This window comes from Borostomias antarcticus (assembly GCF_949987555.1).
Source record: "Borostomias antarcticus genome assembly, chromosome: 15".
In the NCBI taxonomy this organism is placed as follows: domain Eukaryota; kingdom Metazoa; phylum Chordata; class Actinopteri; order Stomiiformes; family Stomiidae; genus Borostomias; species Borostomias antarcticus.
In genome coordinates this window covers 10508312-10580049 of record NC_140248.1, presented here as the reverse complement: position 1 = coordinate 10580049, position 71738 = coordinate 10508312, and the positions used below count along the sequence as shown (strand labels likewise).

Genomic DNA, 71738 nt, shown 5'->3' with positions numbered 1-71738 from the left:
GCGATGTGATCAGCACATTCAAAAGGTATGTCTGAACAGAAGTTTTTTTTCTCTCCTGCAAAACATCCCGAATATATTGAAATGAACTAGCTAACTTGATAAATTGGTCGGGCATGTCATGGATACATGGTGTGGACAGTGTCCTCATAGAAATGTGCAGTAAGGCGTTTCTTAGTATCGTGCATTTCTCTACACTGGGCTGAAATGAAACAAGTGCACATAACGTAGGTAGATAAATATTAACTACATTTATAAAACATGTAACTATAAAAAAAAATACATTTCCTGCAGAAAATGTGAATGTTGTGTGAATGTTGAGCTGCAGAAAAGAAATTGCAAATGCATTGCTTGAAATGCCTAACCTAAATGGGAAAAATGTGAATTAACTTGAATGCAATTGTGCCATTTAGTCCACAACATATTGGCTAGCTAATGTACATAGTTACTATCATCAGTAACAGACACTGGGCCTCATTCACCAATATCTTCTTAAGTTCTGTTCTTAAATTTCTTTCTAAGAACGTTTCTGAGGAAAGCTCCCGTCTGATTCACAACGTGTTCGTAAACCGCATGAAGAGTTCGCATCTGCCTTCTCTTAATGGTGAATCTCATGGTTTCTCAAGTTCAAAGCTTGTGGCCGCTCACATGAATTAGCATAGGTAAATTCCCCGCCAGCCCCATATAAGGATATGCAACTCCAGGGTCGTGCGCAGATGTCACTTCTCTGAATGAATACCAGTCATTGTGCACACGACTCGCGAGCTTTTCGATAGCATAATGGTTTAGGTGGGGTTGTGTCAGGTGCGTTAGCAAGTCAGGACTGCATTTCGAATCCAGCGTGGGCAATCAAAATCTGATTTTAGTAAAGTGAAGTAGGCCTCCTACTACGAGGAATTTGCCTTGGTGCATAAACAAGCATAGCATAGGCAGAACAGTGCAAAATGTAAACGTGATAGAATAATGAAAAAGAATTACAAGCCTACAGTCTACAAAAATGTAGGCTATATAGCCTACACAGCTGTCAACGCTAGCAGTTGACAAAAGAGGTACCCTACTTATCTGATCTTATCTACATACTGTATAGAAATGGTCCTTATTGTGTCATTTGTAAATTGAGTATTATAGTTTCATCTGTAGCCTAATGACCATAACCTTGGAGCCGGCAGCAACATTTCACTATGACTGGACATTAGGCTGCATGTGACAAATAAAGGAATCGTGAATGTTTAATCTTGAGGAGAGATATGCAGGCTACTGGAGGGGGGCCGGTGTTATGCGGAATTCTTTTGTGACCGGTCACAAGATCCGGTGGTCACTGATTTCCGCATATTAATACACCGAAATCTGTGACCACCGAAATGTGTAACCACCGGTCACAAAATCCGATGGTCACACATTTCGGTGCGTTAAATACACCGAAATGTGTGACCACCGAAAAGTGTGACCACCGGATTTTGTGACCAGCGAGAATAATGCCATCGCTCACGGAGTGAGGACTGTGGCTGTGTTATGCCATGGATGTATTAATAGAACAAAAAAGACCAAAAATCACAATACATACAAATGAACAGTAATGACCATATCAGGGGGATTGAAATGCTTGTGAGTAAGATAGGGTCTTAAAATAATCAATAGTAGGGGCAGTGAAAAGTGTCGTATGATGGAGAATAAATTAACCTAAATGTGTACAGTTGTGGTCACACATGTGTGGTCACAGATCCTGCTATCAGAATTCATGACCTGCCAGTTGCTGGCCCTGTGATCCTAAATGTGAATAGTTTGGTCTACACAAAGGTAAGAGTATAGCAAACCACCATTAAACTGTAGGCTACACACAGGTTTGGTTCATCTATTGAGCAGTAATGGTGTGGTCCCAGATTCTGATGGTAGGCGGTCCCCCACCCCCCCGCACACACAGTTGTTTTAAGGGCTTCATAAAAACATTGGATTTGATTTGCACTTGACAAGAACATAGACTGTCAGTTTTCCAACTTGCTCTGCTTTGACTCCTGCCTTTGTTTTTAGCCTGTAATTGGCTATATAATAATATAATATAGCCTAATGTAATATCATATAATAAAGCCATGACAAAAGAACATGGAAAGACTTTCCCCAGTTAGCAGGCCTACCATGGTAGTATGGCCTATGTCTCCGGCAATATACGCCCCCTGGTGGTCATATACCCGGCTTCAACCCACTGTCTCGTTTACCATATTATTCATTCAGAAACAATACCATTACATTACATTACAGTAATTTAGCAGATGCTTTTATCCAAAGTGACCAACAATAATTGCATTTAACGTAGGAAAAGCCAATGTACTTGCCAGAACTCACAAGTGCATCTTTCTAAAACAAGTGACTAAGAGCATAATCTAGTGCTGATGGCAAAGTGCAAGAATAGCAATATAAAGTACAGTGCAATACAATACAATACAATAAAATACAATAAGTGCTTAGGAGGGAGGATTGTTGTAGTACTTCTTGAAGAGTTGAGTTTTGAGCCTGCGATGAAAGATGGGCAGCGACTCTGCTGTCCTGACATCAGTGGGCAGTTCATTCCACCACTGCGGGGCCAGGACAGAGAAGAGCCGTGACCGTGTCGATCGACCGCAGGGGCCTCGGAGTGACGGGGCAACAAGTCGCCCTGAGGTAGCAGAGCGTAGCGGTCGGGAGGGGGTGTAGGGTTTGACCATGGCCTGGAGGTAGGAGGGGGCTGTTCCTTTCATTGCCCTGTAGGTTAGCGCCAGAGTTTTAAACTGGATGCGAGCTGCTACAGAGAGCCAGTGTAGGGAACGGAGGAGGGAAGTTGTGTGGGAGAACTTGGGGTGGTTGAACACCAGGCGAGCTTAGAAATGGCGTAAGTACAGTTTAAGAAGAAATGCTTCTTAAGAACTTCTTTACTTCGTTGGTGAATGAGGCCCAATATTTTCATTTCATCATCTCTCACTCCCAGTTAGAAAATAGTCGCTAGCCGCGATGCTAATTTTCACTATATATATTTTTTTAATTATTATTATTATTTTTTTATTATTTAACTTGCCCTTCACTAAAAATGTTAAAAATGCGATCTAAAAGTCTCCTATTTTGGGGTCTTTCAGGAGGGGCGGGAGGTCCCGTTTGCGATGTGGCGCCCCCTACAAGTTCACTATTGCACAACTGTCGTAAAATGGTAAATACTATGCATGTTCAGTATAGCTGCACGTCTGCATTTGTTTACAAGGTTAAACCAACTTTGTTGGCCCATCTTGCAACAGAACACACACACGCATACATCTATCTTGCGGTAGGTACAAATCATACAGTGCTGGACTTCATGGCTCCTGACAATTCGTGTGGCTAGCCAACTAGTTATACAGTGCTGCACAATGCTCCTAACAATCCTATCGTGTGGCTAGCCAACTAGTGCTGCAATGATAAGTTACCTAACAACACTCAATTATCTCTGTCAACACTTTGTCAGATCGCTAAATCAACTAAGTTACACTAGCAAGCAAATGTCAGCCTAACACACGCAATGTAGTCACTAGCATACATCCTCAGACATCCATAGCTAGCTACTGTAACACAGCCAAACGTCAAGCAATTCTAACAACATAAGAGATAGCTTGCCAGCTTTGGCTAACTGATGTTATAAAAGAGGTCAGCTAGATAGATAGCATCCTCATACATTTACAACTAACACAGCCAAACATCAAGCAATTTTAACATAACAGATAGCTTTAGTACATTACAAAAGAGGCCAGGTCGGTGTCAGACTCATAGCCTTTCATTACACTTCGTCAGCTCGCTAACTCGCGAGCAATCAGTCTAAAAAGTTAGTACACTACCAGTTAGCAGGTGCCCCAAGCTAGCTAGATTACATGCATCCTCATACAGTCACTGCTAGCACAGCCAAACTTCAAGCAATTTCAAAATAAGACATAGCAAGCCAGCTAATATTAGGATAGCTAACACTAGTATAGTGCTTACAGTACAAGTTCAACAGCAGAAGCCAGCTCTGCGTCAGTCTTGCAGCCTTTCACTGTGAAGCTCCCGCCAGCAAGTAAAAGCCAATCCTCTAGTTTGGTTTCTGGCTTGGTCTCTTTCTCTTTTTCTGGTCTTGTCTTTTTCTGTGATGTTCCTCCTTGGTCTTTTCGCCTCCACCACGATGTGTATAGTACTGTGATTTGAGAATTTGCACTATTATTATTGCAATAGCCAGGGGAAGTTGGTGTGTGAACTAATGCTGTAAAGCGTTAAAGATTTTTCTGCGAAAATTGCAGCCCATTATTTATCTATGTAATGCACGCTGGTTATGTTAGAATATCATAAAATAATAGGCAATGCAGCGCAGTATAGCCTACTACAGTGAAGAGGCCAAACGTGGAAAACACATTGGAGAGCGGACCTTTGTTGTGCCGGGCAAGGGTTTGACAATGTGTCATGAGAACCGTGTAGATTCAGCATCATGAGAACCATGTAGATTCAGCTCTACAGTTCTTGTTGCTCTTGGTTACCAAAATAAATGTTCCTCTTGTGTTTGTTTCTGATGTCAGTAACTATGTAGGCACACTGTCTTCATAGACGAAAATCATAGCATCCCTACAAATGATGTCCACCTCTTGACATTTGGTCGATTTTACTGACCACTAGATCGACGAGGAGACGACCAACTTCATTCAGCAACTGTACATAATGATGACATGCATCATGTGTGGGGGACGACAGGTTCACTTTTTTTGTAATTAAACCTTTATTTAAGGTGAAGCTTGTTGAGATTAGATATCTCTTCCAAGAGAGACCTGGCCAAGAGGGCAGCATTAAACATACTGTACACATGAACAACATACAGACACACAAATATCAAACATTTAAAAGATTATGAGATACAATGACAATATGAAATACTTTCCTGTTCTAAGTCCTTTAGGGTTGTAACTAGGGCTGTCAAATGATTACAAATAAAAATAAAAATCCAATGAATTACATGATCTGTAATTAATTAATTGTGATTAATCAATTTGCTGGCAAAAGCCCCAAATTAAGATATGTCAATAGACCTTTCCGACCTGTCAATCACACAGAGAATGCCTCTGATGTCCCATAAACAAAGCTTGTCCCGCCTTGTGTTCATAGATTAGACATTAGTTTGAAGAAAATGGTTCTTAAAACATACAGAAAACCGCCCTGCAGGCTGCTGTACCATAATGTTATAAGAAAACAAGCTGCACGATACTCCACACCCCCCTCCACACATCAGTTTACAGTAGCGCTGACACAAAAAGCTACGAAGCAAGTAACGTTAGGTGGTTGATGTACAGTAGCTAATTAGCCCGTAGCTATTAGTTAACAGATCATTCTCACAGGCTTATTTTCTCAGAATGGATGCCACTAATTTACTCACCCCGCATTACATGAGCAGTTAGAGTCCACAATTTGGTTCTGATGAATTTCAGTGTGGAGTTTGTGAGGTGTTTGTGCCTTCCGCATTCAACACCTAGCATCAACTCATATGTCATCACCTGCTCCGTCCGAAATCCAAATCTCATGGATATATCCTTGTGTAAAATAGTTCAGGCCTTTGCTACTGGGGCTGACAGCTGTTTACATGTTTAGCTTTGAGATGGTAAGTTAGGCTAATACTGCTTCGATGGGATGGCAAAGATGCTTTTATGTGACATGAGGTAGCCTACCACGGGGACATTGAGGTCTAAATTAAGTTTGTTGCTTCAATAATGTAAAATCAGGCAATGACACGGCAACCATGCCACCTACAGCTAGACAAAATCGATGAATGTGATTAATTTGCTTTAATTTTTATTAACGTGTTAATGTTAATTAATTTATATAATTAACGCTTTAAATTGACAGCCCTAGTTGTAACAAAGGCATCGCATGAGATCAGTTCTGACCACTTTAAGTCTTTCTGGTGCGTGTTCCAGGCAGAGGGGGCAGCATATTTAAAAGCTTAACTGTTCACTTTTTTGTATGTTGATGCATGCACCGTCTGTATGCACCGTCTCTGTATGCACCGTCTTTCAATGGACTAAACTTTGCAGAGTTGACTTGATTTTATTTTTGTCCTTTATAGGTCATTGCCACTGAGCACTGAAGAGATGGACACCTACCACAGGTACAGCATGTGAGCGGTGCTTTATTCTCTTTCTCTCCTTCAGTCTCTCTCTCCAGGTGTTCACTGTATGAGTATGTTTAAGTATGAGTGTATGGTGTACAAATTGATATCTCTCAATTTGTTGAAAAGTAAGAATTGACATTTTTGTAATTCATAGATTTTTTTTTTTTTTCAAGCATGTGTTATTGCAAATGTAAACCCATTTTAAAGCTGGTATTACAGTAGTAGTTTTTGCGTTATATAAAATGCTTTAATGGTAAGGAAATGTACATGGTTATAAATGGGTTAACTAGGACTTGAAAGTTTGATTTTCTATATTTTAAAGGTATGTCAAGGATGGAAAAGATGCTGCCAGACAAGGAAACATGTCTAAATCATTGGAACTGTTTAATCTGGCTCATAATATCCACCCGAATGAAACACTTCAAAACCTGATCAAGAAAATTCAAGAAGCAATTCAAGTGACTGTAGAGCAGGACTCAGAGAGTGAAGATGAAGAGTTTATTGATGTAAATAACAGTGGTCTACTGCTTTTCAAAGAACTTTATGACAAACTGTATGATCATCAGAAAGAGGGAGTTGCTTTTTTGTATAGTCTTTACAGAAATGGCAGGAAAGGGGTAATCCTCGCTGATGACATGGGCCTAGGAAAGACAATTCAGGTGATAGCATTCCTCTCCGGCATGTATGATGCTGAGCTGGTGAAGCATTCTCTTCTTGTCATGCCATCCTCACTCATCAAAAACTGGACCAAAGAGTTTGCCAAATGGGCTCCTGGAATGAGAGTCAAGGAGTTTCATGGTGCGCAATCAGAACGAAACAGGAACCTGGAGAAGGTTCAAAGGGAAGGTGGTGTTATCATCACTACATATCAAATGCTGATCAACAACTGGAAGCCTTTTGCATCCCATAATGGCCAAAAATTCAAGTGGGATTATGTTATCCTGGATGAGGCACACAAGATCAAAAACCCATCAGCTAAGACAGCCAAAATTGTCTATGCCGTACCAGCTAGAAATCGTGTACTCCTGACAGGCACCCCAGTCCAGAATAATCTGAGAGAGATGTGGTCTCTTTTCACTTTTGCTTGTCACGGGTCCCTCCTTGGCACATACAGGACCTTTAAAAAAGAGTATGAAAATCCCATCACCAGAGCAAGGGAGAAGGATGCCACCCCAGGTGAGAAGGCCCTTGGACTCAAGATGTCAGAGAACCTTATGGCCATCATAAAGCCATACTTCTTGAGGAGAACGAAAGCAGAGGTGCAGAGCAAAAAACAAAACACTGCAGCAGCCAGTCAAGATGACTTGGAGTCTGATGACAAGGAAAACAAAGGTGCTATAATGCCAAACCTAACCAGGAAGAATGACCTAATCATCTGGACATACTTGAGCAAGATTCAGGAGGACATCTACAATCGGTTCATTTCTCTGGATCATATCAAGGAGCTGCTTATGACCACCAAGTCACCGCTAGCTGAACTGACTATCCTGAAGAAACTGTGTGACCACCCAAGACTCCTCTCTGCCAGGGCTGTTGCTCAGTTAGGCCTAGAAGAAGGAACGTCTTCAAACCTTCAAGATGAGGAAAACGAGTGCGCTGCAAACAGGATTGACAACATAGCAGATGAAACGCTGATATCTGAATCTGGGAAGCTGGTGTTTCTTGTTGCCCTTTTGGAGAGGCTCAAGGAAGAAGGCCATCGCACACTTGTTTTCTCACTGTCAAGGAAGATGTTGGACATCATTGAGCAGGTTCTCGTCAACAAGCGTTTCAAGGTAATTAGAGTTGATGGCACCATAACAAACCTTACAGAAAGAGAGCGCCGCATCTCCCTTTTCCAGAACGACAATCAGTACTCCGTCTTTCTCATGACCACCCAAGTAGGAGGGGTCGGCCTCACACTGACAGCAGCAGACAGAGTGGTTATTTTTGACCCCAGCTGGAATCCAGCCACTGATGCGCAGGCTGTTGACAGGGCCTATCGCATTGGACAAATGGAAAATGTTGTCATATACAGGCTAATCACCTGTGGCACAGTAGAGGAGAAGATATACAGACGGCAGGTTTTCAAAGACTCTCTAATCAGACAGACCACAGGAGACAAGAAAAATCCATTCAGATACTTCAGTAGACAAGATCTGAGAGAACTCTTCACATTGCAGGACACTCGATCTTCATCAACACAGCTGCAGCTTCAGTCACTGCACTCCAGACAAAGGTGCACAGACCCTCAACTGGATGAACACGTTGCCCATCTTCACACCATGGAGATGTTCGGGATCTCTGATCATGACCTCATGTTCTCTCGTGAAGTGGGTCACCACGAAGATGCACCTGAGGATCAGGAATCACACCACTACATAGAGAACCGGGTTCAGAAAGCTCAGGAGCTAATGAAAGCTGAGTCAGAGTTGAACAAGCAGCTCGTGGACAATATTGAATCAAACAGAGCTGTTTGATTTCGAAACATGGTTGCGGAAAACAGCACAACAGAAGACAATGGGATCAGCTAAGAGGAAACCAAAGAATGCCAGGCCCAGTCCCTCCGTTCCTAACAATGCCTTTGAGCAAGTTGATCTTACTCAATCTTGGTCTGATGATGAGAACAACATACAGAATCTGAGTGACGAGGTCATTGATCTAAAATTTATAAATTTTATAGATTTAAAAACTGAAGACGAAGAACCTGCTTCACAAACTCAGCGTGAGGAAAGGCTGCTGAAGATTGACCTTGTTTCTCCCATAGACCAGTCTCTGGAGGAGGTGGTGACAGATGGTGAGCCACTTAGCAATTCTGTTCTCGAGGTGATGGATATGTCATCAGCATCTAAGAAAAACTATGTTATTGCTATGGAACATAATTATGCCACCTTACCTGTGTGTCCTACTGATATGTTTCCAGAGGAGGAACCTGATCTCCAGGAGGGGAGTTCAGACTTCCAGCTGCATATAGATGGCCGTTTCAGTGGAGATGAAAAGACTGCAGCTATCATACAATGGAGGATGTATGATGATAGTGAGGAGGATGAGGAGATGCCCCAGTTCCTGACTTGGAACGGGATCGAGCCCTTCAAGAGTTTGCGTTCTTCCACACCCAAATCAATAAAATCTGCATCCACTTCCTTCAAGACCCGGAAAAGCTTCGGAGGGAACACATCTGTGGACTCTAGACACTCCCTTGTGAAATCTGTAATTGAGGATGTAGAGAACCTAGACTCTCCAACACCTCAGTATCAGATGGAGGAGGAGGAACCCAGTGAAGAAATGCTCAGCCCAGAGAAAGATGACAAGAGTGAGGAAGGTGGAAGTGAGTCAGTGTATGTTGAAGCATCTGAAATTGAAGAGGACTAGTGCCCTGGAGGAATCGAACAGTGAAAGAATGGACCAATGCACCATTGGAAAATAAGTCACAGTGGAGAATAAAAAAACATGATTTGTGAGATCTGTGACTGAGGGGAAGACGTAGGAATCTCCTGTGGATATTTGAAAACACATAGTAAACTCGATGATGCCCCAAGGTTCTGTTTGAGTGCAATAGATATTAAAAGTGTTCTAAAATTTTAAGAAAAATATTCAGTTTGTGTTGAGCGCAATTAACTGTTTTGTGTTGAGCGCTAATAAGGACACCCATTGAACTTTGAAATTAAGGTTTGAATGAATGATCTGTTGTAAAACTTGAAGACATTCCAGATTTGCCTCCCTGTGGGAATGAACACAGAAGCTTTCTTGAACATGTTATGTACATAATACATCTTTAAGTAAAGTTTACTTTGTCTCGGCCTATGGCCTTTTTGTCTATCTGGGTTTTCAGAGCAATGTTTATATGCAGTATTTAATGTCTCTACTTCCTGTTTGATGACATGACTGTTTTTTTTCTGTTGGCATTGGTTCCTGGTGTTTCCACATGATGCTGCAATATGAGATGCCGGTGGGCTGACTTATGGTATCTAAAAATAAATCTGGCAGGATAAACACTCACCTAAAATGGGTACATGTGTCTTTTTAGGACATTAAGCATTTTTACCTTTCTTGCTGAATGTCAATTTACACACACACACACACACATATGCAGCATAGGGAAATTTCTGCAACATAAATGGGCCTTGAGCCCCTCTGGCGAGTTAGATGAGAGGCTTATGAGTGTAAAACCTTTTTAAAAAACGTATTCTGTTGTACTGACTGGTTTAGCCTCACTATTAGTACATGTATTGGTGGAGAGAAATTAACAAGCTATGGCAGACTAGGTACACTGGATAATATATCAGGATATTATATTCAATTCTTGAAGGTTTGTAGATTTAATATGATTAAGTCACCTCGTCGGGCACCACCCTGGTATATACAGGCAAATATTGATAGCAGCTTTTAATACATTTGATCAGTCTTAATCAGAAAGGTGTATTTGGCTCAGAACAGGGTCCACTTGGTTCATATAGACAACACAGAAAATGGTTTGTTGATCAATGCAAAAGGTTTATAAATTTAACAAATGAATGGGATAAAATAAATGGTTGAATGCAAAGGGGTACAAATGAATGAAGAATGAGTGGCAAACAGTGAATTGATACTATTGGTAGATTGTATCCATCCCTGTATCCATGAGCAGCGTTTCTTAGATGGATAACAATATTACAGCCTGCCTTGATTTCTCCTTAACACTATCAAACCGTTAAATGCAATTATTTTAAGTCGCTTTGGATAAAAGCGTCAGCTAAATGACTGTAATGTAAACCTGCATCAACGCTCTTCGTGTGGGAAAATATATGTTGATAAACCTCACGTTAGGCCAAGAGTAGTCTCATATTGCCAGACCTATCAACACACCTCGTTTACACTGTGCCAGCCCTGGAGACATGTCTGGCTGGACTCATTACCATTCGGGGATAGGGGGAAAAACGCTGTATTTCTTTAAACCAATTGCAATTGTCTTCAGTGGAGTGTTTGCTAGGTTGTTGTTTCACATAGTCTGGATTGGCCAACCACATGAATCAGTGCCACTGATTGGTCAGTAATAAACAAATGGCGAGGCTTATTCCCAAAACCTAAATCTATTGAGTTAGACTAGGCCAGGAAAAGCTCAGGCGGAGCCGAAGATTGAGGAGATGATCTGACCGAAGAGCTCCGGAGACACCACAGGTGTGGCTGAGTTGTCAGCACGGGTGCAGTTACTGGAGGAGATCCTTTCGTCAAGCAGAAATTGGACATGGCAATCTGGCTTGGATGGAGATTGGTAGTTGAATGCCCATCTACAGTAGCATTTGATGAGGTTCAGAGTTTGTAGAAATCCTAGTTGGGCTGCTTGCCAAGCCAATGCCAATCTTACAATAACTACTAGACTATTATGTACTGTAGCCCGCAGAGCACAGCAATTCAACGTAATGTAGAGAATTTGAAGAAGGCAGGAGGCAGCAGCTCCTCCTGTATTGGAGTTTTATTACGCACAAGACATACAATACAATCTGCTCTCAGGATGACACAGGGGAGAGATACAATAGGCAGAGAGGACGAAACAGAAACAGTCCCCTCTTAAGCAGGGCCACTGGCAGTTCCACCAATTAGGACCTCCGGCCAGGTCGCTACACTACCCCCTCACCACAAAGTTCCTTACCCTCGAGGGAACACACAAAAGTTCACACCAGGCCCCTCGCGCATTGCTGGTTCCTTTCACGACCCCTGCAGCATACCCCCCACACAGATGCAGACATTCACATTTTTGGAGGCCACAACGATAGCATCTGTCTGTGTGTCCTGCTCCTGTCTCCACTTGAACACCGACCTGTCGCGCATAAGAGTCAAAACAAACCCATGTCTTTCCGAGGTGCCAATAAGCATGTGGCAAATGCGATACCTTGGCTCAAGTTATTTCTTAGCTGTAGTAGTACAACACTCAATCTGCTGCTGGTTTGAGATCCTGCATCAGTAGGACCAGTAGCCTATTTATTCCCAGATCATGTGGCCAAATCAGGAAAAACCCTTGTTCGGGTCACATTGAAAATGTCCTGGCCCAAGGTTTCTCTGTAAGGAGGATGAGAAAATAGTGTTTTCCCTTACCCCCCCCCCCCCTCCCTTCTAACTGCTACTCCACCTGGGATGGATGATAGGGAGTTGTAGTTTTTATATTATTCAATTTCTAGCTTGTGTCCCTAAATGATGTGTGCTACCACTGCTATAATCTACATAATTGGAAATGTTAATGGATTATTGTCACAATGTTATCATTGAGTACCTGTTATGTTATTGTAAAGGTACATCGTAGTGAATAGACTGCACTTATATAGCGCATTTATCCAAAGTGCTTCACAATGGCCTCTCATTAACCCATTCACACACCAATGGTGGCAGCTGCCATGCAAGGTGCTCGCCTGCTCTGCCTCCTGCCCAGCCACCCCATCATTTAAATCCAAGTTCAAATCCAAGTTCATTATGGGGATTTTGTGTATCAGTATCCTTCAGCAAGTCAACTGTTTATGTACTCACTTCATCAACGTAATGGGGTTACTGACCTACTTTGGCTCTAAAACAATACAATACTGAACTTCACTAATCCTCAACTGGCCACTAGAGGGGGCAGATTGCCATTCATATCCAGGTTTTTTGCATCGCAAAAGTATATGTTGAGATATTGAGAATCAAACCTTTATAACAACAGGTTAGTGTTGGAGATACACAAGCATCCAAGTACTTTGATACACCTTGTGGTGCAACCTGGACACATGGTCAGTGATGTAGCCGGGGTCATGGGGTGTTTCGGGTCTTATCATCAGACACCCGGGCGACCCAGCCGGGGGTGTTCAGGCCCCGACTTGTGTCCAGGTAGCGCACTACGCCACGCACCCCCCTCTTCAACCAGAGCCAACGAGAAGCCTTTTCAGCAGCTTCCAAGATGTTCTTGATGGTTCTCTGCCTGTGCAGTCCATACAGTAAATCCCTAGGAGTCCCAGGACCTGGTGTAGAGACTGGCCTTCCACCCATTCCTCTGACATTTGGCTACCAGATCTGCATATTTGTCCCTTTTCCTCCATTCTATTGTTGGCTTTTGGCGTTCTTCTGTTGCTCTGCGTTGTGTATTTTTTGTAAGCCTTGATAAGAGTTGCAGCAAATCTAATATGGACCACGATGTTAATAGCCTTCTTGTTGTGATAGTCATTGATGAAATCACCCAACACGGGATTGGAAGCGGCGACAGATGACAGATTTATTGGACAAAGATACAATCACATGGAACACTGGGATGTTTCCCTAGTCTCTCTCTCTCCCTGCTTCTCTGCTGGCTGCGGCTGTGGCGCGAAGTCGTGGCCTTCGACTTCCCTCCCCGCATGGTGTTATCAGCGTGCCTGCCTGCTGGGAGCAGCGAATCTGTCCGAGTTGCCTACCGTTTCCAAATCGAAGTCTCAAGGTTTGGTTGTGACGTTAAATAGTGCTCTCTCGGCCCACCCCTAGGCCTGCCCGTTTAGGGCCTAGTGAAGCTAGATTGGTGGAGGAGTGACCTTACAGATGTGTCGCCTGTCACCCTAACATGATATCTTAATCACCATTGGTTGTCAGTCTGGGTTGTGTCTGTTTATAGTGTTCCATAGAGATGTGCCATTGATACCCCAGAGGAGAGCCCCCCCCCCTGTGGCCTAAGTGTGACCTCTTGACACCTACTACCCCGAACGGCCACAGCAGCAGCATCAGCTCTTTCTCCCTCACTCTATCGACTACACAGTGTCCATGTGAAAACAAACAAACACATTAAATCAAATACATAGCAGTAAGACTCTGTAGATGTTATAGACATTTCTCCCTAGATTCTTCACTATCTTCCCAGGGGACAGTTAGCTCAAGCAACACCACCTGCTTGCTTGCCATGGACATCATGGACACCAATAATCAAGCATATGTTACTAACTCCATTTTTAAATAGATAGAAACCTATAATTCTTAGGTTCATTGTGTCATGATGTAATGTTGAACACAATACAGTGTGTATATGACAACATGGCGTTGATGTTGGTGCTGTCGATGAGCAGTTGTCATTAAGGATGCCTTATTTTTTCCTTTGTAGTGTACTCCAAGTTGCCTTGATGTTCATGATAAATAACCAGTGAAAAACATGTCTGTTTTGTATTATTACCTGTGGTTGAGGGATCATTTCTGTTTTCCATTCCTTGTAGGCATGAACTGCAACCACATAATTACTGTAAACAATTAATCTCCTGGTGCTCAGAAGATTACAATCTGTTACGATTTGTTGAGGTTCAAACATAATCAGCATTACAAGGTTCAAATGTAAACCCACTTAAAAAAATCTCTGTACAACAAATATTTACATGTTGATACAGCCTGGCCACACATTACAGAGTGGGCCAATCACAGCCCACCAGGCATTCTGTGTGCACTGTGGTGAGTCAAACAAGGGTGCAAGGTAGGCTACTGTACACTGCAACAATTTATACAGTACATACAAGTAATATGGCTGCTATAACAATATCTATCTAATGCAACAGGCTATCCAGATGTTCCAAGTTCCAATGCACTGAGATCTGATGATGTCCCATGTACAGTACCATCTGAACTGAGATGTACAGTATGCCTAGATATTGGATACAAATATATACATACTGTGTATAGACATGTGTGTGTATATATATATATATATATATATATATGAATTATTTGAGTATAATAATACTCAAACATATATATACATAAATATACATACATACTCAAATATATATATTCATACAACCATACATACATTCACGGGTACAGAAATTCTGATGGCCACTGGCACATAGGAGTGCCTGAACCGCTCAGTATTGCACCTAGGTGGGATGACCCTGGCTGAAGGTGCTCCCCATCTGCCACAGCTCGTCATGGAGGGGATGAGAGATTGTCCTGCATGGACTTCAGCTTGTCCCTCATCCTCTCCACCACAGCCTCCAGTTGTTGCCCCATGATAGAGCCGGCCCTCCTCACCAGCTTGTTCAGCTACAGCTGTACCATCTGAACTGATCTGATGATGTCCCATATACTATCTGGGTAGGGGCTTGGGTCCCACACAGGCCCACAACAGAGTGGGCACCCACACAGGGTAAATTATACTGTAACTCCAACCCACAGTAACACACCCACTCTGTACACTCAGCACAACACCTCACGGCAGTATTGGTGGATACAGTGACAGCAGTCATTCATGAGTCACTCGTTTAATACCACGTCTTATTTGGCTCGTCATACTGGACCATCACTGTCCCTTTGTAGAGTCGTACGTGTAGTCAGGCAAGTTTGAGGTGTGTCTAGAAGATTGTGATAAGAAGATTGTGATAAGTTGCGTCACCAGGTGGCTTCCGTCAAAACAGAGCCTCATATGGCATGTTTCCGATACATGCCTCATTCACTCTGAAAGAGAGAGGGGGTGGCTTGTTGACGTCCAGTGTAGTACTAACTGGAAGTGAACGATATTCTGACTACATGGCCTCAATTCCATAACTGGAGTGGAGGTACTGTATTGGATTGGTGGAGTATATGGAGGTTCAGTGGATTATGTTGGAGTTGAGTTGTATGTCTGAGAGGTATTGGAGGTGTGTATTTCTGCATTGTCAAAACATTTATCAAAAGCGTGCGCACACACACATACACACACACACACTACCTCACTATCATGTGACACGAGTGGGAGTAGAGGCTGTGTAGACCTTGTACCTCCATAAAACCACAGAACACTTTCCCAACTTTGTATTGGTTACAGAGGATATGCATTATAGGAGAATAATCTACTCGTCATGTATCTTCCAAAACAATTATATTACCCTTTCCCTGGATGTTTTGCATTAAGTGGAATGAAGTTGAATACTGAACCACAAATATTTTGCACCAGACGTTTAGGACTGAGTATGGAAATGTTGACAGATCAGAGGCAAGTCAGAACTAAAAGTTGTTTCACAGAAGAATGGAACACAGCTGACAGGGGACCTTTTCAAGACACAATCGCAACATACTGTACACATTGGCCTACTTCCTACTGTACACTTCCTAATTCCCCCTAGGGTTAACTGGGATTGTTATATACATTAAGATGGTCCCCTAAATGCTTGGGGAATTGTTCCAGAAATGTTTATATCCCACCAGAAGAATCCCTTTATTTGTATATTAAATGTTACTGTTCTCAATGAGATGAGTATATTAATTTCACTGCACTCAAAGCACTCTTGACATTCAGAAGTATTATTCCAAAGAGGTTATGCAAATTTTTGCATTAATTAGTATATTTAGTTAAGTAAAAGGCAAGTAAGTAAGTAAGTAAAAGTTTATTTGTATAGCACCCCTCTCAGCACGAATGCACAGAGTGCTTCACATAAGGTGCAGGTAACAAAAAGTGCATAGTAAAATAGATAACATACAACACAGTAAAACGAGAAAGTATACAAAAAGTGCATAGTAAAATAGATAACATACAACACAGTAAAACGAGAAAGTATACAAAAAGTGCATAGTAAAATAAATAACACATCACAGTAAATCAAAAAAGTATAGAAAGAGTGGGCAATTTCAAAGGCCCCTATACTAGTACAATAAAACAGAAAGACACAGCAGGACCTGCAGGTGTGACATCAGCAGCAGTGCTCAAACGCCTGCCTGAACAGGTACGTTTTCAGGTGCCCCTTGAAGATATTTATTGTTCCTGCAGATCTCAGGTCCAGGGGGAGCGAGTTCCAAAGTCTTGGAGCAAACGCCCGGTCCCCTTTGGTTTTTAATCGGGTCCAGGGGACTGCCAGGAGACCTTGGTCAGAAGACCTCGGGGACCGGGTGGCTTGATGTGGTGGGATAAGTTCACGGATGTATGCGGGGGCTAAGCCATTGATTGCTTTGAATGTAGTCAACAGGATGTTGAGTGATGTGAGGTGTATTAGGAGGTGAAACACCCACAGTATTTTCTTCTGTGGTGACCAATCCACAAAATTCCCCATAGCTGTTTCTATATGCTACACTCCCTCCTCCAATGATAATACAGTAGTATAGTTTATATGTGGAGAGGGGAATTGGTGTGTCATAGTGCCTGGGTTAATTTGCAATCCAGAAATAAATAGCTCTCCCTCATTTGGCCTATCATGATGTAACTGTACCAAAACTCCTATTTGAGTGGATAAGAATGAAGGATCCCTGAACACAATATACACCATCCACAATGAATATCAATGAATACCATAACTGGGAAAGAATCTGTAACAATCATCACCAATCCTGACATATGCTGTAGTAGGCTACAGCAGTGTGTGGAAACTGACTCCGAACACCACCAGATACAGTCACATCTTGAGGGGATTTTGGATGATACATGGCATGACGGCAAAGCCCAGATGTGACAGCATGTAATGAATTCATAATGAGGACCATTAGCAAAGACTTGGACCTGGGTTCCCTCCTCTTGGTACAGTATCAGTATGAGTAGCACCAGACATGAGTGACAACCTGATTGATTAAAAAGGCCTGGTCTTCGGTTACACACTCTGGAGTTTCACAGTTGTTAAAGCAGTTTATTGTTGAAGGCTTGCCAGTCAGGAACTGAGTCACGCCAGCTGTCGGAAATTCGCTGGTATTGGAAATGATTTATGCAGCTACTAGCTTTTACTAAGCCTTTTCACACTGGTATTTTTTTTTTCAGTGCCTCCAGTTTGAGATCACTGAATGTCTCAAAACTTTATTAGATATTTCTTGTAGGAGTGTTTAAGTAAGATCAAACTTGTCTTCTTATAGCCTTCCACCTTATTTTCCTTCGATCAACAAAAGAAAAGAAATTAATTTTAATATTTTAGACAAACGTAAGCAGTAGCTCCCTAAAACGTTGACTGAGGTATTTGAAGCACTTGCTGAATAAAACGGGAATCAGTGCGTCTTCCTGGGGCTTCTTGTGGTCTAATCAAGGATTACTCAAAAGAGATCTTTGATTGATGCCTTTCAGTCTGCCGCTCATGAACTGACTTGTTGTTAAATGCAGATACGGCAATTAAAATCCTTGTTTTTCATTTTTTAAAAGTCCTTCAAATCAAACTGTCATGTAAATCCATCTAGGTTGATCCAACTTAACTCAGTGTCACGTTGTGCAGTTGCAGTATGAGTTTCCCCCCTTGGGGATAAATAAAGTACAGTACCTCTCTCTTTATCTTTCTCTCTCTCTCTCTCTCTATCTGAGTACACCGAAACTTGGAAAACCAATCCTCTGTTTTTGTATGAACCGTGTCTTTGGGAACTTGGCAAAATACTGTATTTACAATGTATTTCCTTTCAGTAGCAATGGATGTGATTCCTTAATCATTGTACACATTGACATCCTTGTCAGAATGTGGTCCTAGTAAAAATATATTTGTCTTGTATCCAAGACAGTGGCCATTGTTAAATGCTGTGACTGCATGATTTTCATCACATGTACTGTACCACCTCTTCTTTTACAGGCCAGCATCAACTGATGTGCCTTATTCATGAGGGCCAAACAACTATTTGGTTTGGTTGGTTAAGGTTAAAGTCCTCACTCCGAAAGCGTGGTCCTTTGATTTTAGGGTACTCCTATAGTAACCATCAGCACCATCACAACCTTATTACATTACCCATCCTCCTACCCCCTTTTTTATTAGGGGCGGGGCAGTTTAGGAAATCTGATTTCCTCCAACTTTTCCTAGAAAATCTGACTTCCCCTATATGAAAAATCACCAAACTTAGCACATGTCCAGTCCTATGCCAAAATACTTCAACTGGCATTGTTGGCCAATAGTCATGATGGTGGTGCTACAGCAACCGTCTAAAGTTTGAAATTCATGTCATCATCTCTGCAACCACCACCAAAATGTAGGCCTAGGTGAATAGAAACATGTATGCTTCGAGCAGCAGCAGCCTATACAGGCTTATAGCCTATATCTTTGCCTCATCTTCAGTGTTTATCTCTTTATCTCTATTTCTGTTGTGTAGACCCGTACATACAATTTTGCAATCTATCGAACATCCAAAGGGGAGCAGCTAAATAGATCCTGTTATTTTTTATGAATACTGTATAGCTCTTTATCCGCGGGCTACAACCCAATTTTAGCTCTAAACTAGGTTTTAACCCTACAATTACCCACCAAAACTACATACTTTCTGAATGCCCCATACCTCTCTGTATGCAAATATTCACCATGTTGACATGCTTGTGGCTAACCCAAACATTTGTGGTCCCTGCTACGTGTCTGTCGTTCTTTGATGACTCCTAAAAGTGGACCCCTGCGTTTCTGGAGCCACTGTGCTGATCCTGTCAGGACAGGAGCACATAATTAACACTGTGTACCAGGTGGTCCCTTGCTCCACACACGGTACCTGTACACGAGAACACTCAAAGCTGTGCCTCCAGTTAGCGTCTGTCAAGCGCAGGACAAGCTGCCAGGCATGGGGACACTCTGGCTGGGCCTGCTGGCTGTGATGCAGCCTGGCCTGGCGTTTCCCCTCCACCCCGCAGCAGGACTACCACCTGTGAGTGGACCTTCGCCCACCGAGCTGGAGTTTGCACAGGTATTTATGAGCGGATGTACTGTATGGGATGTAACCATTGGTAAGAAAAGATGTGAGAGCCTCGCTGAGCTGATATTTACCTTTAGGGGGGCTCTTTGCTCGTAAGAGATTAGGTTTTAGTTGCTGTTAGTGTCATTTTTTGACATGCTTTTGAGGGTTTGAACAGTGCAGCCTTACACCAGGACTTAGATATGTTGTGTCTACTTCTCTAGTAATACATTGACTCATTTCCTGTGATGACCTCAGAGATGTTACATAGATAAGAACTCTGTAGCCACTGTGCTATATACTCCATGCGTGACTAGATGATATACAGTAGCTGCTGTTTGTTTCTTGCCATGTTTGACTTTCAATATGTGCTTTACTATGGTAATAAAATGAAGGTCCCAGTATGCTGTAATGCATGCTGTGCATCTGTGGCTTTGTTTGAAATGATAAAATGAAAACAATTTGCTGAGATTCACAATGACCACGTGCTACTACTGTCTGACTGAAAAAACTTATCCTGGTTCCACATTTGACCTCCTTTTGGATTATATGGAAAAGCACAAATATTTGATGAATAAATGCAATGTGCGTAATTGGTGTAATTCATAATGTTTTCCCTATTGATTCAGAGTCTTTTCAACTGGAAAGACATTTTGGCAAATAGACATCACCCCAAATTGGCGCTTCAGTACAGGTGTAAAGCTAATGATTATCTCTGGGTTTGATGGAGAAAGGGCCCCAACACACAACCCTGCCCAATGGAATGTCTACTCCCTCAGGGAGCTCAGTATTATCACATTACTTTTATGATAAGATGCCGTGCTCTAATGTTTAATAAACCTGCTGGCATTAAAATGACTTTTCTCTCATAAAACACAGAACTCCTTTTATGTGCATTTACTTCCTTGAATCCAGTAGTCGTTCATTCTGCAGACTGAATGAATTATGTTTTCAGTCCTACCTGAAGAACTTCTATGGCTATAGGCCCAAGCCAGATAAGAAGAGGCGAGCTGCAGAGTCTCCGGTGGTTCAGTCAGCGGAGCTCGGTGACAAGGTGCGGGAGATGCAACGCTTCTTTGGTCTGCAGCAGAGTGGGGAGCTGACGGGGGAGACCCTGGCAGCCATGAGGCGGCCTCGCTGCGGCCTGTCAGACGCTGAACCATTCGGGGAGACGGTGCGCTGGAGGAACAGGTCCCTGAGTTATAAGTGAGTGACTGAGTGCCACATCAGTCACTGTAACAGGCCAGTACATGCAGCTGAATACAGCTTCCAAGAACCCACTATTTATCATAACTGCAAGGGTATCTCTGGCTCCTGGCGGTGGAGCTCAAGGGTTAACGGCTGACATTTATGCTCATTAACTGCCTGACCCAGTCTTCGGAAGCTCTGTAAAATGTCTGGTAATACTTCTTTGAATGAAGCCGTTCCTTACCACCTCCACAGGATCCTCAGCTATGGCTCAACCATCAGGTCCCTGCTGGTCAGAAGAGCCTTCAAGGGGGCGTGGAAGCTCTGGGCCGAGGTCACACCCATCAGGTTTCGGAGGCGGAGTAGGAGAGATGCTGACATTGTCATCTCATTCCACAGAGGCGGTGAGCTCTGGGGAGATGGAACGTGTTTATACACATTGAAAACATCCTGCTGTTGGACAGCAGGGCATTTCTTTGTTATTGGGGTGACATTTGAGTCGTTTGTTTCAGACCACAACGATGGTGCGCCATTTGATGGCGAGGGCGGTATTCTGGCCCATGCCTTCCTGCCTGGTGCTGGCATTGGTGGGGATGTCCACTTTGATGCAGAAGAAGACTGGACCTTTAATGCCACTGGTTAGAATAATGTCATTATGATACTGTGGTTCCTATTTTGCTGCTGCAGAGCAATGAGAAAACCTACTTCTGAGTTCAGAGTTCTGATATCCGTTGCAGCACTATGGACACCAACTAAATACTGTACATATGCTAGCACTCCAGCTTAGCCCATCCAATTAACTTATCTGCTAGTTCTGAGGGCAGGGGGCAGGGTCCTATTCGGAGCAGTATTTCTATTGGTTGGCGGCTCGGATCAGTATTTCATATTAAATTAGCCAAAAACGTAAATTAATCAAAAATCCGGCCCTGTTATGGTGTGTCCGGGACCCCTGTGGATACTCGCGCCAAATAAGAATGCTGTGGGGTAATGTTCGCTCTTTTATGTGTTAGATGTAGGCTACTGTAGTACTGTCTTGCACCACATTTTACCATTGTATCCTACATATCTTATATATTTTATATAAATATAAAATATATTTAGATATAAAATATATTTATTATAAAAAATATATATTTGAGATTAAAATAATTCCACAGCCGAGTACTATGTACTGTACTACTAGTATTATGGTTAACATCGCTCTGATTGTCCAATTTTGCTCCAGCAAAATAGGGGCCTATCAATTGCGACATGACTAAACACAGCATTACGAATTAACATGGAGACTTTTGTCCCTTGACAGGCTTCAACCTGTTTGCAGTGGCAGTGCATGAGTTTGGACATGCTCTTGGTCTCCCTCATTCAGCAGACCCAGGGGCTGTCATGTTTCCAGCCTACAACTTTGTTCCTCAGGCTGAGTTTCAACTTTCCTTCCGAGATGTCAAAGATGTACAAGACATGTATGGTGCCCATCCCAATTTCAGCTCCATGTCCTTGAAGAGGCCTCCTCCAAAAACACCCAACAAATGTGACCCAGATTTGTCGTTTGATGCTGTGTCAGGACTGGGAGAGGAGATCCTCTTTTTTAAGGACAGGTACTGGTGTATTCTTTCTTTGAAAACGCATATGATTTTTAAATGGACAGCCCACTGACAAAAATAAAAATGTCTTATCAGGTTTATGTGGCGCAGGCATCCCAAGTTTGATGAGACGGGGATCACTCTAATAACCGGCCTCTGGACCGATGTGCCTTCTTACATGGATGCTGCCTATGAGCATGTGGAATTTAATAAAATGCTGTTTTTCAAAGGTAGGCTACTTTATCACTGCTTGTAAATTAGAATTTTCAAGATACATTAATTAAGACGAATCATCTAACGTTAGCCATTGCAGTTCACATCATAAAAGCCCACGTCCTCCCTTTTTTGTTGTTTCAGGTTTCCAGTACTGGGTGATTCGTCAGTTAAAACTCCTTGAAGGCTTCCCCAGAAACATCTCTGACTTTGGCTTCCCCCCCAGGGTGCAGGCTATAGATGCCGTTCTTCACCTCCGTGTGGCCCGCCTCACATTGTTCTTTACTGGACATGAGTGCTGGAGGTATGACCCTGGACTCCACCCCCCCCCCCCCCCACCCCCTCCTCCTCCTCCTCCTCTTCATAAATTAATAGCATTGGACCCACTTTACAACCAGAACCCTTAAAACAATGTACTCTGTACTGTACACAGCACTTACAGTACATAAATAGGAATGGTGTAATTGCAGAGGAAGTTGAAAATGGAGGTACACACTTACCAACCCATGTAACTACAGTATACCGTAGATTTAAGGACACAGTAAAGTATGCCATTTTTCTGTAGCCGTCCATTAACACTGAAGCTATTTTGAGTCACTCAGTCGTGTTATGTGGTTGTGTTCAAAAATGTGTTTGGTTATATAAGCAAGGTACAACACGACATGTGTCAATAAAAAAAAAAACTGTAGATCAAAAATCGGAATGTCAGAAGCAGTGTGTGTTGAACCAGATACTGTAACCATGTTGGTTTCTTCTAGAATGGGGGGATTCCATGTCCATGCTAACCTGATTGTACAGTAACTGGATGTTTTGCAGGTACGATGAGGAGCAGATGATGATGGTGGAGGGCTCTCCCCAACCTACTGCTCAGCTCTGGCCAGGAGTCCCTACACCTCTGGATGCTGCTGTTGCATATGAGGGTAACTATACCCACATACCCAGAACATAATACCCACTATCATAACCAGTCTGCCTTGTGACTGTACATCATTATCTGTCTTATCCCCAACAGGATTTGTCTACTTCTTCAAAGGGAATATACAGTATAAATATGACCCCAAACTCAAATATGTCATCTCCACAAGCCCTGTGAATGAGCTACTGGACTGCAAGGAGGAGATGAACAATGACACACTAAATAAGGAGAAGCGCTGATCCTACACATTGTATAATACATCCAAAATAGGGAGAAGCATGCCCTAACTAATTTCAACACAGGATGTGTGTCAACTGTCTGACCATAACAACAACAGTTCTGTTACTTATGGATGCAATGATTAGGCTACACGATTCTCATAAAATAGACACCACAAGGTCCGTCTCAACAAAACATACGGTAATAAGGGCTGATGAAATCATTGCTTAATTTCTTTGTTACCCTGGGGAAGTTGTGTAAATTTGAGGTCAACAGCTGATGTGAAACAACTGATGTGAAACAACATTGCTATGATGAAATGTACTGTATAGGCATACATGGAAATAAACATTTCCATAACTAACTAACTAATTTTCAAAGGTGTGTACCTCTTAGTTATCTAACATGTAAAACACTATTATTGTGTAGGCTAATATATAGTAAAAATCATAAAACTAAGATATTGCGAATAGTAGGCCTGTCTGCAGTGTTGCTGTAATTCTGATATTCTGAAATAGGATTGCAGAAGGCATCATCAAAGGGAAGTTGTGATGTTGTGATCTTTTCTTTCACGTGAGATGCATACTTCAAATTACATCATAGGATTTTAAGAAAAGAATGATACAGATAAAAATGATTTTAGAGAACACTATTAACAACTTGACTCACTATTAATCAAAATAAATTGAGTGTATATTTATTCAATTTTAGTTTGGGAAAAATTGATATGGGAATAGTAACTGTACAGTAACTGTCTTCCTGTACCTATTTTACCAAGATGACGGATTGCGTGTCATCCCTACCTGAGACACAACGTTGCCATATGAGGGTGTTACTGTTTATCTCATATGAAGAAACATTAAAGTACTTTTCCACTGAAGCATATTCACAACTGGGTCTATGAACATTATTGCAATTAAGGGAAATTATACGGTAACACTTTATTTGAAGGGGTAAACATAAGACTGACCCAGCAAGCAATCATTTGTTCTCCAAATGTTTTAAGAATGTGAAAACATTAGCAGAACGTGTTGGGAATGTTCGCCAATGTTGTGGGAATATTCCCTTCTAGCTGGAGACACATGAAGGAATGATATGGAAATACTGCTAATATGCAGGGTTTTTCCTGGCTCAGAATGGGTCATTGGGGGGTGATGCGCACGTAATTTTATATATTATTCACTGTCTGACTAAGCTCACTGTTCACAGTCGTGGGAAATCTCCCGACATGACACAAAATGGATATGAAGCCAAAATGTTTAAGATACAACCTGTCTATTAATTATCTCAATTACTAGTGGTCCAAACCATGGACAATGCAAGAAAGAGGGATGGGCTGTACTTGAAACAAGCTATCAAACACATTTGGAGAGGATTTGAATTGCTATTTTTATTCTACATTTTTAGCATTTTGGCATATGTCATGAAGGTCTTCGAGAGACTGGTTCCGCAGCGCCTTAGACCCATGGTGAGTGACTTCCAGCATGGACGATGCCATCATCTACCTGCTCCATAGAGCCTATTCACACCTGGAGATGCCAGAAGCACAGTGAGAGTCATGTTTTCCAGTGCATTCAACACCATTCGACCCCTCTAGCTTGGAGAAAAACTCCCATGCAGGTAGACCACAACATGGTGGCCTGGATCACTGACTACCTCACCAGCAGTTCACAGTATGTTCTACTGCAGGGCTGCCTGTCTGATGTGGTGATAAGCAACACTGGCGCCCCCCAAGGAACCGTACTGTCACCTTTCCTGTTCACCCTCTACACCTCCGACTTCAGCCAAAACTCTGGAGCGTGCCACCATCAGAAGTTCTCAGATGAGTCCTGTATTGTGGGCAGCATCAGTGGGGATGTGGAGGAGGAGTACAGGGATGCGGTGGGGAGATTTGTTAAATGGTATGAGGAGAACCAATTTCAACTCAACAGCAGCAAGACCAAGGAGTTGGTGGTGGACTTAGGAAGGAACAAGAGCCCCCCAACTCCTAATACCATCCAGAGGGAGGAAATTGAGATGGTGAACTCATACAAGTTCCTGGGAGGGCAATGAAACAACAAACTGGACTGGTTGGACAACACTGAGGCCCTCAGCTCTGTTGTGGGGCAACAACTTGGCAGTCTGGAGGCTCTGGTGGAGAGGAGGATGAATGACAAACTGAAGTCCATTTTGGACAACCTCTCCCATTCCCTCTATGAGGAGCTATGGCATATGGGGAGTACCTTCAACCACAGGCCCATCCCACCTATAACAGTGCCTGAGTGTCCCTTGTCCCAAGCCCGTCCCTCCATGTCACCTTAGGCTTTATGTCACTTCACACATACATATTTATACAGATTGTATAATATATTCCTTATTTTATACATTCTATATCTTTTTTGTACTGTGCTATGTGTATTCTTTACTCTGATGTATATTCTTTCCTCTGATCTATTCTGTACATTCTCACTGCTGTAACGCCCAAATTTACAGTTCATCTTATCTTACTGAGTATGATTCCAGAATTAAATCTAAAGTATAGTATCACTACACCCAGAGGATCAGGATATCTAGTGTATATACTGTAACATAACCACTTACAACACAATTGTCAGTACACCTCAGTTCTGTATCTGTATCTGTATTGAGCATAATATTGGAGCCATAATAAAAGGAATCTTGTGGTCTAGCCTTTATCCATCAGTATAGGGGTGGGGGTGGAGGATCTGCTGACGCAAAGAAAATTACTTTGGGCTAATCCCCATGTACATTATTCAGCTTCTAATGCTTAACAAAATAATCACTGGCTTCAACCAGTGACACACTTGATGACAGAACAAGCTTGATTCTGTGGAATTATTAATCCTTGGCAATGAGTAATGATGCCAACGCACCATGACTCTGTCTGTGCTCAGGCCACCTGTTAACACTTTAATCCGATATTCACTTTTTCATTAAATGTTTATAATAAATATATTGTGTATAACATGTAAATGATAATGCAGGACATAGTACATGTGTCAAGTATAAATGAGGTACTGCATGTAGGCTATAGGCTACTTCAATGAATTGAGCCCAGCAGCAGTAACAAAAAAATGCCAACTGAGAGAAAAAGACAAATGTGTGATGTGATTTGTGATTACACTTTTCTTTCTAAAGATAATCACTAATCTCGTTAGATCTGCTTTCATTTAATGTTCTCTCACTGTCTTTTAATAGATATAATCCAATGGATTAACCTGCTTTTCAGAGGGGCCCATACAGTACATTGTAATTATGTACAATATGTACTTTTTATTGTTGTTATTATTATTTTTGTTGTTGTTGTTGGTGGTATTGGTGATGTTGTTGTTGTTGTAACTCTTGGTTGTACTGTATGTCAGAGCTCTGTAATAAATAAAGGTAATACATGTACCTGTATTAATTATAATGCAATTACAATTCAAACTGTACTGTGATATGTCAATCAGATCCCGCCCGGGTGTTATGGAAAACTTCACCTTCTGATGCTTCCTGTTTTTTTTTCCCCATGACTCAGTGTACTGTTGCTCAACTCCCTCGGCTGAAGTGTATATAAGTCCTCCGTCTTCACACATCAGAAAGACACACTCAAGGAGGGAGCATCATGAAGACTTTCAATCTGTGCATACTAGTCAGCCTGGCAGTGGCAGTGAACTCTATGCCGCTGTCGCCATCTACTGAACAAGATGAGGATCTCGCAAATGTAAGCTCTCTAACACTTCTAGAAAGAAGATTTCTATCTTAGAAATGTACAAATTACTGTTTTTGATTGAATCTTAAATGTGTATGCTGCTTTGAGTCACATCACCTCTATTGGAGGACGAGATATGGAACTTCTGTGATGAAAGATGTAGCTTGGAAATATGAAGCGAAACATTCCATTTCTGTCTCAAGCTGCACATCCTACAGAAGTGTTCATTATCTTGATATGCATAATTGTTATATAATCCTTGCCCTGTGTCTGCTTTAGAGTTACCTGAAGAGGTTCTTCAACCTGACGGAGCATCAGGGTCCCACTGTCAGACGTGGGGTGAGCCAGCTGAGCCTGAAAGTGAGTGAGATGCAGAGGTTCTTCGGACTGCAGGTCACTGGCTCTCTGGACTCGGAGACCATTGATATGATGAAGAAGCCACGCTGTGGCGTGCCTGAAGTGTCTGCCTACACCACCTTCGGCGACCAGTGGAAGTGGAAGACCAACCAACTCACCTACAGGTGAGAGAATGAAGGCCAATAATGTTTTATTGTCGTGACATGCTACAGTATCTAAAAATGGCATACAGTGTAAAGGTGAGGGACAAGCTGTGGAAGCTTGTTATCATCAAGTATTCAACAGGTGGTCTCAACCCTTCAGGAGAAATATTTTCTCAAACTTCTATTTGTCTATAAGAAATCTCAAGTTGTGTACAATGTGAATCTATTTCTCCTGTTGACTCATGCTTGGTGTCCTGCAGGATTGAGAACTACACCCCAGACATGTCTCAATCTGAGGTGGACTACTCCATAGAGCAAGCTCTCCAGGTGTGGGCCAAGATCACACCTCTAACATTCACACGCATGTACAGCGGCATCGCTGACCTGATGATCTCCTTCGCACCAGGAGGTACAGTATCACCATTGATTAACATACTGTACTGTGTCTGACTCAAGTTCATTGTGTGTTTTTAATGTGCCCCTTGCTGGTGCTTAGCGCCCAGGATTCTGAATTTGTTGAAAAGAGTGTACTGTAGGAACCCACCGTGCCGGTCAAGCTTTTGTTTTGTCGTGGTATCGGTGCTACTAGCGGCTAGCTGCAAAACTATGTGTGACCAATACATTATGTTCATGAAGGATTTACACTGGGCATGCACAGTCCATAATTTACAGATGTTTTTGTTTGAGTGTCAGGGTAGTACAGCAAATAAACATAGAGGGTTCCCTGCTTACATTCCCCCCATCAGTGTACACAACAGGTATGCAGTCATTGACAGTAATCCCTTGGTTAGAGGCTTGGAACAGGGGCACCCACATCAGTGTGGTTACATAACCAACTTCACCAGTCTTTAAGACGCATCTACTGTACAATCAATGGCATGCCAGCGCCTGCCCTACTGTAAACCACTCTGACAAGTTGAGAATTGTGGTATTAGAATCTTGATTCAATTCTAGCCTCTAACTTGCAATAATTGACACCCATAAGTGCACAAGCTTAGTACATCAGTGACAAGATAATGCTGGAAACTAGATATCCATATTTGATGTATTTATTCACATTGCTGAGAGCTCACACTACAGTATGTTTTCTCCTGTCTGTAGACCACGGTGATGGCTACCCCTTCGATGGCCCTGACGGCACCCTCGCCCACGCCTTCGCCCCTTCTCCTGGCATCGGAGGAGATGCCCACTTTGACGACGACGAGACCTTCACCTTCGGCTCGGGCAGAGGTGAGCCACTCACGCCATGATCAGAAATATGGAAACATTTTATCTTCTGTATTCAAGCAACTCACCCTCTAATTTTCCATTGTTTACATTGAGGAACATATATTATGAAAGAAAAAATCTCTCTCCTCTCAGATAGCAGAGCTGTAGTCATGTCTTTTGTCATTGCAGGATACAACCTGTTTATGGTTGCTGCTCATGAGTTTGGTCACTCCATGGGCCTGTCCCACTCCCAAGACCCTGGCGCTCTCATGTATCCAGTCTACACAGGCGCCAGAGAGCCCAGAACCTTTGTTCTGCCCCGTGATGATTTAAATGGCATCCAGTCGCTCTATGGTCAGTGTCAGCTCTTGGAAATGACATTCATTTAATTTCCATGCAAGTCACCGATAGCCTGGTGGAGTTCATACTCCAGTTTGTGCTCTGTGTTGTGCTATGCACAGTAGAACTCAACAAATATATTCTGTAGCTAGCTAACATTCACGTCTGACCTCCAGGACCCAACTCAAATGTGAAGCCGGATGACCCTACACCACCCACCACCCCTGATGCCTGCGACCCCAACTTGGTCCTGGACGCTGTCACGACTCTGCGTGGAGAGAAAATGTTCTTCAAGGGCAGGTACTGTAGATGTCAAATTACCTCTGATGGCCTTAAAGCAACCTTTAAACAACCTCGGATTTTCTCTAGGAAAGTGCAGGCTTGGCTCTTCTATTATTTAGAGATCCTGATGTTTTGTCTGTGCTCAGGTTCGTCTGGCGTAGCAGCTACCGGAACCCATCAGCTGAGCAGCAACTCATCACTAGCTTCTGGCCCGACCTCCCTGGAAACTTCGACGCTGCCTATGAGAGTGGAGTGACTTACAGAGTTAACCTCTTCAAAGGTACGAGTTACCTCATCCCTCAATGGCTTTTGTAAACACTGTGTAAAGAACCACTTGAAAGCCCTTTAAGCCCTTTGCATACAGTTCATAGCTCAGTGTTTCCCTGGCTCTGCAGGTCGCCAGGTCTGGGCGTTGAATGGCTATGACGTCGTCCAAGGCTATCCCAAAAGCCTTAGCAGTGTGGGTCTGCCTAAGAAGGTGAAAAAAGTGGACGCTGCCTTCTATGATGAAAAGTCTCGCAAAACCCTGTTGTTTGTTGGCAATGAGTACTACAGGTGTGTAATGCCGTTCCTCACAGAATTAATGACTTGATTGACCAAACAAATTCAATATTACCATTAGAGAACAGCCATGTATGGTGACAGAGAATCACGGTCTCACTAATGGATACATGTATGTGTCTGTAGTTATGACGAACTCAAGAAAAGGATGGACAATGGTTTCCCCAAACGGGTGGAGGATACATTCCCTGGCATGACAAGCAAAGTGACTGCAGCTGTCCAAATCCGAGGTATGTTGAAGAACAGTTACTGAATACACACTGTGCATTATACGGCCAACAAATCAACAATCAATGGTTTACAACCTGAGAAGTTTCACACAAATTGAAATAATTGAGCACATGTTCCATGTTGAGTGATCAAATTCATATGAATGAAATTATGAGGTGACCGTGACTAAGGTTTCCCTTGATGTTTTCTTCCAGGTTTTACCTACCTCTACAGTAGATCCAACATGTTTGAGTACAGCCTGAGTAGCGGGAGGCTGTTCCGCATTCTGAACAACAATTACTTCCTGCCCTGTTAGACCAGTTACTGTACCTCTAATGAATCATACTGGTAGCCACAGTGACCAACCATGTCAATGAATGTAGCAACATAATAGCAAACTATATTTTTTGGATGTTTGTATGATATAATTAAATATTTTTTCAAACATATTTAAATGTATGTATTTATATAAATAATATAGAAATGGTATGGACAGTAATTACAATCACATAACATTAAACATAATAGCAAATTATATATGTTGGATGTTTATGCTATTATAAAATATTTCTTTCAAACAAATTTAAATATATATGTATGAGTCTTGCATGAATGCATAGTATTGAATGAATGTACATGAATGTGATGTGCCATTTTCCATTCAAATAAAAATGTTATATCGACCGTTCTGTATTTTGACTTTTGGGCTCAATTTTAGTTTTAATTTTATTTTAGTTTTAATTTTATCTTTGTTAAAATAAGTAAACACAGTAGCCTGTATGTCATCATCACATCGGGTCATCCACAGACGGGCCTCCCATCTTTGTCTCCAGTTATCCCATTTTTGTCTCCAGTTATACCGTCCATGTGTTGGGAGATCTCATCGGTGGTCTCTACTTCCGCATCCATCTTAATAATGTCCACAAATGTTTTGGTATAGGACGTCCTTACGAGTTGCGTCCACGCCAAAGAGATGGCTCCTATAACACCAGCTTGCTGGCCGGAAGCTCACGGTGTCTGTAGCAGTGCCCAGCCAGCTTCATTCTCCTTGCTACTATCCTCCCACTCACCGCTGGCCTCTCTCCGTACAGATCTTCAATACTGACGTGTGCGCTATGACTTATGTCCAGTGCTGCACATAGCATTCTGGTGTAGCATCCGTCCAGCGACCTCTGCAGGGAGTGGCTCAGGGTCCAGCACTCACAGCCATACAGGAGAACAGCATCAAAGAGGAGGAGCTTGGTTTCATACGGGAGGTTGGATTTCCACACGTTGCTCATGCCGTTTAGAGTTCTCCACGTGAGTGCTTTCCTCACTTTGAGGTCCTGCTCCGTTGAGTTGACCCAAGAGCCCAGGTATCTGAAGTCCTCAACCTCCTTCAGAGCAGTACCTTCAGCTTTAGGGGCAGATGTTCCGGAGTGTTATTGGTGATGACCTCAGTTTTCTTGGCGTTCAATCCAAGACCCACCTTGGCACATTGCTTTTCCACTCTGGTCAGGAGCTCTTGTGCTTGCCTCACTTGATTTGATAATCAGGCTGAAGTCGTTGGTGTAGTCCAGGTCTGTTAGGACTACAGTGGGATACCTTCTCGCGCTCCTAGGTGTTATAGTGAGGCTGAGATCCTCCTCCCTTCCCTGGATTGCCTGCCTCAGTGCGTAGTCCAGAACTATTATAAAGAGAAAAGGGGCAAAATCCTGTATGTACTGTACATGTAATGTACTTTTAATGGCTTTACTGTAGGTACCACCATCTAAGCCACACAGTATTTGATAAAAATGGGCTTGATACCAGCTGTAGAAATATTTGTCTAGGCGCTTATTCTTGTATTTCGTTTGTCTTTCTTCAAACTCTGACATATAAAAGCCAGGGAATCTGAACGATTGAAAGACATGAGTGTTAGATTGTCTCTGGACTATGAGATGAGACACTTTTATTGTATAGTATGAATCAGACCCCCCTTTTACTGCTGTGCGTGGTCCCCCATTGAAGCTGAGTGACGGACAGGAAAATTAGAGGTTAGATTTGCAAAGAACTAATTACATGTTATGAAATGGCAGAAACGTATCAGTTGTCATATCAATAAGCCATGCTGACGACACCCAAAGTGTCTGCTTTCCTCTGACAGGTCAGGGTCAAGGGAGTGGAGCAAAAGCCACTACTAAAGGTGACAAATATCCTATGGCCAAAGTTTCTAAAGTTACCTAATTCTGTGTTCCCTCTCTTCAATTTATAAAGAAACTTTATTATAGGTAACAGCTCAAGAATTTAGACCTTAATTAAAAATCTATTTTAGGGGAGAGAAAGATTCACTATACTGTATGTGTGTGGTTTCACAACTAACCATGGCAAAACTTACAGAGCAACATCAATTCTAATAATAATTATAGTCGCTGCGCGGCACTGGATCAGGGCGGGGAGTTTAGAGGAGTAAGTAGAAGGAGGAGACAAATGACAAATACATGAGGGTCTCTGCCCAGACCCCAGACTCTAATTATTTAAAATAGTAATAATAATATTAAAAAAAACTTCTTAAAAATAAAATAAAATCATGGGTCTGAAATCCAAACAGTTTAATGCCTGATTAGGCATTAGCATGTTAATTCTGCATCACCCATGGCTTGAATTCACAACCAGACACCAAGGGAAGGTCTTATTCTTGTTGAGCCAAGTGAGAAGCTGACAGTTCAACCTAAAAAAAAGTATAAATGTCACAGCTAGATATTTACACAGTAGGAATCCTGCATGAACATATAAGTAGGCCTACATACTGTAATGGGAATGAATTGTGGGACTCTGGATTGAGCATGGATTCACTGATTGACTGATTTGATTGAACACAGGTGGATGCAAACTAGCGAAGAAGCAGTATCAGCTTTAAATTTAAGATATTGTTAAAAATCATGTCACACAGCACAATGGCTGAGTATAAATTAACATTTTTATTCTGCATCCCCCTGGACTTGAACTCTTGCTGAGCTACCAGCCATGTGAGAACTATGACTTAAACACCGCAATCACAAGGGTTACATGTAAATGTCACAGGTGCATGAAACATGGAGGTTTCAGCAGTTTCCACAAAATGTTTGTTAAAATAAATGCACCATGAGGGGCAAAAACCAAAACCAAAGACTAAACAATAAAACCAAGGAATACACTCAACACGTGAAGAAAAAAAGACAAAGCTTACAGACTTGCACGTTGGCAGAGGACAACATCAGGGGCAATGAACAGCTACAGCAAATAATGACCAGACAAAGAACAAGGGGGGAGCTACATGTAGGCCAGGGATCATCAACTGGTGGCCCGCGGGCCAAATCCAGCCCCCCAAAGCGTTGATCTAATTAGTAATCCCATCAGTGTACTGTCAAAAGCACATTTGGGGTCGGTAAATCATTCCCAATAAAATTATTATTTTGATCTCATCTGTTGGTATTGCTTCAATTTTGGAAGATTATTTTTTTAGATATTGAAAATACTTCTGAGGGCTGGATTTGGCCCACGGGCCGCCAGTTGATGATCAAGATGATTCTTTTAATCATGCTGGCAGTGCTTTTGCTACCTGCTGTCGCCACCCTGTTCCGCCGAAATTACTTTGGCCTGCTTTACTGCTTAAGGTTCCTGACTGGTCATTTCATCCATCGTTTGTCATCCAACTGTTTGAAAAAGATTGCTATAATGAGAAGAGGAATGATGAGGAGATAATTTGAAAGTCTGGCCCCAATAGTGTCTGCTGAGATCAATTCTGCCCCTTGGACAAATGTAGTTGAAGACCCCTGTGTAGGCTATAGAGACTAACAAGATAGGTGGAAACCAATCAAACAATCAGTAGCACAGGTGTCCTCCCAATCAGTCAATTTAGCCAGTTTTAGTCCTAAGGTCCGCTTTTGGGGCAGGGTTGCCAACAACAACATCTCTGATTGGTGGAGACATTGCTGTTGCACTATAGGATTGTGGGTAGTGTATTTTTTCCTGTATAAACAGCTGTAGTTTGAGGGGACAAATGAGATCCGACTTTTTTGAGATAAAATTATGAAAAATTTCACACTACATCAACCATGTCATGAAAATGTTGTCATTTAAAAAAATGAACATCAGAGATTTATTGAGCGAGTATTTGCATTAGCTGCATACAGTAGCCTGTCTACAGTAAAACATTTTAATGTGCTGTGGGCTCAATTTTTGATCATTCAAAAATCTGTGATGATCGTTTGTGGAGGACACTGAAGATGCAGTGTAGCAATTGGGGTGTCAATTGACCCAAAAATGTGGGAGGAGTAGGGTTTGATTGGTTTTAAAATTTTACTCGCGCGTGTGTGTGCATCATCACCATGTGCTGTGTAAAATAAAAGTTGTTTGTTTGTTGTTAATAAAGTCCAAACCAAACTGTAACCTTGTTGATTTTGTTCACTTTCAAAGCTGATCAAAATAACATTGACAAGAAGCTAATTAGTCGACATGCATCAGAACATGACCATATATGGTAGCCTCATTCGAGTTGTGCCTGGGCACGATGAGCTCTTGTCTGTGTATTTCTTACCTTGCTCTGTGTATTTCTTACCTGTCCTTCGAAACCATCAAGTACCTTGTGCATCAGGTACCTTACTTATGTATGACTGAACTGGTAAAGAATGCATGGGAGTGGATTTCAGATTAACTCAACATATGCTCAGGGGTTATGTAGTTTCACGTCTCAGTTTTCCCAAAACTGACTCACAAAGCCAGTGTTTTGTCCAGTCTCCCTCACTTGTGTCACAGCTGTCAGTACTTACAGGCTAAAGGCTAGTGCCTAGTGATTCAGCATTCAGAAGTGCCTATACTGATTCAGCATTTACATTCACCCCATGATGAGGCATCAATGGTGTCAGTTCTTCCTATCCTGGCTAATAGAGTGCACACAGTAGGCCCACTGTATCTACTACTCCATTTACCGACTGGGAGTTGTTGTTGGAGTGCGACAAGTTTGTTTTGTTATTGTCATTTTGTAAAAAAACAAAATGAAGCTGCACAAACGCCATGACAGCCCCAACAGGGCATGCCCCATGTTTGAACTCAAGTTCTCAGGTTGACAAAGCATGTGCAAATTATCCCCCCAATCATTAGGATCTGACCTGGCTGTTTTTTCCACTCATCTTCCTCCCACGTCACTACAATTATCACCGGTTTCCTCCGCCTCCCTGGACAGGGCTTGTTCAGACACTGCCTGGAATTCGGCTTTTCCAGTCAACCATGCATGGCGCAAGGGGGCCCACTTCAAAACACACATACTGTAGAAGATATGGGTATTTTTGGTGAACAGCCAATCACACCCCTTCTTGTGTGCAGCGCCAGAGAGCTAGTTTATAAAGGGGGAGGGTGAGATGAGGTGATCAGACTTTCTGATCTGCTGTAGGAGATGGTTATAATTATGGAACATGCAGTGCTTAGCACATTAATGACTGTGGTGGTTTTGACGCTGTGTGAAGCTGCACCCACTACTACCCCAAGCCAAGATGACCAGTCCAAAGCAGAGGTAAACAACTCAATATTGATATTATACTATATACGATATTATTTAATACTGAATGTAATGCATATTTTTTGCAATGTTTCCTGCAATGTACAGTACTTGGCAGCCCCGTTGCTGTATACATTGTTATGAAATGCACATCTTACTGTATATGGCTTTGACAGAGACTGGGCGGCAGTATGTCTAAACAGTAGGTAGCGAAAACTCCAACTACAATTTGTTTTCCCACAAATCCACTCCATATTTCAGGTCTATCTCTCCCAGTTCTATTCCATTGCTGGGCCTCCTCCTGGCTCAAGAACCAGACAATTAGTTGTGGGTTCCTTTGAGGAGAGTCTGAAGAACATGCAGGAGTTCTTTGGTCTGGAGGTGACAGGGAAGCTGGACTCTAACAGCCTGGAGGTGATGACTAAACCCCGCTGTGGGGTCACCGACCTGGCCAGATATGGACACTTCTGGGGCAATCCCCGCTGGGAGAAGAGTGTTGTCACTTACAGGTGCGCAAAGAAACTTGAGACTCTTGAGACAGAACCTCTGGAGACGGAGTCTTGAAAGTTTTAGGATACAGACAGACATATGTGGATATTTACTTTGACGATGGGGTGTGAATGTTTCAGATACAGAAAAACAGATACATGTGACAGAAAAATCTTAACGAAAACATTACTTGTGCAAGGTAGAAAGTTACAACACAAACTGACCTGCTGTTGCAACAAATGGTTGGATACACAACAACAAAGTTTATTTAGATGTCTTCTTTTGCCGTAGGATAACTGAGTACACGTCGGACCTGAGCAGAACGCAGGTGGATGCCACCATTGCCAAAGCCTTCAAGCTCTACAGTGACATCATCCCCCTGGACTTCAAGCCGATCGACAGTGGTACAGCAGACATCATGATCCTGTTCAAAGCCAGAGGTGAGTACTGTACTGGCCCAGCTCAGTCCTCAGATCCATCACAGATACTGTAGAGAGCACCGTATTAAGCAATCATGTAGCAATCAATAAGTCATGAACAAAACTCTTTCTCTATTCCCAAATCCAGCCCACGGAGACTTCCATCCCTTTGATGGGCCCAGTGGGGTCCTGGCACATGCCAGCTCCCCAGGGGAAGGTGAAGGTGGCGACACCCACTTTGATGAGGACGAGGATTGGTCTCTGACTGAGAAAGGTACAGTACATGGAATCAGAGAGACATTGCCAGTATAACTGTCATATGTGAATTACTTATTGCCAATTTTGGCGTTGTTCACATCAATTCATACAAGACGCACACAATTTTCAGCTAACCCTCCTGAATTTCTCCCTAAAGGGATCAACCTGTTCTTAGTGGCTGCCCATGAATTCGGCCATGCCCTAGGACTGGACCATTCACGTGACCGATCAGCCCTAATGTTCCCCACTTATGAGTATGTGAAAACTCAGGGTTACGTTCTACCCGCAGACGACAGGCGTGGAGTACAGGCATTGTATGGTGAGTACTCAGCCCAACTTGATAAGGCCAGCTCTTTAGGGGAAGATGGGCCATTTCCTCACCACACGGTTTCTTCACTCCCTTCTTGTGATTTATTTACTGTGAAATACTTAAATCATCACTTATAACCTATTGTGATAAATAGCCTCAATCTTGCTCTCTCTCAGGTGTCAGAACACCAGATCAACCAGATCCCAAACCAGACCCCAAACCCGAACCTAAACCCAAACCAGAACCTAAACCAGAACCCAAACCCAAACCTGAGCCCAGACCAGAACCCAAACCAGAGCCCAGACCAGAGCCTCCACAGAGATGCAACAGGGACCTTGTCTTTGACGCTGCCACTACCATTCAGAATGAGCTTTACTTCTTCAAAAGCGGGTGAGACACAACACTAATATCTTATTTCAGTCAATAAAACAGTTAAGAAAAAGTAGGAGCACCCACACACTGTCTCACTTGCTCAATACTTTATTATTAAACAAAATACAATGTTTCGGTTGGATTTTGTTTAATAATAAAGTATTGAGCAAGTGAGACAGTGTGCAGGTGCTCCTACTTTTTCTTAACTGTGCGTTTGCTCCACCTACGAACCTGTCACTAAGAAGATTATTCAGGTGTGCAAGAGACTCCTTACCTGAGTCAATAAAACAACCAAGGGATGAAAGATACCATTCATTCAATGCAGACAAAATCCAAAGCTTTTAACGCTTCAAAAGAAGGCAGTCTAACATTACCTGCTCATACTGTATAAAATGGCAGGGTAGTAACGGCCTAATTCTAAGTGTTGCCATACTGAAGGAGCATTTCTGCTTGTCAGGTATTTCTGGAAGAAGAGCGGCTATTTCAATGGCGTGATGTCTCAGAGCATCAAATCCATCTGGCCTCGTATCAGCTCCGTTGACGCGGCATATGAATACAAGAAGAGAGATATCGCCTACTTTTTTGAAGGTACAGTATTGGGCACTGCTTGTCAGTGATAAAGGCAACTGACTTTTGTCCCTTTCCTATATCTCCCAGTATCGAGAGTGAGATCTTATCTCTCAACCCTTCCACAGGAGATCATTACTGGGGCATCAAAGGCAACACCATTCTACCAGGCTATCCCAAACCACTCACTCGCTTCAGCTTGCCCTCTTCCGTGACGAAGATAGATGCTGCCATCCACGTAGAATACACAGGAAAAACCCTGCTCTTTGTGAAAAACAGATACTGGAGGTCAGTTTTTAGTGGCATTTTGCACAATCTAAACCCAAAGGTGACCTGTTTTTTTGTGAGTAAGCCTAAGCCTTACAGCAGTGCAATGACTGTATGATGTTGTGGCCACAGTTTCAATGAAAGGAGGGGCAAAATGGATCGTGGATACCCGAGACCCATCTATAGGGACTTTCCTGGTATTGGCTACAAGGTGGACGCTGCTTTTGAAAACTATGGTAAGTGAGGAAACACAACATGTTCAGGAATCCATCATCTTTAATAGCAGCCTAAACCTATAGGCCTACAGTATTACTACTGTGTACAGAAATGTTACTCTCTGTGTTCTCTCAGGTTACCTGTACTTCTCAGATGGCGCAAAACAAACAGAATACTACTACCCATCAAAGCGAGTGGTCCGTATCCTGTTGAACTATGGTTGGCTGAACTGCTACTAACGCACCCACACCACACACACACACACACACACACACACACACACACACACACACACACACACACACACGCACGCAATAGTGCTATACTGTATAGAACAATTTGTAGCTAACAGTAGAAGAAATCTCTGAAAAAAGGTTCCAAATAGAACCCTTTGTCCTTTTTGTCTGTAAGGTGCTGTTTGTTTGTACTCTTATCCTCCAGGTTTTATAACCAATACCATTCACTTTCTCATTACATTAGTGAGACATCTCAAAACACTGTATATTTTGAGTTGATCATAATGTAGTTCAACTAAGAAAGTTTTTAATAAAATATTTTTTCTATGAGTGTTTCTACTTCATGTCATGTCCAGCAGGCAAGTCTCTGTACAGTACCTCCTCCTTGTTCTGATTGGACGGCACCCTTTTCAAATCAATCTAAAGTTATCAAAGTTCCTCAGCCTGTTGGAACAGGAGAGCAATTTATAGAGCTACATTTTTAAGTTGTAGCGCCTATTACACACGAATCATCACAGTCAACCTTAGGGAAGTACTAAGTACTGACATGCACACACAATTACAGTATGCATCGCAAACTTCACAAGTAGGCCTTGCCCTAGGCCTTGGCCTTGACTAGACAGGCTTCTCTCTTTACAGTAGTTTTCCCTAGCACAGTTGGTTTAGAAGTATTTTCTTACAGTATTGTATTGCTGGCCCAAGTGCATGGGTCAAGGCCTACGTCTACAATCATCTTGAAATGACTGGCTGGTAAACTGAGGATGTGCCATGGGGGTAGGGGTAACTTCATTAGACATTCGTCTTTAAAGGTGCAATAGTCAAGATTATGATGTAGACTAATCATTTAAATCACTGGCTCCTGCATCCCGTCATACTGTGTGGTACCACTGCAATCAAGCGAAACTGAGTTCTCAAGTAGGAAGCCAGTTGTTGGTTAAACTCACTCTTCAGTGAGTTTAACCAACTGTCCACCCACAACAATGAAGAGCCATGCCGAAACATGTGGGTTACACCATGTCGCAATACTACTGGCTCATGAGTGTAGTAGAGTATGGACATGACAAATATTCTACTGTAGTCATATTGTGAGACCATCTGACTGACTGGAATGTTGGTGACGCCTGATAACGATCTTGCAGGCCTCACATCCTGTTCTCCCCTACCCAATGACTAATCAATGGGAGGTTTAGACTGTTTCCCATCAAACTCACAGTAAATCTGACAAAACCATTTTAGGACTGGCTCTGTGAAGTGGGATTTGGCAAAACATGAACTCTTTCCCTCATGGCCATGCTCCTCCTACCCATCCCCCGCAGTAATAAACCCCAGGCCCACAGTCCAAGGAAGACCTCCCAACAACAGTCACACAGCGAGACAAAGGAATTACATTCTTTGTCTTGTTTCTTTAATAAAGTGAAATTGCTTTATCCCAACTATGTGATGCAACCACAATGAGAATAAGCCCTGAGAATAAAGTTTGGGCGTTGATGCATTGTATTTGTAACCAAGTGTTACTGTGTGTTATAAATAACTGATTCTATGCTGCTAACCTACCTAACTGTTAGGGTTTGAGGCTGGTGGAGGTAGGACCCAAAAGCAGACAGCAGGCAAGCAGCTCAGGTTCAAAATATAAGTTTTAATATCCAAAAATAATACCGGGAGAAAACGCAGGGGAAACACGCACTAACATTGACAATTAACCGACAGAGAACAAAGGAAACAGGAGGGCATATATACTCTGGGAGAACAATCAAGGAACAATGTACAGGTGTGCAACAAGACATAACGAGACACAGGTGCAGACAATCACCCAGACAAGGACATGGAGGGATTCCAACAAGACACCAACACAAGGACACAGGAACAAGGACACAATGGAAGGGAACGGGGAACGAGGCTGGGACAGGGAAAGGGACCGGGCAGAAGCAGAGGGGGGAACTAAAGAGCCAGGAGAGGAGGGACTTGAGTGACGTGAGACTAGTGAGGGGACAGGTGTCTAGAGCTGGGGCTGGGAGGACACAAACCAACATAGAAGACAAGACAACGAACACAAGACCAAACACACAAGGAGGTAGAACAAAACCAAGTGACAAAGTGTACAATAGTCTCTGGGGGTAGTGCAGGGGCAGTCACTGGGAGAGGAGGTGCTCAGGGTCCAGGAAGGTCCAGGGGGCACAGGAGCTCAGGGTCAGGAATCCAGGCCAGGATCAGGGGGTGAGCAGGGCGAACCAGGGGTCCGGGGCAGGGGCGAGGGTCTGGACCGGGAACAGGGGGTGAGCAGGGTGAACCAGGGGCCCGGGGCAGGGGCGAGGGTCTGGACCAGGAGCAAGCAGAGTGGACCAGGGGTCCGGGGCGAACCAGGGGTCCGGGGCGAATCGGGGGTCCGGGGCGAATCGGGGGTCCGGGGCAGAAACGGGGGTCCAGACTGGGAGCAGGGGGTGAGCCGGGGCGGACCCGGCCCGAACCATAACACCTAACCATGTTTGGTATCAATCTGAAGCTAAAATCATGAATCAGTTGATTATGCATGTTGGGGAAATGTAATATCATGTAACCATAACAGGGATATTTGATGATTACAGACTCCTAAGAGAATCTGATCTCCTCCACTTTTATGATGGGAGCGGGGTCACTCTGGGTGATCAAGTAACCAATCAGTGCCTCTCTTTGCAAACAGGACACACCTCATTTCCTGGTCTACTTAAGTATAGATTTAAGCAATAAGACACGAGAGGGCGTGCTTTACTGTGGTTTATTGGCACGGCTGTGGTGCGGCCACAGGCACGATGCGATGCGGAGTGCCGTAGAGTTAACCTCAGGGTCTGTGTTCCTTCAAGTAACAAGGAAACCCCAAGCTTGCACCTGGTTGATGAAAATCAGCCTGTATCCGTGGAATTGCTGAACTGCTAGTTAAGATCTCTGTAGTCGACACCAGGGTCTTAGGAATTTACACAAACTCTTCAAACGATTCCACCTCTGGCGAGAGCAGAGGTTTTGAATGAGACATTTGCAACTTTTGAACTCTGAAACTGAACTCTAACCTCCGCGTACATCAACTTTTGCGCAACACTCTACCATCACTGTTTCAACGGGAGCGCAGGCACGCTGCCCCCTGCATCGAACCGAGCGATAGGTTGCCACCCAGCATTCTCTTTTGATGTGGTGTGATGCCAAGTATTGCTTAAACTTAGAGTATTTAGGCTGTGATAATCTATGACATCATTCTTTTCATTTCTGCTGTGTTTTCATATTGCCACATGTGTTTTTTCCATCTATTATTTAGTTGTGTTTTCATATTATTTTGATAATTGATTAGTATAACTTCAATAAATATTGTTAACCTTTGATCACGTCCTAGCATCATCACATGATCTTTAAGTCACTTGATGAGTCAAGACCTCCTGCAGACTGAAACTGATAAATTAGACTATTGATAAAGGTTATCTGTTGCCCTGTACCGAACAGGGTGGTGCCCCATATACAAGTTGATTTAATGTATTAATTCCATATTCCTTCATATTTGTGATAACCGCTGTATAATCATAAATTATACCTAGTCATAGTCATATTCCCATAGTTCTAACCCTAGAACACGCTACATGAGCCTTGTTAGAGGTGGGAACCTAACCTTAGACATCTCAGATGGAGATAAACAAAATGTTTATTTCGGACCCATCAGTTTGGACGGGAATGGTTTCTTTCTGAAGTCTACAACCATCTCCACTGAGCGTTGAGCTTCAGGTTGTTTTGGCCACACCAGGACAGCAGCCTGGCTTATGTGCATGGCAGGCTTGTTTCTATTCAGGACTAGTATAACGGAAGCTAGTCATGCCACTGAAATAGCTGTGAATTGAAATGACATGAAATAATGTCTGATAAATTAAGATAGGCCTTGTCACCTGGACACATCCGTTTCAATGCTTCCAATGCTAATCCAGCACAATAAGAGCGAGATAGCCAGTTAGCTCATGAGCTCACAACAACTAGCAGCAGCTTCCATAACATTAATGGTAGCGGTCAGTGGTTAAAGCAGTGACACTGATGATTCCTGTAACGTTAGCTATTTTGCTGCAATTGGTTCAACTTCTGTTTCTGGACAAAGGTAAGGGATACAAATATTGGAGTGAAAGGATGAACGTGTGGAGGTTTGCGGTGTAGTCCCATAAAGTCATCGCCACCTGGACTTTGAACCCCAGTCTCCCAGGTGGGAGTCCTATGCTCTCATCACTACTCTACTTGTGCAGCACAGATCGGTGGGTTGGTTTTGGTGTCTTTCGTCCAGTCTCTAGTATGGGTTGGGGTTAGAATAAGGGTTGGGGTTGGGACAGGATCTGACCTATAAGGCAAGGGGTAAAAGTCGGAGTGAAAGGATGAACATGTGGAGGTTTGGGGTATAGTCCCATAAAATCATCCCCAACGGGGCCTTGAACCCCGATCTCCCGCGTGGGAGTCCATTGCTTTCATCGGGATCGGCGAGTTGATTTTGGTGTCCTTTTTTAGTTTGGTGTGCTGGGACTACTGCCTCTTGTGGTGCCAACAGAGAAATGCAGGTCATCATTCAACGGAGGGAGGGAGTGATAACCGGACAAACGCTATACTAGGTGCGCTGGCTTACAACCATGCACAAACCAACACCCTAAAAAAAAAAAAATCACAGCAGAGGATATACTTCCTGAGGCAGCTGAAGAAATTCAACATGTCAAAGCCAATGATCTTTACTCTTCTACACCTCCATCATCAAGTCCATCCTCATCTCCTCCATCACCATCAGGTTCTCTGCTGCAACAGATAAAGAAAAGGCCAAATTCCAGTGCAACATCCACTCTGCTGAGAGGGTGATCGATTGTAAACTGACATCCCTAACAGGATCTGCACGCCTCCAGGGCCCTGAAACGCATTGTGTTTACAATAGATAATCGATCTGTGTATGAAATGCGCTATACAAATAAAGTTTGATTTGATTTGATACAGGCCATAAAGATTGTGACCGACCCCTCCCATCCCAGTCACGGTCTCTTTGAACCACTCCCCTATGGCAGGAGACTGCGGTCCATCGGCAGCAGGACCACACGCAACAAAAAACAGCTTCTTTCCCATGGACTCATTAACAAGGCTCGCCCCCCCCCCCACACACACACACACTGACTCTATACCCTCTTTGCACCACTTGCACACGACCTCTGATTGTACCACATAGCCTATCTCAATGGCTCACACATTGCACACATTAGCCTATAAATAAAACATTACGCATCTATCACACTACACTCTGCACATACATCATACACACTCCATTATGTAGCCTACATATTGCGTAACTGACATCTTTGCCTTTCTTTTTATTGGTTAAATTTTATTTTGTATTTGCACTGTATTTTGCCTTTGGCAATAGCCTATTGTATTTTGTATTTGCACCGTATTTTGTATTTGCACTGTTCTTTGTATTGCATTTGCACTGTCATGTCTATGCTCTGTCCTGCCCTGTCCTGCACCATGTCCTATGTCGTCTTCATCAGTCTACAATGTGTAAACCCATGGATGTATTAATAGAATAGAATAGAATAGAATAGAATAGAATAGAATAGAATAGAATAGAATAGTGTAAACCATATACATGGCGAATAAACGGATCTTGAATCTTGAAAACTACAATCACCACAGTGCATAGCGAGCTACGGCTGAGGAGACGCCTCTCACTGTGATTGGTTCATTGGTTTGGCCCTGTACCAATATTCTTTGCCTGTACTGCTTGCACAGCTGAAGGTGAAGCAAGTGGTCCACTGTCCTCTGTTTGTAATCACATTATGTCATCAACTGGACTTTTAACCATGCGGACTCAACTGTGCAAGCGCTTGGTAAGTGGGAGAGATCAAATAACCATCGGGCTACGTGTAAACGGAAGTTACCACTCTATTACCACACTATTTTTACCGGTTTTTGCAACCACATCGTTGTTAGCTAGCTAGCGGTAGATGCATTGTTTTGAAAGACAGCCAAGGCCGCCAGTGCTGAAGTCAGAACTTGCTCCATTGTAAATACATGCACCACCTGTCACAGTACAAAGCAAGCTAACTTAACTTAGTCTAATTAGGTACTAACGTTGATTACAGCCCGCAAGTTATTTAACCTACCCTTGCAAAGTCAGCTCTCGCTTACACTGGCTGGAGGGAATAGTAGGCTATAATGTTACATTAACGTTATAGCCTATCATTGTCTAATACCCTCTGCCCTTGCAGGCTCACAAGTACCTGTCAAGGACCTACTCATCTCGCCCTTCACTAAATGTAAGTATGGATCCTGTTGCATTCTTTTTCTTCTTTCTTTTTTTGACCTCGTAACATTTACTAAAGTTGTGCTGTATTGTCCTGTTTACTGGTTAACCCAGACAAAAAAAACATTTGACTGAACTGAGTTAAAGGGAGAATGGGTCATTACAGGAAGTTGTCATCGTCAGTGCGGTCCGCACCCCGATGGGGTCGTTCAGAGGGACTCTGTCAGCAGTACCTGCCACCAAGCTGGGCTCTATTGCGATCAAAGGCGCCATTGAACAAGCAGGTAGTTGAACTGAGGCTATGCCATTATGAGTATGGGAAATGATGCTGATAAGTAATATTCAGTAATTGTTTTAAAGATGATTCTACAGGCATTGTTTTAACAGACCGGACTTTTCAGTGACACAGCTGCTGATGTAAACTAAGAAGGAAGCTTCATCTGAAGATGAAGAATTAGGTGTGTGTGGGTGTGTAAGTAATGACTTGATGTGATTCTGTGTTTAGGTATCTCTGCAGAGGAGGTCAAGGAGGTCTACATGGGCAACGTGCTGCAGGCAGGGGAAGGACAAGCCCCCACCAGACAAGCCCTGCTGGGCGCAGGTGAGATCAGAGAGACAGAAAACACACACTCAAGTTGGTTTCCCACTGCATTTTACCACCTCAACTTGACCCGACTCAACTTTACTCTATTAGCTTTTGGGTTTTTTTCACTTCATTTTCCACCGCACATAGTAGGGAATTTAGGCGCCACGCCCCCCTATCTACGTCAATGGGAGCTCTAGAATTCACCTAATGGTTTATACTCATTTGAACATATAGCCTTATAACAGTGAGAAACAAATAGCATTGTTCAGTGATGTTATTATCATAACATATGGCAAGGAGTTACATTTCTCTATTTCAATTCAGCGTAGTGTTAGCACAGTCGTGAATTTAATCCTGTACTGTATGTGTGGTCTTTACTGTAACTGCTACCAGCAGCTCCATAGCTCACTCGGTCGGTCGGTTGGTATTGGTCCACAAAAATGTCGACGTGTAATGTGGCACCACAAAATGTGGCACGAAAAACGCAATGTAGAGCCACAGCTGTTACTAATCCACTAAATAGACAAGAGAGGAGAAGATTCAGCCAGATTCAAAATGCTTGTAGCCGACTGAGCTGGTTGGAGCTATTGCGAATTTGCGCTTGTTGAAATCCCATGTATGTGGCTGTCTGGCTGAGTTTCCTTTGCACTTTGCCTGACCAGTCAGCAGTCACTTTTTACCTCGCTCGGAACCTCGAAGGAGGTGATCTGAAAAATACAACTCAACTTGGCTTTGCCTTTGTTGTTCAGTGGAAAACTTGCTTTCTTTGGTTAAGTTGCTACTTTTTTTGTGTGGTGGAAAACCTACATAATTCACGCATACACAGAACACAGTGTGTGCGTTAAGTAACTGAGCGCTCACGCTTAGAATGCTCACTGTGAGTGCTGAGCGCATTTTAAAAACACAACGTTCTGCTCATTCTGAGTGCTGATCAACCGTCATATGTCAAAAACATTCACTGAAAATTGCTTGGCAAAAAGCAGTAGTAGGTGCGTTATTCAATGTTTTGGTGGAGGAGGCAGTGGCCGATGATGATTTTATTAATGTAGCCTACTAGGGGCGGATAATATCCAAGAGGAAGAGGAGATGTTGTTGCTTGCTGTAAATAACGTTAACGGGCAAACAGCGATCATTTCCTCTTCGGTCACTAAAACGGATGCCTTTAGTGTGCCATCAGCACTGGAGAGGTGTACAAGCATCCTTTTGGGATCCATCTTCTTTTGTGTTTGCTCAGACTGATCATAGTTTGAGCAAACAAGTGCTCACTTGCGCTCTGAGCAGATCAGTCTGAGCATAACTGAGCAACACGTTAAGTGCGTTATATGCCCTGAGCGAAGCTGAGCCGCTCAGTTACTTAACGCACCCAGTGTTACCACAAAAATATGTGTTTGCACAACAAAGGAAGCACGTTGTTAATGATGTTTGTGGTAATACACACTTTTTCCCTCCAGGTTTGTCTTTGTCCACTCCAGCAACAACGATAAACAAAGTGTGTGCCTCTGGCATGAAGTCCATCATGCTGGCTGCCCAGAGTCTCATGTGTGGACACCAGGTAAGATAAAAAGCTTACTGTAGCCTAATATTAGAAAAGGTTAAAAACCTTAACAAAAAATAAATAAACTCATGTTTCATACACAACTGTCTTCATCAGATGAGATGAAGGTCAGATTAAGTTAGTGTTGGAATTAGTCAATAAACATTTCTATGACCTCTGAACATAAATACAATAAGCATTTACGCGGACTTGGCACCGTTTTTAATCCAAAATAGGTCACCTACGTGATTCGTACAGATCCAATGAGAAATGTAGGCTATTATTATTATTTATTTATTTATTTTTTTTGGGGGGGTGGGGGGGCGTCGAGAGCCTGCTTCTTAAAGCAGCTTCCATAGAAAGACAATAAATCTGTGAGTGTGGACATTGGGATTGGGCCAATGGAGCGTGTAAATCTGATACTGTGGATGCACGTTTGGATCTGTATGCGCGTGTGCATTAACTGTCAGTAAAAAGGCAGACAGCGAAATTAAGCCAATCAATTCACTAGACCCCCAAAAGTACCTGCCAGTCGAAAAAAGCCCAGGGACATGTCCCTCTCACATTTCAAAATCTAGGTTTTAACCCCCCCCAGCAAAATTTCTCTCACTGCAAGGTAACCGCTGCAAGGTCACGAGCAAAACCTGGTATGCATTTTCAGAGAGTTGGTTATTTTCATGCAAAGTGGAATGGGTTCATTTGGAGATGTGACTCACCTCTGTATGCTAATTTTGTGTGTGTGTAACTGGTGGGGCTGCCCTTTTGTTAAATTTCTTAGTAAATGTGAGCATATTATAGGTACTTTGCTTAATTTGGTAAATGGACTGCTCTTATATAGCGCTTTTATCCAAACCGCTTTACAATGGCCTCTCATTCACCCATTCACACACACATTCACACACCAATGGCCGTAGCTGCCTTGCAAGGTGCTAGCCTGCTCACTGGGAGCAATTTTGGGTTCAGTGTCTTGCCCAAGTATACTTTGACATGTGGACAGGAGGAGCTAAGAATTGAACCGCTGACCCTATGATCATTGGACAACCCGCTCTACCTCCTTGACATGACACAGTTACTCGTTTATGTGTTAGATAACATGAAGTACATTTGCAATAACTCAAGTAACTAAACCTATGTTTCAGGATGTGATGGTGGCAGGTGGTATGGAGAGCATGTCCAATGTCCCCTATGTGATGACCAGGGAGACGCCGTCCTACGGAGGAGTGAAGATAGAAGACCTGATAGTGAAAGACGGCCTCACCGACGTCTACAACAAATTCCACATGGTAGCCCTTCTTCTTGGTGTTTGTGTTTAGTGTTGGAATGGGTCATTTTGGGTTTTATGCTCATTGTACTATTCAGACAGAAAATAAAGAACCTTTGTTAGTCGAATCTATATGTTGACTATGGAAGATGCCTTGACACTGTGTTTTGTTTTGCAATAGGGAAACTGTGCAGAGAACACTGCCAAGAACAGCCAGATCACCAGGGAAGAGCAGGACGCCTACGCCATCAACTCCTACAGCCGAAGCAAGGTGGCGTGGGAGTCTGGCCTACTAGCCAAAGAGATTGTACCTGTCAGCATCCCCCAGAGAGGTAAACCGAGTTGTAACTATCTCTTTGTTTCGGTTGAATCAGAGTCGTTAGAAGCATGTAGTTGATACTGTCTTTTTTGTGTACAGGCAAGCCCGACGTGGTAGTGGCAGAGGACGAGGAATGGAGGCGTGTCGACTTCAGCAAAGTCCCCAAACTGAAGGCTGTGTTCCAGAAAGAGAATGGTAAAATATGGAGAATTACAGCCCTAAATTGTAGCCTTGCTTGTGAAACAGAACATTGAATGATGAGAACTATACAAATGAAGATACCGTTTCAGTATCTTGGGGTCCGCGGTGGTGTAGCAGTCTAATGCATCATGTCCCGGTGCAGCTGCCCACGGGGTCCTGGTCTCGCCAGATCCGATTAAGGCCGGATCCCAGAGGATGCCATTTCTGACGGTGGTTAGTATAATCTTGGCTGGAGGATCCATCGCACGGCCCAGGTGGTCAGTGATGTGGAGGAGAGAGACCAATCATTGACCCTCTCAGCTCGCAACCGTAATTCCGGACGCTGTGGTGCAATGAACCCTCCACAGTTAGTAGTGGGTAATTACACTAGGTCAGGGTTAGTTGGCTACCAAATTGGGTGAAAACAGGACAAAATCCCCAAATAAATTTATTAAAAAAGAAAAAAGATACCGTTACCTACTGTATAAATGGTCAGAGAACAAAGAGTGATTCAAACCTCCATTGATGCACTTGTGACAGAGATGAAGTTCATTCTGAATGGTGGTTTGTATTCCAGGCACAGTGACTGCAGCCAATGCCAGCACGCTGAACGACGGTGCAGCTGCCCTGGTTCTCATGACGGCCGACGCAGCAAAGAGACTTAACATCACTCCACTGGCCAGGATCGTGTGTACGGTTCCTACGCACACGCACGCACACACACACACACACACACACACACACACACACACACACACACACACACACACACACACACAAACACACCATACATACATACATACATTTCGGTCACAAAGTGAAATTCTCCCCAGATTTTACTATTCCACATTGAGGTTCAACTGATAAGCTTCGTTAAGCTTCTGGTCAAGGTCAAGGTAGTTTATTTGTCAAAGTAATACAGGGTGAAACATGCAGTGAAATGAAAGGAGCGTGATCAATCACTGTTCTAAAATACCAAGAGAGATCAATACAATGAGATAATAAAGACAGTAGATTAGACATTAAAGACAATTTAAAAAAAACTAGACGAGGAATAAAAGGAGATGAAAGGAGGATAAGGAAGTAATAATAAAGTACCAATAAAAACTACACACTATACGTGTGTGTGTGTGTGTGTACTAGACGAGGAATAAAAGGAGATGAAAGGAGGATAAGGAAGTAGTAATAAAGTACCAATAAAAACTACACACTATACGTGTGTGTGTGTGTGTGTGTGTGTGAAATCTGTTAAAATGAGGAGTGTGTTGAGTCCTTATGGCCTGAGGATAGAAACTCCTCTTCAAGTCAAGTTTATTTGTAAAGCACATTTCAGCAACAAGGCAATTCAAAGTGCTTTACATGAGACATTAAAAGCATCAAGACAAAGTGCAACACATAAAAGTTCATATAAAACGAAATGCAAAAAAGGACACACTTTTCTTTATCACATACTGAAACCTTCGCTCTCTCCACTCACTTACGTACAATGTCCCTCTGTATACAGTAGTTGCACGCTGGCTTTTCATCAGTGCTTCAAACATCCTTTCTGATCAAGGGACCACATCAGCTGTCAGTGGCCTACTGTTGTGTCACTAGGCACACCTTGCACCAAAAATCCAACTTCTCCATTTCCAACATACATTTCCTTCTTTCTCTTCCTCCCTCAAGTCGTTCTACTAACATTCTCTTGTACTTTGCAGAACATTTAAAACAAAATGCAGGAAAAATAAAATACAGGAATAAAAGTTACAGTGCAGTGTATGAATAAATAATTATTTGATTTAATAAGTCTTTCAGTTTTGGTCCCTGACACTGCAGAGGCACCTACCTGACTTCAGCAGTGTAAATAGTCCGTTGACACGTGTCCTTCAGGATTGTTTGAGCTCTCGTCCTCACCCTCTTGGAGTAGGAGTCCTGCAGGGAGGGGTAGAGATGTTCTGATGGTCACTGGACCAAGCCCGCTTCCTGGACCAAGCGGTGATGCAGCCTGTCAGGACACCCTCCACAGCTGCGTTCTAGAAGGTCTTTAAGATGGAGGATGAGACCTTGGATTTCCTCAGCTGTGGGAGGAAGTAGAGCCTCTGCCTGTATTTTTTGTCTGTGGTCTGGGTGTGCAGAGTCCAGGTGAGGTCCTCAGTGATGTGCGCCCTGAGGTTCTTAAAGCTGGAGTCCCTCTCCGCAGGCTTTCCGTTGATCTCCACCGGCTTGTACTGTATCTGCTGACCTGCTGTCTCCTGAAGTCCTCCACCATTTCCTTGGTCTTGCTGGTGTTCAGGATCAGGTTGTTGGACTGTGCTAAGACGTCTACCTGGTTCATGTAGGCCTGTTCATCGTTGCTAGTAATCAGGCCTACCACCACTGTGTCGTCTGCAAATTTGATGATGGAGGTGGCTGTGCAGTCATGGGTATAGATATTATACAGTAGAGGGCTCAAGATGAGGAGCACCTGTGTTGTGGGTTAATGGTCCAGAAGTCTGGCTGCCCACCTTAATCAACTGGGGCTGTTTGGAGATAGTCTGACACTCGCCATTTAGTTTCACTTCATTATTCAGTCTGAATAGGCTCCTATTGCTGCTGTTTTCCGAGATGGGCGTTGCTGAAGGAGTTCATCCCCTAGTCTGGAAGGCATTAAAGTGTAACAAAACATGGGCTTAGGGGTGGAGCCAGCGCCTACCTTTCAAATCCAGCTGCATTTGAACATAATGTCATCGGGAGCATATGGTCGAGACTAAATGAAAAACTAATTCAGCCCAGAAAAGGAGAAAATTGAAGCTATCCAACTCCGTGAAGTGACTTATGTGAAAGAAAGTCCAAGTAGCCTATACTGTATGCTACCAACTTACTTGTGACAGTACTTGAAAAGTGGAAAGCTGTGTCACTGACCAATCATTGACCAAATCAGTGTCCCCGCACAGCCCACAATCTGCGCGGGCCAATCAATACCTTGCGCATAAAATCTAAGGATTTTCACTGGTGTTCGCAAATATCAACGCTCTTTATCAATCTCAGATTAGTTCGTCCTCTAACCAATCCCATTGTGCAGTTTAATTCAAAGGATGCTGATTGGCTTGCTTGGAATTCCAACCAAGAGATCACTCTGGATGAGAGCTATTCCAGACCCTGAATCGCATTTCGAAAATTCAGATTCAGGGGCTGGAGCCAGGCTAGCTCTGTGAGAAAGTTGGGCACCCATTTGCACAGTGTGGTGTTGATTGACCTCATCTTCATGGCCAGGGTGGGGGGGACTATGGTATTGAATGCTGAACTGTAGTCTACTGACTGCCATTTAAGCAACTTTTGTTTCTATTTCTCTAGCTTTTGCTGATGCTGCTGTTGCCCCCATTGACTTCCCTATTGCTCCTGCGTTTGCCGTGCCAAAGGTGAGTTTTTTTTACTGCGTTCCATTTGTATCAGAGCTCCGGATTTGGCACCGGGATAACGTATATATCCCAGTTGAAAACGTTCCAGAAACAAAATTAAAAACCCCACTTCCGCCCCTTTGGCCATTAGCAATACCAGTTGATAACAACGAACCGTAGCAACATTGTCCAATAATAAATGTTGGACACTTCTGTGTGTATGACTGATTTAATGGGACACAAATGAGAGAGAAGCACTAATGAACAGTATTATTACAGCTTTCACTTTGTTTGCAAAGGGAGCAGCCATCTTGATTTTGACGTCAGCAGCTGACATTGATGAAGTCAGGGTTAATTTTTTTACTCTGAGTAAAATGGTGGAAAAACGTATTTGATGACGCTTTGACATCGAACTCTGGAATCCCGATGTTTCGGATACAAAAGGAATGCAGTATTACTGTACATCCAGTACAATTCAACAAGCGCTCCTGTCAGGGGACATCACACTGATATATACTGTAGAATGACTGGCATGGTGTCTCAAAAATGAAGTCTCCGATGTAACTTCAGGTGAGGCACGAACGTCACGGCCGGAGTAATCGGCAGAGGTTAATCAGTCACCCCATAATAACGCTAACCACCAGCTGACTGTCAGCTGTCATAGCATTGGTCAGCTTGCCAGAGCGCATGTATTTAAGCTGTCAAAACATGTCATTGTTCGCGCTTGCCATTACTGCTGGTTGTGTATTTGCATGCTTGCCCCACCTCCTCCCCTGCTCCACCTGCGTATGTCGATGTCATCTCTGTTGTCATCGTTGCTCTCTGTCCGGGGTATTGCTGCATTCTTCCGGTGTTCCACTATGCATCGGCTAGTGGAAGCCAGGGTAGACACTAGCTGGTCTCTGAGGCTCTCCTTGGTGACCGTGGGCCGAAACATCTCTGAATGGCCATCCAGCGGTCCCTCCGGTCACCATGGAGGCCGAGAAACTAGGCTGTATCTCCTTCGGACTCCACGAAGCGTCGGCCCGTGGAGGCCAGGGACTATAATGTACAGCAGTCCCCCTGTGGCTGTCTTTGACGGTCTTAGTGGGCTGAGTTACTTTCGAGCGTCTTCCCGATCGCGGCCCACTCTGACCGTCATAGAGGCAGGGGGCTAGATGCCGTTCCCCCTTCTGGCTCTCTGGGCCAAGCGGCCCAGAGGGGGGGGAACGCCTAGATTGCCTTCACATCGGTGGAAGGCAGGGGCCCCCCCGAACAGAGCACACCGCCAAAATTCATATGCTATGTATTCATAGTTGCATGCTAATAATGGGTCAATTTTGACAAAAGTGATATCGACTGAAAAATAAAAATAAAAGGTTTGGACCTAAGATCTTCATTGTCAGCAAGGGAAATGTGCAGCAATGTTTTGATTTGAACCATGTCCGAGATGGAAGTAGTAAAAGGCCTAACTCCTCAAAAGCTGGAACGATAAGAACATGCCACTCTTCACTGATGTTGATTGGTGTTCTTTGTCCAGGTCCTGGAGGCTGGTGGAGTGAAGAAGGAGGACATTGCCATGTGGGAGATCAATGAGGCCTTCAGTGTGGTGGTCCTCGCCAACATCAAGATGCTGGACATCGACCCCACCAAGGTCAACGTCAACGGAGGGGCCGTGTCTCTGGGACACCCTATTGGGTAAGAAAAATGGACTTCCCTCTGAAAAGGATAGTCTTTGAGCAGAGCTTAATAGTGGGTGGTTCTGTAGAAACATATTTACAGTATGTCTAGTAAAGGTTCACAGACGCTAGTAAAGATTTACTGACGTTACACTGTACTGACATTACAAATGATGTGACTGACCATTATTTTGAATTTCCACACAGGATGTCGGGGACAAGGATTGTGGGGCACATGGTGCATAATCTGAAGTCCGGCCAGTATGGCCTCGCTGGTATCTGCAATGGAGGAGGTGGAGCTTCCTCCATCCTCATCCAGAAGTTGTAGGACCCTTCTGTCTCCTTATTAGACATAGAAACTGCCTGCTCAACCACTGTGTACATGGTTGAGGTGACCATACTCACTCACTCTAGATAATTTATCTGAACCCTTCTCCATACCGACAGCCTGACTGGATTAATAACTTAACCTGTAGTTAACTGATTATTTTGACTCCCATGTTTGAGACACTCCTGTGTGTGTTGACCGTCTGGCTCAAAAACTGTTTATATTTAAATTTTGAATTTATTTAAAAGATAAATAAATAGTTTCTATGAAAACTTACAATATTTGTATGTCTTTATATTACGAGGTGTATTGGTTTACTGATGATATACAATAATAGGATGGTTATTGATTTATGAAATCAGTAATCATTGCCTGTGCCTTTAAAATCATTTTCATTTCCAATACTATTACTCTTTTGTGAGTCTAGTATTATTTTAGAGAAAAGGTTTGAAGGCAGTTTTCATTCATTGTCAGGGGAGGTTACTGTATCCTGTTATGAAGTTTGTCCACAGGATGGTGCAGTAGTCTGATATTTTGAAGGCAGCCTTTTTTGTGTGTTGGCTGTAAGCCAGTTCTATGTTGCTACCACAAGAGGCAGTGATCCCAGAACATCAAAACAAAAAGACTCCACAGATTTCCCAGGTCAGCGGTGGCCGAGTGGATGCGCTGTTTATATTATACCTCCATGTGCGCTGCCTATCACTGCGAAGGTTGTGAGTTCAATCCTTGGTGTGGACATACCAAGGTACCATGACATATTTTGGCACACGGATGTTATAGAAGTTATGTAACGAGCGTGGGTCATATTTGTTAATTATAGACCCTTTTACAGCCTAGTCAGCACAAGTATGCGCGCGCATTCTTGAAACAGTAGCAGAGGAAGACAGACGAAATAGCCATTATTAAGCATACGGACCAATACATCCATGGTACGGACTGGACTGAGTTTGCGGTGCCCATTTTATATCAGGTAAGTTATTTTGACTACCTGGTTTCACTGGAATGGCTGGTTGAAATGTAGCCTTGTCCAGGCTACTTGTCCAGCTGGTATGGTTATTGGCTCATTCCTATGGGATAGCTTAGTACTTTGTGATTTAGCAATGGGTTGACTAATCACTAGATCAATATTTTCAGTTGGGGATAGGACTACAACACCACCTGTGCTGTGGCACCAGGAATCTGCTCTAACCACTGTTTTTATTCACCACCATATCATGTTGTTATACAGATTAAATGTACTGTATGTCTACGCGACACAAAAAAGGCTTTATATATATGTTATTTCGGCCAATATTTTAATGCACTATTTTAATACATTTTAATCTCCCTTCTGTTCTGTTGCAGCTTTGATGCTGGGATGCCTGGTGTGGTTGAGGCCAGAGAACACCGTGATGCAACACCAGTCAGGTGTCGGCTGCTGTGCAACGCTGATGTCCAGCCCCCCCAAAGATGGTCTTCAGGTGCAAGCCCCACCCGGACTGGACATGGCCAGACAGCAGTATCTGATCATGGATGGCTGTGACTGTGTCCATGATACAGGCAGTGCAATTCCTTAACGTCAAGTATACTATACAGTAGTATACAGTAGTGCAGAGTAAGTTCTCTATTGTATAGACAAGGTGTTCAATTGCTCAGGTGTTGTCAGCTGTTGATTCAAGTGATAGTGTACAGTAGTGCAGAGTCAGTTGTCTATTGTATAGACGAGGTGTTCAATTGCTCAAGTGTTGTCAGGTGTTGGTTTGAGTGTACAGTGGTGCAGAGTCAGTTTTATATAGTACTCTGGTTGTACTATACATATGCCCTCACTCTAATTATAACAATGGCACACATGCCACCCCCTGGACCAACAAGTGAACGTGTGACACCTTGCACCTTGTCTATACAATAGACAACTGACTATGCACCACTGTACACTCAAACCAACACCTGACAACATTTGAGCAATTTAACAACTTGTCTATACAATAGACAACTGACTCAGTACTACTGTATACATGTGCATTACATGCCTCTCTTCTTTACAAAGATGGTCACAACCACAACATGTCCTGAGAGCACATGCAAAATAACAACTTATGGCTGCTTTTAATGTGCATGTCTGTATGTTTAATAAAGCATTTAGGAAAAGTTTCAATCAAGACTTGAGTATTACCTATTCTGTTGAGTACTATGTTTACAATTGTTCATTCATGATATTATTACAATTGACCTTTCAAGTCTGCCTACACTTAGGTTACTTAGCTAAGAACCATTTTAATTACAATTTACTTCTAAGGGCAAATACTTTACTTTCATATCTTCATATCAATATAATATCAAGATCCTAGTAGATGTCCAAATAACCCACTGTGTCCTGGGTCTACTTATTCACCACCTAAAGGGAAGTGCAAAACAGCAAGTCATGACCTTTATCCAGAAACAAAATTTAACCCATTGCAGCAAAATAGCTAACATTACAGGAATCATCAGTCTAACTGCTTTAGCCACTGACCGCTACCATTAATGTTATGGAAGCTGCTGCTAGTTGTTGTGAGCTCATGAGCTAACTGGCTATCCCGCTCTTATTGTGCTGGATTAGCATTGGAAGCATTGGAACTGATGTGTCCAGGTGACAAGACCCATCTTTATTTATCAGACATTACCGTCCTACCAGTCCCGCACAGAAATAAGCCAGCCAACACACATAAGCCAGGCTTGACCTGGCCTGGTTCTTTTAGCAAATTCCAACTGATGCTTATTAAATTGGCTGTGGTTATTCTTTTAAGTTATTAATGTATAATAGCTCTATTTGTAAGCCTTGTCATGAATTAATATGAACCTTTCATTGTAAAGGTAAATCCGTTAACAGTTTCTTATTTACAATGATACTGTATGCAGTTGTCAGTGAGAATCTCAGAAAGTCTGTGTCTAAAGGCATCAGCATCCAGTTTGTGTGTCCTGGGGGTGTTTCATTCATTTGCACCAGGGAAGTGGAAAGCAAACCTACTTAACACTGGGTTCATTGTGTTCTTTGGGAATCGCCAGATGTACAGTATACATTTAGTACATACTAGATCTTGGTTGTTTAATAATGGGCGCAGGTAAAAGGGGTACAGATCAACTCCTTTGATAGTTTTTTGATTTGTCTATAAACAAAGCACATAATCCATGTCAAATACACTTACTGTATCAAGAGGTAAATTAAGATCAGTTTGTGATATATTTCTGTCTCTTTCTGTGAGATCTTTATGATGAATGGGTAATGGACAATGACTGCTGAAAGGAAGTTAATTACCCTATAACCAGTCGTAAAAAGTTATGTAATCGGTCCTTCCCTCCAGGTTTGATCAAATATAACTTTTTGGACAAAATACCATCTCAAAGAGCAGTGAAGTAGTCCTCTCCCCTGTTATTGTTCTCTTTCTTTCAGAGGACATAGTCGTTCCCCATGTTAAATATTGACAGAGTGTTGCAAGTCCTGTGGCCAAAGTTTTAAGTTAAGAGGCATTTCAAGCGTAGTGAGTCTGCACTTAAGAACCTGGTCATGACGCTTCCCCTGGTTACCGATTAACACTCAAGATAACTCGAGTATGGGAAGGAAATGGAGAGCTCACCAGTAAGGAAAAAAAGCTATTACAAAATATATTCTCCCTATCGGTCACATTGCTTGCATACTCTATGTAACACAGGGGGACCTAAAGATGAATCTCAGTTATTGGATTTGAGACAATAATGTACTGTTGTAGTATTGAGGAGTGACCCTTGGCCGTATCTTCAAGGCTAAAGCAGCCTGAGTGACAGGTAGGCATTTGAATATGTTTGTATTTCTAGTCCATATATGGTGTTAGGAGTGGCTATGTGAGTGGCTGCCTCCACTGCCAGACAACACTGTGTACCTATCATTGTTTTCATTTACCATGGGGACTGGTCTCCAGGGACTCTCCTTTGGAATACCTTCAGTTAAAGAACTTATAGAATTGCCAAATAAACCATTTGTCATTTCTTATGTTATGAAAGAGATTGAAACAGATATTGATCCAGTGCACTGAGCTATTCATTCAATATAAGTACACTATATTTTGGTCTACAGTGGATATGTGCTAGTACCTTAACTGTAACTATTGATATAATGATATGAATAACCATGGCTTTACTAAATACTTAGCGAATAGTCATTATAAAGATGTGGACACACTAAAGTATCATAATTGGTCCTCTCAGAATTGAGCATATAGTGTTCTCAAAAAGTGATTGCTTTTCATAGACCAGCTACTAAAATGGTGAGACTTAATGAAGTCCTCAGTAGTGTTCTTAGAGTTGTTCTTAGAGAGGTACAGTACTGTAACTATAAATGGGCCCAGTGAAGCCTTAATGTATTCTGCATTCACCCAGAGCTACTGTACAGTAACATGCTACAAAATAGTTATTAATACGCTAATGATTACGTGTAAAGGAATTGACTCCTCTTATCACTAGCCATTTGTACACACCTTTCCTCTAGTGAGCCTTTCTTTTTTATCTGTAAGAAAAACATTTTTATCTACTTAATGATGGCAAAAAATAATCTTTAACAAGGGTAGGGGTTAATGGCAGGCTTTGCTAATTTAAAAAAAAAAGATACTTACTCATAAGCATTGCTGCTTAAATACTTCAATGGTCTCATTGGCCAGCTTGTGCACACAGAGGCAAAGGTGTGGTCATGGTTGCTTATTACCGGGCATAGCGGAAGACTGGACTGAGCTAGAGAGAGAAGGAAGGACGCTAAATCAAGGTTGGGAAGGAACTATTGGATTGAAGTGATACTGAGGTAAGTGTACACTTGTTGATATCTATAATTTGGAATGATTTATAACTCATGGCCAACTAAAGTGTGAAGTAAGGAGTGAATTGATGATTGTAGTGGTACCTTGATGAGGAATGCAGTAATATTGACTATTGAACAATAGTGAATGGATTTTTTGGACCCAGTTTTTACAGTATTGGTAACTATTAAACAATCACAATTCCCACTTTATTGTATTGAACCGGGCATTGGACATTATTTGTCCTACTTTGTTCCGCTGAACATTTATACAAATTATTTCCTTGTTTGGCAGTCTGAATTGGGTCCCTGAAAGTACTGTAAATATGGCGAATAATCAGGTAAAAAAACTTTGTCAAACATTATCAAACATTACATTTTGAAGAGAACTGGAACGCTGCTTTAACTCGCATAGTAAACTTTCAGTAGTAAACAATTAAAAGTTATGACTTTTCTCTTTTCCCCAGCCTGGTCCACAGTATGTGAACTACGGTTTTCAACCAGGGGATGGAAGACCGCCTGCATATGCGCCTTCAACTGCAACATCCACCCACCCCCCCTCTGCCACCCCCCTGTATCCAATCCAGGCTATCAGCACCCACCAAACAGTCACCCTTGACCTACCACCCCCCACACTAACCAGGAAAGGTAGAGCAGACTCCCAGTTCTTTACCTTTGCAGTGCATCAGTATTTGATATCAAGATCCCTTAATTTTAAATAAGATATTTATTCTACATACTTAAAGATAGGCCTACTTACAGTATTACAATGTAATACCAAAGTATCTACATTAGTGGATTTATGTTTTCATTTGGATATCAGCATAGTCCAGTGTATTGTCCGCACAGGAATGCATACAGTATGCAAACAGGGCATTCCAGACATTTGCATGCCCCCCACCCCAAAAAAAACAAAACACATCTGTAAGGACAAACGTACAACAGTGGATAATAAATTGTTTAAAATTAGGAGACCTTGATATCATATACAGGGCAGTTGTACAAGTGTTCATAACCAGTCTGATTATTACTGCATTTGTGTTTTATCATTTTACTTTCAGCAGGGCCAAAGAAAGGTTGTGGCAAAACCGCAGCGATAGCTGCCCTCATCGTCTTAATTCTCCTGGCAGTGGCAGGCATACTGCTCTGGTACTTCTGTACGTTCTTAGCAATCACAGCATAACGCCTGCCTCATCTTAACACTTCTACTGACGCCAATCATCTTACTATAGGCATTCTTCTGGTAGCCATCTAAACATACTTGTGCCACACCAAAGGGAGAATCAATGGGTTTCTTTGAATGCACCTGAAGAGCACCATACTCTTAATTCTTATTAAATTCTTTGAAAGACTTTCAAGTGTGAACCTCTAGCCAGAGAAGTGACGCCTCTTGTCTCATGTGTGTGTGTGTGTGTGTGTGTGTGTGTGTTTGTGTGTGTGTGTGTGTGTGTGTGTGTGTGTGTGTTCCTCCAGTGTACTACCAGTGTCTGCTGGGAAGGTCCTGTGGATTGGGAGGGGCGTGTCTGCGTGCCTCCCAGTGGTGTGATGGTGTGAAAGACTGTTCGGGAGGGGAGGATGAATCTCAGTGCTGTAAGACTCTGAACCAGCCCTACCCTTACTGATAGCACTCTGTTAACCAGTATCTTGTTATAATAATATTATGCAGAAACTACTGGGCAATTCTAGAATATATTCTAAATTCTAGAGTGCATAAAGAGGGCAATTGCTCGTTACTCCCCATTCTGAATGACACAAATGTAATCAGCATTCTTCATTCCCTTTGGATATCCAATCTCAACCTTTGCTCTCTAGTTCGCCTCCATGGGACGAATTTCTTGCTGCAGAGTTACTCCCCGGACAGCCAGACATGGAAACCAGTGTGCGCTGATGAATGGGACAATCACTATGGTAAAGCCACGTGTCAACAGATTGGGTACAGCAAGTGAGTCAGCATTTCGAAAAACAAGCACATATAGGTGTGGAAGCACCAAGTATCATTCGAAAGAGGTGTGTCTCCCTGATACCGTTAACACTGTGGGCCTGTCAGAGAGTTTTCCTCACCATGTGATCTCACAAGGCCCATCTCTCTAGACACTAATATAACCCTTACTGTATAGGTCAGAGTTGGTCCCTTGTCAGATGACGTAATAAGGAAGAATGTATGATGTACAGTACAGTAAAGGAGTGCTACTGTATTTCAGGTGTGTATTCACCATGCACTGTACCTCTCTTTGTCCTCAGGCAGAGCTATGTCAGTTTCTCACTGGAAAACGCAGGCCCTTTAGCCTCGAATGGCTTTATGAAGCTGAAGCCTGGCCTCTTCATGGGCCCATATGTACAGGAACAACTATCCAGCAGGTATGGCAATGAGTTTGAAGTCATTTTTCCATAGGTATTCCAATTGAGTGGAATCATAGAGGATCTCATTGTCCTGACACAGTCATGAAACGCTCAAAATGTTTTCCTTCTACAGTTCCTTGTGCTCAACGAACACTGCGGTCAGTCTGCGGTGTATTGGTAAGCTATTACTTCACCCTCTCATGCACTGACACCCGTGACTTTCGTTTAAGAGAGCAGGACACAACCCGAGGTTCTAGTGATAGGATTTGGACAAATTGTACCCTAAACTAGGTTCACTAAAAGCATGCGATCCCTGGCGTCTGTGCCGACAGAAGAGCAGTAGGCACATTTCCTCAAACTACTGGCATATAAATTAATAAAGGTCTAGTTTATTCTTTTCCCTCCATTCTATTATATTTCCCCCCCACATTATGGGCTGGTGCTGCTGTATTACATTTGGCTGCATTCTGTCATCATCGTCTGTGTGTCCCCCTGCCTCAGACTGTGGCGTGAGCATCTCGGCCCCAAGGACCCGCATCGTCGGGGGGGAAACGGCTGCGAAGGACGCCTGGCCGTGGCAGGTCAGTCTGTGGTCCCAAGGCCAGCACCTGTGTGGAGGCTCCATTATCAGCCCTGAATGGATCCTCACAGCCGCTCACTGTTTTGGACGGTGAGTCTGAGTCTTACTGCGCCACATCTGTACTTCCCATCTGTTCCTCTCTGGGATCTACACTTACTAGGGGGTCTTCCCCTGCCACTGTTGTGTCTGCTTGTTCTTTGACGGTCAACAATGATTGCTGGACATGCGTTGAATATCTGGGGATGTAGTCGGTCTTTAAATTTAGCTTCAGTTTGAGATTGAGTTGGATATGTTGCAGTGACATCAAAAGCGATCTCAGGCGTGACTGTTACTGTATGTTTCTCCTTTCATTATGCGTGGCAGGAATCTCTATCCTTTTGAGTGGACCGTATTTGCCGGCTATCGGACCTTGAATGAAATGGTCTTCGGCTATGGCAACTCAGTCAGTCATATCATCATTCATGAAAAGTATGACACCGAAACCCACGATAATGACGTTGCTCTTATGAAACTCACCAGGCCTCTAATAATGTCACGTAAGCACCAATTATACTGTATCTTTACATTGTTGATAAATCATTGATAGATACAACTCTCTTCAAATTGGTTGTTAACCTGATTCAAATCAGGTTGACAACTCAAACCATCAACTTTCTTGTGTGTGTACTGCAGGTGCAGTAAGACCAGTATGTCTGCCCAACAGTGGTATGAACTTGACTCCTGAGCGTCAAGCCTGGATCTCCGGGTGGGGGTCTTTAAGGAGCGGAGGTACGTAACGTTAGTATTCAAATCAAACTGATTTTTTTTTTTACTCCAGGTGGGATTTCAGGTATCCAAACTGTTGATACACTGAGGCTGAGGCTGAAAAAATAGAAGTTCCAGGTAGAAACCTTTTCAGGTACTCAGAACCTCACCTAGAGGGTAGGCTATTATATGGCACCAAAGTTCTTTATAGAGCCAACTGACATGAAAAGGGTTCTACAGTATGTTGAACCTTTTTTGGGGGATTCCTTTACAGAGGCAAAGTGTTCTACATACAGTAGCGCTTTTTCTTTTTCTAAAAGTGTACTATTCTGGTTATAAAAAACCCAGGGCATTTCATGAAATAATTGCCATAGGACATCAAGCCATTGTATGTTTAAATCAATAAAACTATTGGTTGTCACCTACAGGATCAGCCTCGCAGAACTTGATGCAGGCCCCGGTGACCATGTACAAAAGAGCCACTTGTAACAGACCAGAGGTGTATGGTGGACAGGTCACTGACTCCATGTTCTGTGCTGGCAAACTGGAGGGAGGAGTGGACTCATGTCAGGTGAGATTCTGTGCACACACAATGTTTTTGAATGAAGTGATCATCCCATGGACTAATGTGTGATGTGCACTGCAGGGAGATAGTGGAGGACCACTTGTCACCAAGGAGGGTTCAGTTTGGTGGCTGGTTGGGGACACTAGCTGGGGAATAGGTTGTGCTTTGAGGAACAAACCAGGAGTTTATGGCAATGTGACCCATTTTCTTGATTGGACATATACACAAATAAAGGTAAGTACTCATCATACAGTATGTCAAAAATGTACCAAAAAAGATTCATTATATCAGACATTTAATGATGTACTATACATTACATGTTTCTTTCATTACTTTTTAAGCCGTTGTTGTTAGACATATGCTGAATAATTGCTATTCTTGCAGAATAATTAATGGAGATGCCAATGAAGATGGACCTGCTAATCAAATCCACCTGCCTGAAATGTGACTTTACATTATACAGCTACATTATAGTGGATCTTTCCAGTGCATTTTGACTTGAGGTTCTCAGGGAAAATACATATTTCATATTTTGTAATAATTATACTGCATCATGTTTGTTTTTTATAAAGAACATATGCAGAACACTACTTTCTTACACAAATTATTTTTTCAAACGATATTGTTTATGGTGTATAAGGAAACATTACATTTAATCATATTTGATTAACTTCATGAGATTATAAAGTATTCAAAGCTTTACTGTATGTTGCCAAGGAATGTCAGGCATGATGCAATTTAGATGACCTCTCATATGTGTAGACTTTATACTGAACTGACATGAGAAAAAATAAAGAAATAAAAATGGAGGAAAATACATCCATCAAATACATCCATCAAATACATCCATCAATCTGAACTTCTGCTGGCCATCCTTTATATCTGTTAGTCTTCTTGTCACTGTAGAGTATCTAGAGTACAGCAGAGAAAGGTACAGCAACAAAACATGTACAGTATAGTATTTGTCTCTTGCATCACTATCAGAAAAAAACATTTAATACTGGTATCTTCACTAACTGTAGACCTTCACCATGCATTTCCTCCAGGTATACAGTATGTATGTACAGTTTATATATATATATATATATATATATATATATATATATATATATGAGCCAAATGTACCTTTTCCTTATTGACGTTTTCAGGAATAGTGAATCCTTTAGCCCCTAAGAAGACCCAACTGGAACGATGGCCAATTTTTCTGATCAGAGTGCTTCCTAAGTTCTCTATTTCCTTCTTGGCTTCTGGCTTCAACCTGAAACACAAGACATAAGTAACACAAGGCCTCTACAAAGCAATGGGCTAAATACTATTTATTTTGTGAAGTATTACACAATAATGTATTCAGAGCTCTTTCTGTAAAAAGAGAGGTTTCATTGTGCTAGCTCCAGTATATAGGGGGCAATTTGTCAATACTGTACATGTGTTAATTTATTTGATTTGACAATGAAATGCTTACTCCACAGTTTGTTTAGCATTTTTAACTTACTTGGTGCTTCCATCATCATATGTTGCCATTAGTATAAAGGAGCCATTAGGAATCTTGTGGATGAAGTTGATCAAAGCCCCAGAGTTATCTGCAAGACAAGGAATATCATCCAAACATACTGTACGGTAGGGCGGCAGTCCAGGGTAGGACTCAATAACTGATGATACACGCACCTACGGATTACAAAGGATAAGGAAATAAATTACATAGATTAACAACTGTCATGTGGCAAAGGCTTTGGATACAATACAGTTCATGGGTGTGTGAGGTACAGTAGAATGTTTTTGGACAGTCATGTGCTTTAGATGTACCTCCTGTCCACATGTCAAAGGAAGCACTTTCTCTTGTCGCCTGATCACGCTGAGCTGACAAAATACAACCTTCAGTCAGTGAATCAACCGGGTTTAACTACCTCTACACAATATTTACTGCACAACATAAAATTAATAAAGACATATAATAAAGCGAATTAATACCATCAACTGCAGCAATGTGTATCCCTCTGCCTGCATCAATGGACCTTGGGAAAGAGATAATAGACCATATATAATAGTTCCGAACTGTGTTTTCAGCTACAGACAATACAGAATATGAGCACTGTTCCACAGTCCATCCCACTGTCATACCATTGACTATAACATCAATATATAGGCTATAGCCTATATGAAGTGGGCTATGACAAAAGTAGTTTGTCAGACATAATTATTATAATTCTGTATGGTAGTAAGCAAAAATATGCCATACTGTACATGTGCAAGCAGGAGTGTTTTTTATCTTGTAAATTCAAAGGGTCCTGGATGTTTTTGTTGTCTTTTGTGGATCAGCATGAGAGCCAGAGCATTTTGAAATGACTGTGTCCTTATAGTGTTGATGATGTCAAGGTGTGAAATGACTCAGCACCTGGTCAGATATAATGGTTCCCAATAAAGCCTTTATGGAACCCTCTATTCATTTTATGGGTGTGTTATGAACGCAACGATAAGGGAACATAAAACATAGAAACCAGGAAATGGGCATGCTGGACTTAGCCTACTATACATGTTGAAGGTCAGCACTTGATTAGTAATGATAGTTGAAATATAATGTTTTCCTCTTTAAGTCATTACCACTGACATGTCATGCTCAAAACACATTCTGGGCAGTTTCTCCAGCCCACCCCCACTCCGAATCTGGAAGGCAGACTTTCCTAGTGGACATGCTGACCAGCGGTTGCACTTCTGTGTTTTTGGAACAGGAACAGGAGCTTTAAAAAGACAGAGACTCAACTTTACAAGGCAAAAGTTGAATTCAGTTGCTTTTATGTCATGAAGGGGGTCTATCTTTTTAATGCATTTTTACCTGGTTTTGCCAGACCTCTGATATTGTCCAGAGCAGCAGAGATGAGCTGAACATCAGACAGTTCACAAACATAACGAGCAGCTACCCCTCCCAAGTACCAGGAAAAAGCACAGAGAATGACAATCCCTACCATTTTCAGGAACTCTGTGACACAAAACACACACACACACACACACACACACACACACACACACACACACAAACAAACAAACAAACACTAATAAGGTCATACAATTCTAATACAAACTGGCTATTCTAATACATACTAATTACACTAAAACAAGTGTCAGATCTTCAGCTAAAATGTTGGTAAATTGAAGGAAATTACAATGCTGATGAAATCCAAAGGTACGCTTATAATCACTATTTAAACAACACTGAAGTACTGGAAACCAGCTGGTGCTTGCTTTCATGGCAGTCAGTAAGTAGTCCATTCCCAAATGGCTCTAGTCTAGTGCCACTTCCGTCCAATACCCCCATCGCCATTAAGTTCCAGCACACCCTTCTCTGGACCATTCAGTCGTTCTGTTTAGAGCGATGCCACATAACTTACTGCGGAACTGACGAGTGGAATAGTTTGCCATGGCTCCAGTGTAGTTTTCTGTATGTTCCCTCTTTGCTCTTTACCCAGCAATGATAAGACTGCAATACAACCCTGGATATGTAATCTAGGAAATAGGACGTGGGATGTGACACAACAGCCCTTTGATGGATATGCAGTCTAAAATGATTTAAAAAGTGGATAGAACCATGGATACTCTGCAGGCTTTCATTCTTTTGAAATGTAATGTTGGACAAGCAATTCAGTTTAAGTTGAATAAATAATTTTCAAGAATACAGTTGAAATGCATGATGGCTATTACTAAATTTCACCTGAAGGGGGTGCTCCAACATTTTATACAATGCCTCAGTCCCAACTGAGAAGGTTATAGTGTATGAAGATCCCTCCTCTCTACCCATCCCTTACATATGTCACACGCACAGCTGCGCACACACACACACACGCACGCACGCACACACACCACACACACACACACACACACACACACACACACACACACACACACACACACACACACACACACACACACACGCACACACTAAACACACTTTATCCCTCTCCCTCTCTTCCATTCCATCACTTCCCTCTCTCCTCATCTCTCCCGTTCTCTCCTCTCTCACCATCAGTTTGGCTGCCTAATCACTGCTCATGGAGGTTGGCTTGCTAATTGGCAGATGCTCAGGCTCCGAGCCTGCATCTGCTACCTGTTTGTACCAATTAACAGACCCATGACACTGCACTGATGCCTCTTCAATGGGTTAACAGATGCTGCAATTAGCCACTCATTTGAATAGCCTCCCGTTTAGCATGAGGGCCCTTGTTGCGTCATCCCAGCCAGGGGAACCGCCTTTCATCAATTTGCTTTTTTCACTGCCTCTCAAATGACTCAATGAGGCGTGGGCAGTCAAGGGAACCCCGGTGTGTTGACAAACAAACACACAGTGATCGCTAAATGAGCCCTCTACTTGAATAAGTGGCAATACTGGCATACTAGGAGGGGGCTGTGTTTGGAGGGGGATATACTGTACATTATGTACAGTAGGAGCAGGGCTGGTGTTTACATAAAGCAGCTTCCCATTGGCAATCTGTGAGTGTGGGTGTCCATAGGAGGGCCACAGGCATCATGGCTGCTCAGAGTAACTCAGTATACTCATGTAGCATGTTGTCACAGGGGTTTGGCTGACGCTTTTGCCAGGAGAGAACCATTGACATACAGTACCAGCATGTATGTAAATACCAGAGTAATTTGCTATACTCCACATAGGGCCAATACTCCCTTCCTCTCCCTTCATCTGAAATGTATTTTCAATGCCCTTTGAAAAGGCTGATGACAACTTGAATGTAAGAATACTGTTGCCGTTTAACCAAAATATTTACCATTTACTATTTTGATGTTTGAAAATATATGCATTGTGTGAATAGACACCCATCATAGTTGCATCATTTTACTTTCTATGACATACAGTACAACATAACAAGTGATGTAAAACCAGTGGGCTCTTAAGGAACTGGTCCCATGAGAAGAGTATGATGTCAACATTAAGTATGAAACTGCTTGGGTGGGATGTTGAATAACAAATGACAACACTATTACCAAGGGCTATGTGTTAATCTTGGGGTGAGAAAAAAAATCTCAGAGGAGAAATAAATAAATAAAAAAGGCTCATGGGTGTGATTTTGCCCCAGTTCTCACCAGCACTGTGTGTGTGTGTGTGTTTGTGTGTGTGTGTGTGTGTGTGTGTGTGTGTGTGTGTGTGTGTGTGTGTGTGTGTGCGTGTGTGTGTGTGTGTATGTGTGTTACTGTAAGCCTGCCTGTGCGTGTGTAGATCAAAACTGCATGTTTCATTTAGTCCAAAGGGTGTGATCAAACGTACATTCCTCCACAGCCAATAAGGAGAGAGCGCTTGTTACTGGGCAGTTATGGGTTTATTTTTTTTTCTCCTGTTCTTTCGTGAGGTCGATGTCACACGTCAAGCCTCATAGAGTCTCAGAGCAGCGTGAGTCTTTACGACACACCAGGGTCCTGTGGTTGTGATGAGCATCAGCACTCTCACTGGTTTTGTAGGTCAACTAGTATTGAGCTACGGGTGCAGCCCAGCTAGCGCCACATACGCTTGAATGCAGTGGTAGACCAAGTGGTATACACAGACCAAAAACATGAAGGAGACTGCATTCGCACCCTGGTGTGGATGTGGGCTGAAAGGTCTTCACTAGATATCCTTCCACATACAGTAGACTTAGAATTGAGCTTGAGAGAAGATCTAATTGCTTCAATGCATTGCTGGTTCACTTTCTTTATGGTCACCCGATCATCTTTCAGACAAAATGGCTGTGCAAAGTACTGCATAAGCAAAATAGTTATTTTTGACTTATAACACTCACTACATTTGATTAAAAGAAAAAAAGGGAAAATCAAATATACAGACACCAATATTTCTGGAAATCCCTCCTTCAATTGCATCAAAATGTTTCAATTTCATTTGCAATACTAGTCTTGACCAGGTGAGGGCACTTCTCTTTTTTGGCATCCAGGGCCTATGTTGTATATACAGTAGGGATCACCCTTACAGAAGGACATACAGAAGTAGCCTAACCAATATAATGTGTCATTAAACTCGTTCTATTTTTATTTATTTTATTTAAATTAACAATTAACAATGTACAGAAGGCAAACAAGTCCAAGACAATGTGAAATTAAAATTAAAATGTGAACAAATGAAAACACTCATATACTACATATTATACTCATATACTGTACGCACATACTATATACACATGTACTGTACACATGTACTGTACACATGTACACACACACACACACACACACGTGATTACATGAAATCAGAATGTGTACAGAGGTACAGTAGGTGAATAAGCCAAAACATATTATATATATGTAACCGCCCTCTCTATGGCTCATTAACAGCTCCGCCAAGGGAGCTCACTCTCTTGGTATTGCAGTTAGCAAGCCGGGTTTGGGAGCAGGAGATGCCTGCTTGTGCCGAGCTCTCTACAAACCCACCCCCCCTGCCGCCCCCCCTGTTTGCTACAATTGGTATCTGAAGTGGGATGGTGGCCTTGGGGCCATCGGAGAGGCGTGTGAGGACGTGAAGGACTTAGTGAAGCATGAGGACACACTCTCACAGATAGGGGAGCGGATAGTGTAACGACCCTCTGTGAGGCTCATTAACAGCTCTGCCAATGGAACTAGTTCTTTTGGTGTTGTGGTTAGAGAGCTGGTTTTGGAAGCGGTAGATCATTGGTTCGATCCCCGCTTGGAGTGAGTTCTCTTCCATTCACTATCAGATTCAGATCCTGTCTAGAGCCCCCTGCTACAAAACTGTAACCTCACCCTAGACCCACCTTAGACCAGTTAAATGTTTGGCGCCAGACTATCGTGTTAGACCTGTAAAATGAAAAGTGATTGGCCCCAGACTATCTACAGCTGGCCTACTCCAGAATTGTATCCCATGGATGCAGCCTCGCCTTAGACCGGATCTAAAATGCAAAACGAATGGCCCCAGACTAGGTGGCTGTGGCCGGCATAGGTGGCACTTCTTGGATAGCGGGCAGCGGCGCAGCGTTACCCCTTGGCTCCACTGCGTCCATCAGTGTCAACTGTCAGTTTCGGTCAAAAATCAAGAAATGAACTTTGGCAATTCTCTAACGTCGGACACAGGCATTGAACGCAATGCAACAGCTGCAGTGGAGCCGCTGTCATTAATTACAATGGATTTGGTAACACTTAAGAATAATTATCCCCTATAAATAGTTAATAGATCATTCACAAACTGTTAGTTAAAGGAGTAGTAAAGGGAAAATGCATGTTTAGCCCTGTTTTAAGGTTACTTATGATCATATACAATGGTTCAGATCAAAACGTTGACAAGACTAGCACTTTTGAGAAAGTCTGATAATTGCTCTACCACCGTTTTGGTCATACAATGGATGTGGGTGGGCACCTTGAAAAATCTTTCAAAAACATGTTAAACTCTCAATTTCCGCTGCTTATTGTGCACAGTTATCATCACTCGATTCTGTGAATGCTGATAGTGGCAGGGCAGACTATTGGTAGGCTATTTGCGCTCAATTAAATGGCCAAAAAGGTTATACTCGACAAGGCTCCCCCGAAAACCTCTGTATAATTCGCACACTGGCATTTAAAAGTAGCCTAGATGTATAAGCAGACGGTCAAAGAATATGTTATGGGCATGAAATCAGATCTGTGCATCAAGACTAAGGTGAAGGTTTATTACAGGATTAATACAAGGAAATCTATAATTCTCTCTTCTAGGTCATTCATCATTGTTGACCTGGTGGTCTACCAAAGAAAATAATCCTAAATATACCACTATCACAGGAACCCACTCATTATCTTATTAATTCCCTTTTTATTACTATTTATTTGGTCTTTATTTAGCTATTTATATTCATCCCTATACATAGCATGTACTGTACATAATCCATCTAGACCGCTATCTGTACCACTTACCGTACCACACTGTATAGATAGCGGATGTCTTGCTACAATCCTGAATGGGTCCATGTTGTCGGCTCCGTCCTATGGATTTTCAAATGTTCTGCGCCAATCGTTTTGTTGACTCCCACCATCACGTGGCTACCAGCGTAGGCCTATTGTATTTTGATTCCATAGGTTTTGGCACACCTCTCGAAATAC

General features: G+C 42.7%; 5 protein-coding genes and 1 pseudogene across 9 annotated transcripts; 5 read left to right on the top strand and 1 right to left on the bottom strand.

Annotated features, from left to right (window-relative positions):
* Positions 1–6753: 6753 nt before the first annotated feature.
* LOC311318770 (DNA excision repair protein ERCC-6-like) lies at positions 6754–8577 on the top strand (the record flags this gene model as incomplete). Its single annotated transcript, XM_084450202.1, has 1 exon — positions 6754–8577. The coding sequence occupies one exon, from the start codon at positions 6754–6756 to the stop codon at positions 8575–8577; it is 1824 nt and encodes a 607-aa protein (XP_084306328.1).
* A 10939-nt stretch (positions 8578–19516) lies between these two features.
* Positions 19517–23763, top strand: LOC311318769 (collagenase 3; the record flags this gene model as incomplete). Its single annotated transcript, XM_084450201.1, has 9 exons — positions 19517–19639; positions 20583–20833; positions 21071–21219; positions 21328–21453; positions 22119–22410; positions 22492–22625; positions 22753–22912; positions 23425–23528; positions 23621–23763. The coding sequence occupies 9 exons, from the start codon at positions 19517–19519 to the stop codon at positions 23761–23763; spliced, it is 1482 nt and encodes a 493-aa protein (XP_084306327.1).
* Positions 23764–27347: 3584 nt separating this feature from the next.
* LOC311318768 (stromelysin-1-like) lies at positions 27348–39166 on the top strand (annotated as a pseudogene). The gene is made up of 20 exons: positions 27348–27446; positions 27714–27955; positions 28195–28343; positions 29036–29164; positions 29333–29503; positions 29659–29782; positions 29911–30044; positions 30160–30319; positions 30452–30555; positions 30751–30846; positions 32661–32722; positions 36291–36538; positions 36810–36958; positions 37086–37211; positions 37353–37514; positions 37748–37895; positions 38335–38465; positions 38573–38732; positions 38844–38947; positions 39063–39166. The product of its transcript is annotated as a stromelysin-1-like (transcript).
* A 5784-nt stretch (positions 39167–44950) lies between these two features.
* acat1 (acetyl-CoA acetyltransferase 1) lies at positions 44951–54860 on the top strand. Of its 2 annotated transcripts, none has more exons than XM_084449901.1 (12): positions 44951–45018; positions 45400–45447; positions 45601–45718; positions 45940–46035; positions 47472–47572; positions 48694–48837; positions 48997–49147; positions 49234–49329; positions 49892–50005; positions 52630–52694; positions 54193–54350; positions 54539–54860. In XM_084449901.1, the coding sequence occupies exons 1-12, from the start codon at positions 44968–44970 to the stop codon at positions 54657–54659; spliced, it is 1263 nt and encodes a 420-aa protein (XP_084306027.1). In that variant the 5' UTR covers positions 44951–44967; the 3' UTR covers positions 54660–54860. The 2 variants fall into 2 exon arrangements, with proteins under 2 accessions (XP_084306027.1, XP_084306028.1); XM_084449902.1 differs by lacking the exon at positions 44951–45018 and adding an exon at positions 45086–45194.
* Positions 54861–58205: 3345 nt separating this feature from the next.
* tmprss2 (transmembrane serine protease 2) lies at positions 58206–64414 on the top strand. Of its 3 annotated transcripts, none has more exons than XM_084449899.1 (15): positions 58206–58439; positions 59322–59445; positions 59735–59780; positions 59907–60087; positions 60501–60596; positions 60913–61029; positions 61252–61381; positions 61681–61797; positions 61913–61956; positions 62281–62449; positions 62723–62895; positions 63032–63127; positions 63532–63674; positions 63750–63902; positions 64053–64414. In XM_084449899.1, the coding sequence occupies exons 3-15, from the start codon at positions 59766–59768 to the stop codon at positions 64059–64061; spliced, it is 1443 nt and encodes a 480-aa protein (XP_084306025.1). In that variant the 5' UTR covers positions 58206–58439; positions 59322–59445; positions 59735–59765; the 3' UTR covers positions 64062–64414. The 3 variants fall into 3 exon arrangements, with proteins under 3 accessions (XP_084306025.1, XP_084306024.1, XP_084306026.1); XM_084449898.1 differs by having other exon boundaries at positions 59309–59445; XM_084449900.1 differs by lacking the exons at positions 58206–58439; positions 59322–59445 and having other exon boundaries at positions 59610–59780.
* A 90-nt stretch (positions 64415–64504) lies between these two features.
* On the bottom strand, positions 64505–67082 carry LOC311318767 (protein FAM3B-like; the record flags this gene model as incomplete). Its single annotated transcript, XM_084450200.1, has 4 exons — positions 64505–64579; positions 64794–64926; positions 65161–65248; positions 67052–67082. 4 exons carry the CDS (start codon positions 67080–67082, stop codon positions 64505–64507), a joined length of 327 nt encoding a protein of 108 aa, XP_084306326.1.
* Between the last annotated feature and the right edge of the window lie 4656 nt (positions 67083–71738).

Excerpts from the sequence above, each read along its gene's own strand:
- acat1 (XM_084449901.1), top strand. The coding sequence starts at position 44,968 with ATGTCATCAACTGGACTTTTAACCATGCGGACTCAACTGTGCAAGCGC. Across the intron at positions 48,838-48,996 it reads TCTACAACAAATTCCACATG|GGAAACTGTGCAGAGAACAC; the intron begins GTAGCCCTTCTT and ends GTTTTGCAATAG. Across the intron at positions 50,006-52,629 it reads TCCACTGGCCAGGATCGTGT|CTTTTGCTGATGCTGCTGTT; the intron begins GTACGGTTCCTA and ends CTATTTCTCTAG.
- tmprss2 (XM_084449899.1), top strand. Across the intron at positions 60,597-60,912 it reads CATACTGCTCTGGTACTTCT|TGTACTACCAGTGTCTGCTG; the intron begins GTACGTTCTTAG and ends GTGTTCCTCCAG. Across the intron at positions 61,030-61,251 it reads GGAGGATGAATCTCAGTGCT|TTCGCCTCCATGGGACGAAT; the intron begins GTAAGACTCTGA and ends TTTGCTCTCTAG.